The sequence below is a fragment of the Phocoena sinus genome, chromosome 2, assembly GCF_008692025.1.
Source record: "Phocoena sinus isolate mPhoSin1 chromosome 2, mPhoSin1.pri, whole genome shotgun sequence".
Taxonomy (NCBI): domain Eukaryota; kingdom Metazoa; phylum Chordata; class Mammalia; order Artiodactyla; family Phocoenidae; genus Phocoena; species Phocoena sinus.
Genome location: NC_045764.1, coordinates 83216528 through 83288616, shown reverse-complemented (window position 1 = coordinate 83288616; position 72089 = coordinate 83216528). Strand labels below are relative to the sequence as shown.

General features: G+C 41.1%; 2 protein-coding genes across 2 annotated transcripts; both read left to right on the top strand.

Annotated features, from left to right (window-relative positions):
* Positions 1-15086: 15086 nt before the first annotated feature.
* LOC116749583 lies at positions 15087-20156 on the top strand (the record flags this gene model as incomplete). The annotated part of the gene is given in 1 exon segment (XM_032624071.1): positions 15087-20156. A coding segment is annotated over 1 exon segment (5070 nt), but the record flags the coding sequence as incomplete, so codon positions are not given.
* A 15040-nt stretch (positions 20157-35196) lies between these two features.
* LOC116748568 (RAD52 motif-containing protein 1-like) lies at positions 35197-59573 on the top strand. Its single transcript, XM_032621709.1, is given in 8 exon segments — positions 35197-35251; positions 50734-50877; positions 51250-51422; positions 54562-54684; positions 55064-55232; positions 56192-56290; positions 57940-58025; positions 59472-59573. Coding segments are annotated over 8 exon segments (951 nt in total).
* Positions 59574-72089: the final 12516 nt, after the last annotated feature.

Genomic DNA, 72089 nt, shown 5'->3' with positions numbered 1-72089 from the left:
TTTGGCAAAATTCGACAAAATTCAACATTTGAATTATGATAAAAACTCTCGACAAGGTGGGTATAGAGGCAACATACCTTTTTATAATAAAGGACAGGGACTTCCGTGGCAGTCCAGTGGTTGGGAATTCGTGATTCCACTGCAGGTGGTGTGGGTTCAATTCCTGGTCTGGGAACTAGGGTTCCCCATGCTGTGCGGTGCGGCCTGAATGAATGAATGAATAAATAAATATAAAGGGCATATATGACAAAAGCAGACCTGACATCATACTTAATGCTGAAAAGCTGAAAGGATCTCCTCTAAGAACAGGAACAAGATAAGGATGCCTACTCTCCACTTTTATTCAACACAGGATTAATAGTTCTAGCCACAGCCGAAGACAAAAATAAAAATACAAAATAGGATCTAACTCATAAAGGAAGTAAAACTGTCACTCTTTGCAGATGACATGATAATATGTAGAGAAAACTCTAAAGGTCTCACCAACAAGCTATTAGCATAAATAAACTCAGTAAATTTGAAGTATACACAATTTTTTTCTTATTTTTTTAATTAACTTTTTTGGAGTATAGTTGCTTTAAGATTTTGTGTTAGTTTCTACTATACAGCAAAGTGAAGCACCTATACGTATACATATATCACCCTTTTTTGGATTTCCTTCCCATTTAGGTCACCACAGAGCACTGAGTAGAGTTCCCTGTGCTATACAGTAAGTTCTCATTAGTTATCTATTTTATACATAGTATCAATAGTGTTTATCTGTCAATCCCAATCTCCCAATTTCTCCCATCCCCCATTTTCCCCCCTTGGTGTCCATACGTTTGTTCTCTACATCTGTGTCTCTATTTCTGTTTTGAAAATTAGATCATCTATACCATTTTCTAGATTCCACATATATGTGTTGACATATGATATTTGTTTTTCTCTTTCTGACTTACTTCAGTCTGTATGAATCTCTCTAGGTCCATCCACATCTCTACAAATAATCCAATTTCGTTCCTTTTTACAGTTGAGTAATACTCCATTGTATATATGTACCACGTCTTCTTTATCCATTACTCTGTTGATGGACATTTAAGTTGCTTCCATAACCTGGCTACTGTAAATAGTGTCACAGTGAATATTGGGGTGCACGTGTCTTTTGGAATTATGGTTTTCTCTGGGTATATGCCCAGTAGTGGGATTGCTGTATCATAACATAGCTCTATTCCTAGTTTTTTAAGGAACCTCCATATTGTTCTCCATAGTGGCTGTATCAATTTACATTCCCACCAACAGTGCAAGACGGTTCCCTTTTCTCCACACCCTCTCCAGCATTTATTGTTTGTAGATTTTTTGATGATGGCCATTCTGACCGGTGTGAGGTGATACATCATTGTAGTTTTGATTTGCATTTCCCTAATAATTAATGGTGTTGAGCATCTTTTCATGTGCCTGTTGGCCATCTGTATGTCTTCTTTGGAAAAATGCCTATTTAGGTCTTCCACTCATTTTTTGATTGGGTTGTTTTTTTAATATTGAGCTACATGTGCTGTTTCTATATTTTGGAGATTAATCCTTTGTTGCTTCATTTGCAAATATTTTCTCCTACTGTGAGTGTTGTCTTTTCATCTTGTTTATGGTTTCCTTTCTGTGCAAAACTTTTAAGTTTAATTATATCCCATTTGTTAATTTTTGTTTTCATTGAAATATATGCAATTAATATACAGAAATCTGTTATTTTTCTCGGCACTAATAACAAACTGTCAGAGATATTAAGAAAAAAAATTTACAAATGTACCCAAAATAATAAAATACCTGGGAATAAATTTAACCACAGAGGTGAAAGATTTATATATTAAAAATTATAAGACATTGATGAAGGAAGTTGAATATGACAAAAACAAATGAAAAGATAACCCACGCTCTTGGATCAGAACAATTAATCTTTTTAAAATAGCCCTATTATTCAAAGCAACCTACATATTTAAAGCAATCCCTATCAAAATACCCATGACATTTTCATACACAGAACAAATAATTCCCAAATAAATATAGAACCACAAAATACCCACACTGCCAAAGCAATCCTGAGAAAAAAAAGACCAAAGCTGGAGATAGCATGCTCCTTGACTACAAAGCTACAATAATCACAAAAACAGACACATAGATCAAGGGAACAGAATAGAGAGCCCAGAAAGGATCTCACACACTTATGGTGAATAAGTCTATCACCAAGGAGTCAAGAATATACAATGGAGAAAAGAGAGTTTCTTCAATAAGTTGTGTTGGGAAAAGTGGAGGGCTACATGTAAAATAAGGAATTTAGATCATTTCCTCACACCAGACACAAAATTCAAAGTGGATTAAGGACCTAAAAGTAATACACCAGACCATAAAACTCCTAGGAGAGAACATAGGCAGAACATTCTTTGACATAAATTGTGCAATATTTTTTGGGATCTGGCCTCTAAGGCAAAAGAAATAAAAGCAAAAATAAACAAGTGGAAGCTAAATAAAATTTAAGAGCTTTTGCAACAGCCATGAAAACCATGAACAAAATCAAAATTCAAAGTGTAAGAAAATATTTGCAAATGATATGACTGACAAAAGGTTAATATCCAAAATATATAAATGGTTCATACAACTCAATATCACACACACAAAAAATGAACAAACAACACAATCAATTATGGTCAGGAGACATGAATAGACATCTTTCCAAAGAAGATACAGATGGCTAAAAGGCAGATGAAAAGGTCCTCAACATCACTAATTATTAGAGAAGTTCAATTCAAAGCAGCAATGAGATATCAACCTCCACATGTCAAAATAGCTCTCATCAAAATGTATACAAATACCAAATTTTGGAGAGCATGTGGAGAAAAGTGAACCCTTGTACACTGTGGGTAGGATTGTAAATTGTTGCAGGCACTATGGAAAATAGGATGGAGGTTTCTCAAAAAAGTAAAAGTAGAACTACCATATGATCCATCAATAACTCTTCTGGGTACCTATGTAGGAAAAAAATGAAAACACTAATTCAAAAAGATACATAAACCCCAATGTGCATAACAGCACTATTGACAATGGCCAAGTTATGAAAACAACTGAAATGCCGATGAACAGACAAATGGATAAAAAGATATAGTATATATGTACAGTGGAATATTACACAGCCATAAAAAGAATGAAAGTCTGCCATTTGCAGCATCGTGGATGGAGCTCGAGAATATTATGCTTAATGAAGTAAGTCAGAGAAAGACAAATACTGTGTGATAACTTTGATATGTGGAATCTAAAAATAATACAAATGAATGTATATGCAAAACAGAAACAGTCTCACAGATCTATAAACAAACTAGTGGTTACCACTGAGGACAGGTAAGGTGGGAGGGGCAAATTAGGGGTATGGGCTTAAGGGGTACAAACTACTATGTATAAAATAGATAAGCAACAAAGATGTATTGTATAGGATGGAATTATAGCCATTCTCTTGTAAAATCATTTAATCAAGTGTAATCTGTAAAAAATCCCAGATCACCTGAAACTGATATAATATTGTAAATAAATTATAATTTAAAAAAATAAAATAAAAACAATTGGGTAGAGGATCTGAATATACATTTTGCCAAAAAAAAGATGCTAAAAACCACATGGAAACATGCTCAACATCCCTAATCATCAGGAGGGAAATGCAAATGAAAACCACAAAAAGAGATCACCTTACAGGTGTCAGAATGGCTATCATCAAAATGACAACAATTAATAAGTGTTGCTAAGGATGTGGAGAAAAGAGCACTCACCTGAACTGTTGCTAAGAATGTAAGTCAGTGCAGCCAACTATTAAAAACATTACGGAGGGTTCTGAAAACATTAAAAAATAAAACTACCATATGAGTTAGCAATTCCACGTTTGGTTATTTATCCAAAGGAAAAAAATCAAAAAACTAATTTAAAGAGATATATGCACCCCTGTGTTAATTGAAACATAACTTACAATAGGCAATATATGGTAGAAACCTAAATGTTCAATGATAGACAAATGGATAAGTGATATATATACACACACATGTATACATATACATACATATGAATATATACAATGCACATACACACATATGTATACATGTATCTATACATATATGTAGATATATTCATATACAGATACATATATGTATATATGTGTATACAAATGTACATATAGAGTTATATATTACTAAGCCATAAAAAGATAAAATCTTGCCATTTTTGACAACATGGATGGACCAAGAGAGTATTATGCTCAGTGAAGTAAGTCACATAGAGAAAGACAAATTCCACATGATCTCACTTATGTGTATAATCTAAAAACAAAACAAATACAACAAAGCAAATCTTACAGGCACAGTAAACAAATTGGTGGTTGCAAAAGGGGAGGGGAGTTGGTCTTGGACAAGACAGGTGACAGGGTATAAGAAGTACAAAATTCCACTTATATGATAAAAATTAACAAGAATTTAATATACAGAATAAAGAATATGGTTCATGATATTGCAGTAACTGTGGATGGGGACAGATGTTTACTAGACTCATCAAGGTGATCATTTTGTAATATACTTAAATGCTGAATCATTATGCTGTACATCTGAAACTAATGTAATATTATAAGCCAACTATTCTATCAAAAAACAAAACAAAAGAAAGAAAGAAAAATAATGTATGCCGTGACAGCATTTCACCTGAGCCATTTCTTGGGAGTGTGTTTGTAATGACCAGCTTTGAGGAATGAGCTAATATCTCTCCCTAAGACAAAGATGAACATGCTAACCTCTAGATTCCACATATATGTGTTGATATAGAGACACATTGCTTTGTTGATGTAGAGACACATTGCTTTTCCATTTTAAAAGCAATAAAGTCCTCAAACTCAGTGTTCTTCAGTGTAACACAGCCAAGTACATGCATAGCACTCAACTGGATCCCTCTCTGTCATCCCAGTGGGAACCTGGATGTGGGGAAGGAGAACCAATACAATATTATGCTCACGCTTGCTGTACCATAAGTAATAAAACCTTTTGTTTCTGAAAAAACACTCAATTAAAGAACCTAACTTTACAACTAAAGGAACTAGGAAAAGAACCAACCAAGCCCAATATTAGCAGAATGAAATAAATAATAAGGATTAGAGCAGTTATAAATGTAATGGAAGGACCTACTCTCTAGCACAGGGAACTCTACTCAATACTCTGTAGTGATCTATTGGGAAAGGGATCTAAAAAACAGTGGATATACATATAACTGATTCACTTTACTGAACAGAACACTGTACATCAACTATACTCCAATAAAAATTAAAAATAAAATAATAGAGGCTACAAAAACAGTAGAAGGATAAATAATATTGGAGGGTTTTTTTGAAAAGATAAACAAAATTGACAAACTGTTAGCAAGAATAACTAAGAAAAAGAGACTGAATGAATGATGAATGAATGAACAAATAAATAAACACACACACATGCATATAAAGGCATTACAGTGATGTCACAGAAATACAAATGACAATCAGAGACTACTATTGACAATCATATGCAAACAACTTGGATTACTTAGACAAAAAAGGACAAACTCATAGAAACATACAACCTACCAAGAAATAGAACATCTGAACAGACCAGTAATGAGTAAAGAAAATGAAACAGTATTGAGAAACCTCTCCATAAATAAAATCCCAGGACCAGATGGTTTTTCTCGTGAATTATGCCAAATATTCAGAGAGAAATTAAAGCCAAGACTACTTCCAAAAATTTAAAGAGGAGGGAACGCTTTCAACCCATCTTATGAGGCATTACCCCAGACAAGGGTAATGCCAAAACCAGATAAGGGGGGCTTCCCTGGTGGCGCAGTGGTTAAGAATCCTCCTGCCAATACAGGGGCAGGGGTTCGATCCCGGGTCCGGGAAGATTCCACATGCCGTGGAGCAAAAAGCCAGTGTGCCACAACTACTGAGCCTGCCCTCTAGAGCCCGTGAGCCACAACTACTGAGCCCACGCGCCAGAGCCCAGCTCTGCAAGAAGAGAAGCCACTGCAATGAAAAGGCCGTGCACCACAACAAAGAGTAGCTGCCGCTCACCGTAAGCAGAGAAAGCCCACGTGCAGCAACCAAGACCCAACGCAGCCAAAAAAAAGGAAAAGAAAAAGTTGCTAATCAACTAGATACTTCTACTCCTGTAGAGATAGAAGTAATGATGGTAGCTGATGCAAAGTATGCGAGCAAGTCGACAGCTATCCCTATGGTAAACATATGATGGGCCCACAAGAGAAATCCTAAAAAGCCAGTAGACATACTATTCCCAAATAACTGAAAGTCACTTTTCATCCTAAATAGTATGTAATGATATGTGAGTTTATAACAAACCCTGGTAGGCCATGAATGCAGACTTCAGGGTGACCAAAGAATCAAAACAGGTGTTGGTAGAGGATTCGGTCTCCTCCTGAAGGGTCAAAGAAAGTAGTGTTGAGATTTCTATCTCTTAACAGTATGGCAAATCTGGCTGCTCGGACTGACACTGGTAATTATAGTAATATGGCTATAGTCGGGGAAGATTAAACTAATAGTGGTGTTTGGTATTGGGATATGACTGCTGGTTTTGTATGAAAGACTATAGTAATAAAAGTAATAATACCAAGAGTTACAGAGACACGGGCTAAATGTAAGAAGAAAATGGTTAGGTCGACAGAGGCTCCTGCGTGGGCCAGATTGTAGGCTAGAGCTGAATATGGCATTCCGCTGGTACCAGAACCTGCTTCTACTATCGGTGATATGAGTAGGAGTAAGAATGATGGGGGAAGTAGTCAGAATTTTACATGATTTTTTGGGGAAAATGCTACCTCAGGTGTCCGAGTTGTTAGTGGGCCAAGTCAGTTTTCAAACCCTGCAACCATAATGGGTACAACTATAAAGAAAATTATTACAAGTGCAGGGACTGTTATGACTGCCTTACAGACTTGGGCATCTCCAAGTAGCGCTCCAGGTTAGCATAGCTCAGCCTGGATTAATATACCTAAGGTGCTGCCTGCTACTCCAGCTCAAGCACCAGATAGTAAATATAAAATGCTGATATCTTTGTGATTTGTTGAAAATAATCAGCAGTGTATGAACCGAGGTAAAAAGACTGAGCTAGCATTCGACTGTAAATCTAAAGGCAGAGATTGAGCCTTCTTTCTCAAAAACCCTGTGGTGAATCAACAAATTGAATTGTAACTTCAGAGAAGCAGCTTAAACTTCTGCCGGTGATTTTCCTGCCTTTTTTTCTTTCTCAAATGAAGCAGAAGTAGACTGAAGCCAGTTGACTAGAGGGTTGGCCTGTTAACTAAAGTTTCCTGGAGTTAAAACTCATCAATCTCGTAAAGATTTGGCTTAATTACAATGTTTGCTTTACATTCAATTGATGTAGGATGAAGTCTTGCAATCCTTATTTTTAGGAATTGAGTAAATTTTACTTGTTTAGGGTTATGAAAGCTCTTGGTCTGAACTAACCTAAATTCCTAGTCCAGCACTGATAGAATGGGTGTTATGTGTAGTAATCGTGTGGATATTATGGTTGGTAATGATAGGAAGGTTATTTCTTTGTATGTTCAAATTGTTTTATTTTTGTGTTGTTTAATGAAGGGAACATAGTTAGTGATGTGGAGTATGTTAGCTGCAAGTAGAAATATATGTTGAGGACTGCTATGATGGCTATTAGTGTTGGAAGAATGATGTTATCATTTTTGTTATCTCTTGGATAATTACTCATTTGGATAAAAACCCTGATAGTGATGGGTGATGTCCTAATGATACTATAATGGTGAGGAAAAGGATTGTGATGGGAGGTGTTTTATCTCATGTGTGTGATAACGATACTCTTGGAGTACATGATCTGGGCATAAATAATAAGAAGAGAGTGTTGTTATGATATAAATTAGTATGTTTAGGATTGTTATAATTGGAATATACTTTATAATAGCTGTTATTCATCCTATATGGGCAATTGATGAGGAGGGTGTAATTTTTTCCAGGTGAGTATGGCTAAGTCTGCCTCAGCCTCCAGTTATGATTTATAATATCACTATGATTAATAGTATATTTAGCTTGATGGATGGTGACATGTGATATACAAGTGATAGGGGTGCAATTTTGTCAGGCTGATAGCATCAGGCCTGCTGTTCATGGGATGCCTTGTGTGACTTTAGGCACTCAGAAGTGAAATGGGGCAAGTCCTACTTTTGTGACAAGGGCGATTGTCATGAGGGTGGATGCTGCTGGATTAAAGATTTTTGTAATTCATTGTGTTCTTTGACCAGAGTATATTAGATTAATGATAATAGCCATATAAGTAGTGTTGATGTGGTGGATCGTTTTAGGAAATATTTATTGGATGCTTCTGTAGCTTATGGGTTCGTGTTTTTTATTAGAATGGGGATACCATTAACCAGTGTGAGTTTGTTATACAATTATGTTTCCTGAGAAAATGGTCAGTAAAATGATAGTAAAAACAATGAGAGTTTATTAGTACAGGAAGGATATACGACAACATTTTGGGGGTATGGGCCTGAAGCTTACTTAGAGAACCTTATTATATAGCATGTGGTGTAAAGTGGTAGCATGGAGAATGTAAGATTCTTAGGAAGAATTCAATTCCAGGAATAAGAGCATTGAGACCTCTATGATTTACTCTATCAAAGTAACTCTTTTGTCAGACATATTTCTTAAGCTTGTGGTCGGTTGCCTGGTATGATGACAGGTAGTGAAAAAAACTCATATATATAGGGCTAATGTTAGTAGTAAAAAAACTTTTTATAAGAGATGTATACGTCAATCATATCAAAATTCTGGGTAGGATGCTCAAATTCATAGAAAGGAGATTGTTAGATGTGTTTTAATGATGACTTGGGCTGTATATAATTCTGGCACCTAGGGATTTTCGAATGCTCCTAAAAGTAGATTGTTGTGGAAATGTTTATTATAAGGAAATTGACATATTCTCTAGGAAGGACGGGGTGAATGGGCCTGTTACATTTTCTACATTGAAGACATATACAGGTTTTGTTTCTACTTCTGTGAAATCAAGTGGGGTTTCATTGGATTTCTGCTACTGCGGAGATAATCAAATTCTGGGTAGCGGTAGGAGAAAATTAGTCATAGGTGTTCTCGTGTAATAATTACTGTTGCAAGTGTAAATGATCCATTTATCAGTAAGACTGAGAATGGCATAACTGCTACATTACTTCATATGAGATTGTGTGTGCTACTGTCCCTAGAACTCCAGTGAGTGAGTATTTTGAATCTAAAGCTCATCCAGATCTGAGGATGGAATAAATGGCTAGGTGTGATATGGCTAATATAAATAATATGCCTGCATTTATATTAATTAGTGGATAAGATATGGGAAGAGGAATTCATGTTGTGAGAGCCAGGGTTAAGGCTAGCATTGGGGCAATAATATATAAATTGATGATGTTGATGGACATAGTGGTTCTTTAATAAGTAATTTGAATGCCTCAGCAATGGGTTGTAATAATCCATGGGGGCTGATGATGTTTGGCCCTTTCTGGATTTGTATATAGCCTAGGAATTTCCATTTAGTTAATATGAGGAATGCTATGGTGAAGTAAATTGGGTCATTTGTGAAAGAATGTTGATTATAAACATATTCTTAGGAAGAGGACTTGAAACAGTGCAGATAAAGGTTTCAGTTTTACATAATTACTGGGCTCTGCCACCATAACCAACCCGGTTCTACAGTAAGGTATGTATAAATTAATTGAATGTAGGTTTTATCATCATTTAGCTTGCAGACATTTTGTAAAGTAAGCCGTATTGCTCTTGTCCTTTCATACTGGAAGAAACCTGCAATAGACAGAAAGCAACCAGGATGACTCCAGTCTGAACTCAGATCATGTGAGACTTTAATCGTTGAACAAACAGACAATTAATAGCAGTTATACCATTGAAATATCGTGATCCAGCCTCAAGGTCATAAACCATATTGCCGATATGAACTCCAGAATACAATTACACTGTTATCCCTAGTAAAACTTGTTCCGTTGATCAGTGTTTTTAGGAACATGTGATAAAGCATTTTGACTAGCTGGTCTAAATTTTAATCACTCAGAGGTGGTTTTATTATCCAAAAAATAAATGGCGCTCGGAGTCAAGGTGCACCGGCTTCAGTAGTTGTGGCGCACAGGCTCAGTAGTTGTGGCCCACTGGCTTAGTTGCTCCGTGGCTCGTGGTATCTGCCCGGACCAGGGATCGAACCCGTGTCCCCTGCATTGGCGGGCGAATTCTTAAGCACTGCATCACCAGGGAAGTCCCAGAATCACAGTCTCCCTTTTAATATACCTTAAGCCCAAAGAATCCATGGAACATTGTTACAGAAAATAAGACGATAAAATATTGTAAGGACTATAACAGAAGCCTATAGTACACAGCTCATATAGACACATCCCAAGCAGTTACAAAGTATATGAAAAGGGAGGCTGCAATTTTATTTTATTTTTTATTATTTTTTAAACATCTTTATTGGAGTATAATTGCTTTACAATGATGTGTTATTTTCTGCTTTATAACAAAGGGAATCAGTTACACATATGCATATGTTCCCATATTTCTTCCCTCTTGCATCTCCCTGCCTCCCACCCTCCCTGTCCCACCCCTCTAGGTGGTCACAAAGCACCAAGCTGCTCTCCCTGTGCTATGTGGCTGAGGGAGGCTGCAATTTTACAAGAATAAGATAAATTATACCCACAAACTCCCAATATTTCCTGAAACATTGCAATCTGAAACTCTATTGTAGGAAGCAGAAGATTCCAGGAGACATTCTACAAACGAAGGACTCTAAACGCTGTGGTTGGATAAGGAATTCTGGAAGGAAGGTATCCTCACCCAAGGAGAGCAGGTTCGTATACTTCTCTAACATCACATCCCTGTACAATTCCCACTGATCTTGGTCCAGGCATTCTCACTCCTCTTGAGAGAAATCTATGGCCATATCCTGGAATGTCAACAGTCCCTGAAATTAAAGGTACACATGCCATGTGGCCACCAGAAGAGTTCATAATGTGACCCAAGAAGAAAACAGCAAGTTAAGAGAACTGGATTTAATTTAGAAGAATGTCTTTAATTATCACAAATATCTATCTATCTATCTATCTATCTATCTATCTATCTATCTATCTATTACAAAGTAACTTTCTCTGCCTTATTTCTAACTACAAGAAAAGAGTATGGCATGTGATTCACAAAACCAATATAGAGACTATACTTATCTGGAAAAGAAATGATAAAATGATGGTTTCAACACAGGCATATGCATGTTTGAATGTTTTATTTATATCAAACTGGATAAAATGTGTGTATTTCTCAGACAGAAAAGACATGTCAAGGTAGAAATGTACCTTTCAACGATTCTTGGGTACACAAGTACACTGGGGAGATTGTAAAAGTGCAGATTGTGTATGATTGAGGAGGTCCGGTGGGCCTGAGTTCTATTCTTTTAACAAGCTCATTTTTAACTAGTGATGCCACAGTCTCTGATCCGTTAAGGACAATTGTGAATATCAGAGACATAATTAGAAAGGTAAAAATTCATCTTTAATTTTGAACTTAAAGTGTTTTATGGATTTTACACGTTTAATAGGACAGTAAGCATAGCAGCAACAATCATTTGTGAATATTTACTATAGACCGTGTATCTTTCTAACTTTTTTGTGTAGGATTCCAGGAAACAGGCCTGGGCTGCGGTCACAGCTAGGGGTGGGGCCCAGGCCGGGCCGCCCCTCCAGGAACCCCGACGGGGCCCTGCGCTCCTGGCGGCTCCCTCCCCCGGCGCCCCCCTCCCTCCCGAAAGACCTCAGGGCAGAGCGGTCCCACCCTCTGCGCCCAGAACGGAGCCCGCGTCCAGAACGGAGCCCGCGTTTCCGCAGAGCTGGAACTCCCGCAGCTCGGGGTCTCTTCCCTCCGCCGTCACGGAACTCCCCGGAGACCGAGGGGTGGGCGGCCTCACTGAGGCTGCCGGTTCTGGAGGGGCCCCGGCGGCCGAAGCCGTGACAGTCGTGCGGACGGCGGGCCGGGTAAGTGGGCGCCGACCCTCCGCCTGGTCCGGTGCCCGGGTGGCAGCGCAAGACCAGCTTCTGAGGGACAGGGGTTCGATGCCACCCGCCGCTGCTGTGCAGAAAGAGCGGCCCCCAGCGTCGGGTCCCGGGGAACTTCGGTCCCTCCTCTCGCCCCTGGCTTCGGCCTGGCTCGCGGGGCCTGTGGGGCGTGGGGAGCGGGTTCGGCCTGAGTGTCCTGAGGGGAAACGGGGCAAGGGTGGAGCAGGGTCGGCTGCAGCCCCAGCGCCCCTCCTCCCGACTGCGGGGAAAGCGGCTGAAAACTCCTTCCGAAGCTCGCAAGCCCCTTATTCAGCCGAGTCTCTCTGCGCTCCTTCCTCCCTGAGCTACAGTATCGGGGGGAGGGGACTGGGCAGGGGCCTGGCGCAGGTACTGGGGAACATTAAAAGGTGATTGTTAACTAAAGAAAACCAGCTCTCCCAACGTGAGGAATGTAGCGCTTTTCTTTGTATAGGAAGATGCCAGAGTCAGGGCTCACTGAAATCCATCCTTTCATATGCACCTCAGCTCTCTGGGGCCTGCATTCTCTATTTGCATATCCTGAATTACTCAGGGCCCGCGGCTCACACTGGAGGGCTGCAAGCGCTGATGACTGTGACATCCTTTGTTTACTGAGCCTGTAAGAAATATTCCATTTCTCACAGGCTTGAGGGGCAGACAGTGAAAGAGTCGGAGAATCTCACTCAGCATGTACTTTGGTTTACATATAGATAATATTTATACTTAACTGTGCTAATAGAGGTTCTCAAGTCCAATCAACTTGTACTACTGCCCTCTAGGTATTCATTTCATCAATATCATAAGATAAATGCCTATAGAATTGACTTAATCCATTTAAATAGGATAATGATTTTTAAAGGAAACATAATAGAAATATAACAACAAAACCTTGACCACTAAAGGCTGGGTCTGGAACAACCTACATAAATGTTCCATTGTTAAAATATTGAAATATGTATTCAATAGAAATATCAACAAAAATGACAAATAATAAGGGCAGCAGAATGTTGAAATGTTCTATCTTTATCATTAAAGTGGCAGAAAATCATATATTAGTAGGCACTGGGGGCAGAAGATGCCTGATTTTATATCTTTGTCATATTTGTACAGTTGTTTCAACAAGTTACTTAAAGACAAAATGGAAAAACAAGGAGGTTTGTGCCTGAGATCACGTTGATATAAAACCAGGGATGGCCACCTTGTGCCAGGTGAGTTAAGTTTACCTGGCAGGTAGACCGCAGAGCTCCTGAGAAGCAAGGGTTGGAATTTTTCTGCTGAGGGCCCCGTAGGTTCTGTGACTTGACTGATTGTGAGTCATGTTTTGGGAAAGACCTGGGCACAGGAAAAGGGTGGGAATAGAGTGATTTGGGGAGCAGCTAACAGCATTCATCACGGCTCAGGGCCTGAATGAATTTTAAAGAAACAGGAAAACAAATGCTTCTCATGGAATCAGAGAATGTGAGGGCTGGACAATCCCACGAAATGAGGAGCACCCGTCCCATTTTCCAGATGAGAAAACAGAGGCCCAGCAAGGTGAAACCCCTCACCCAAGTTGCACCCGTCTCCCCTCCCCACTGCATGGTTCATGAAAGCAGGACTCTTCCTGTCGTGATCACTGCTGAACCCCAAAAAGGGCCAGGTATCTAGCAGCTTCTCCAAAAATTTTGGTTGACTGTAGGAGCAATGCTATTTCTTTCTTTCTCACTCTTATTCAGGATTGTGCCAAGAACTCCCCAGTTTTCAATGTAATTCGATAAATGTAAATATTAATTGAGTTTTGTTGTGATTAGGACTTAGGCTTTGAAGGTAGCAGACTTGGTTCAGATCCTGGTTCTGCCACTCAATAGCTGTTTGGCTTTGGGAATATTACGAAACCTCTCTGAGCTTATTTCTTCCTTTGTAAAGTGGGGATAAAAGTATCTGAGCCAGCAGAGCACCTGCATGAGAGATGTGGACTAAATATTCGTCTTTCTCATGTGGGGCCTTTAGGGACTTTCCACCCCCTCACTTGTTCCCATAAACCAATTCTTCTCCCTATCGTGCGCCACTCCTTCTCCCTATCGAAACCAATTCTTCTCCCTATCGTGCGCCACTCCTTCTCCCTATCGAAACCAATTCTTGGAGTTTTTCAGTTGACGGGGACTTGCCAGACAGCGGGTAGTTTTCCAGTTGCCCGTAACAGGTATACGCCCTAACCGCCACAATGAACAGACAACTATAACGGCCAGAAGGTGGGACAAAAGTTCCTAAGCCAATGAATTCAAAAGTCACCACATTTACCCAATCATTGTGAGAATATACCCGCCCTATGAGTAAATAAACCTATAAAAAGTATGTGATTCCGCTTTTAGGGGTTCCCCATCGGCCTCCTGCGTGAGGTTCAGGGAACCCCGGTGCATAGGCTCCTAATAAACCTCTTGCGTGTTGCAACGGCTCTCGACTCTTGGCGGTTCTTGGGCGAGTTGGAATCCCTCGTAGACCGCTTGGGTCTAACATTTGGGGGCTCGTCCGGGATCCCCACTCGCCCCCGGGTCACAAGAACATCGGGAGTCGGAGGTATCAGGTAGGCTCGAGCCCAATTGTCTGTTTGTTTGTCGTTTGTTTGTTGCTAGCCGCCATTAGGAAAAAGCCGTGCGAACCGGCTTGCTGTGGAATCTGTATTGGACTCCTGGCTAGGCAGACGTGCCGAAAGCTGGTGTCCACGGGCCCCGGGGGACGCCCTGGTGGTCCATCTGGAAGGAGAAACAAATTTTGTCTCCCCTTCATCTGGTTCTGGCAGGTTATATAAGCTGCCATCTGAATTTGAGTTGGTTTCGGGTTTAAGTTCGCGGCGGCTGGTTCTGGCAGGTTATATAAGCTGCCATCTGAATTTGAGTTGGTTTCGGGTTTAAGTTCGCGGCGGCAATATCAATGTGTGTCTTTTGAAATTTTATTGTTTTTCTGTACTATTATCTTTCTTTTGACGGACGACAATGGGACAAACTATGACGACTCCTCTTTCTCTTACCCTAAGCCACTGGACCGAAGTTAGGGCTAGGGCCCACAACCTTTCGGTAGAAGTAAGGAAAGGAAAATGGCAAACGCTGTGTACCTCTGAGTGGCCTACATTTCAGACAGGGTGGCCACCCGAAGGATCTTTTTTGTTAGATAAGGTTGGGCTAGTCAAGTCTAGGGTCTTTAACACAGGACCCCACGGACACCCAGACCAGATACCATATATCTTGGTCTGGGAAGATCTAGTTCTCTCCCCGCCTCCGTGGGTCCGGCCCTTTGTTTCCTCAACAGGCACGTCTGCATGCGCTCCAGCACAATCGGAGATATTGGCCCTGAAGAAAACCCCAGACACGGAAAAGTCATCTGCTGCCCCGGACCCGCCAAAGGCGATATATCCTGACCTGCAGTCTGATTTGCTTCTTCTAGATTCCCCACCTCCTTATCCTCCGGCCCTAAATCCCATGTCGCCCCTAGGACCCCCAGCTTCACAACCCTCCGCACCAGTAGGGCCACCTGTTATGGCGGAAAGGGGGGGTCCCTCGGCGGCCACCAGAAGCCGGAGGGCTGTTTCCCCGGATTCTACTGCTTTACCCCTTAGAGAATATGGCCCCCCCGACAACCACGGGAATAGGCCCCTTCAATACTGGCCCTTTTCCCCTGCAGATCTTTATAATTGGAAGATGCATAACCCTACTTTCTCTGAAAACCCACAGGCTCTTACTGCTCTAATAGAGTCTCTTGTCTTCTCCCACCAACCCACCTGGGATGATTGTCAACAGCTCCTCCAGACTCTCCTCACAACTGAGGAGAGGCAACGGGTTCTCCTGGAGGCTAGAAAGAATGTGTTAGGCGCCAATGGACAACCTACCCAGTTGCCTAATGAGATTGATGCCGGTTTTCCACTCGTCAGGCCGAATTGGGACTTTAATACCCTGGAAGGTAAGGAGCACCTGAAAATGTATCGCCAGGCTCTGGTGGCGGGTCTCCATGGAGCGGCCAGGCGCCCCACGAATTTGGCTAAGGTAAGAGAGGTAACTCAGGGGCCCCAGGAATCGCCAACCGTGTTCCTAGAACGCTTAATGGAGGCTTTTAGACGATTCACTCCTTATGATCCAACCTCTGAGGAACATAAGGCCACCATAGCAATGGCCTTTATTGACCAGGCGGCCCCTGATATTAGAAAGAAGTTACAAAGGCTGGATGGCCTACAAGGTTTCTCCCTTCAGGACTTAGTAAAAGAGGCAGATAAGGTATATAATAAGAGGGAGACAGAGGAAGAAAGGGAAGAAAGAAAGCAGAAGGAACAAGAGGCTCGTGAGGTAAGACGAGATAAGAGGCAAGAAAGACATTTGAGTAAGATACTGGCCACTGTAGTCAGAGGAGGAAACAGTAGAGACAGAAATAGACAGGAAGGGCGAACAACGGATAGAAGGCGGCCATTAGACAAGGACCAATGTGCCTACTGTAAAGAAAAAGGTCATTGGGCAAGAGAATGCCCTAAAAAAAGGAACGGGGGAAGGCCAACCAGAGATAAAATCTTAACATTGGAAGAGGAAGATTAGGGAAGTCAGGGCTCGGACCCTCTCCCCGAGCCCAGGGTAACTCTTAAAGTGGAGGGGGAACCCGTCCAGTTCTTGGTGGACACCGGAGCCCAGCACTCAGTCCTCCTTCATTCAAAGGGCCCCCTTTCAACTAAAAGGTCATGGGTCCAGGGGGCCACTGGAAATAAGCAGTACTCATGGACCACCCGAAGGACAGTAGATCTTGGGGTGGGACGAGTAACCCACTCATTCTTGGTCATACCTGAGTGCCCATACCCTCTGCTAGGTAGAGACTTACTCTCTAAGGTGGGGGCCCAAATCCACTTTCAACCAGAAGGGCCCACCATAACTGACAACCAAGGGAGATTACTCCAAATCTTGACCATGAAACTGGAAGATGAACACAGGATATATGAAACACCCTCGCCTCCACAAGCTGACATGCAGGATTGGATGACTAGGTTTCCACAGGCTTGGGCAGAAACTGCCGGTATGGGAATGGCAAAATATCGGCCCCCTGTGGTGGTAGAACTTAAAACAACCGCCACCCCAGTGACGGTCCGCCAATACCCCATGAGTAAAGAAGCCCGAGATGGCATCCGTCCTCAAATACAAAGGTTACTGGAGTTAGGGATCCTGGTAAGGTGCCAATCTGCATGGAATACCCCTCTTTTGCCAGTTAAAAAGCCAGGAACTAATAATTACCGACCGGTACAAGACCTACGAGAGGTAAATAAGTGGGTGATGGACCTCCACCCCACGGTACCCAACCCCTACAATCTCTTAAGTACTCTTCCACCTCAGCACACTTGGTACACTGTTTTGGATCTTAAAGATGCTTTCTTCTGCCTGAGACTTTCTTCTCTCAGTCAGCCTTACTTTGCCTTCGAGTGGAAGGATCCAGCCTCTGGGATGTCAGGCCAGCTGACATGGACTCGCCTGCCACAAGGATTCAAGAACTCCCCCACCATTTTTGATGAGGCTCTCCACCAGGATTTGGCATCTTATAGAGAATCCAATCCCCAGGTAACTCTACTTCAATATGTCGATGATATTCTTTTAGCTGCTGAAACCCAAGAGGACTGCATCAAGGGAACCGAGAGGCTGTTAACAGAACTGGGAACATTGGGATATCGGGCTTCAGCAAAGAAAGCACAAATATGTCAACGACAGGTTAGTTACCTGGGGTACTTGTTAAAAGGAGGACAGAGATGGCTTTCGGAAAGCAGGAAAGACACTGTTGCCCGGATACCGGCCCCCAAGAGTCCCAAACAAGTTAGGGAATTTTTGGGGACGGCCGGATTTTGTAGGCTATGGATTCCGGGGTTTGCTGAATTAGCAGCCCCTTTATATCCCCTGACCAAAAATGGCATCCCTTTTGCTTGGGGTGATAAAGAACAACGGGCTTTTGACCGAATTAAACGAGCCCTACTATCAGCCCCGGCTCTGGGGCTACCAGATGTTACTAAGCCTTTTCATCTGTACGTGGCCGAGAATAAAGGCATCGCAAAGGGAGTACTAACTCAGAAACTGGGCCCCTGGAATCGCCCAGTTGCGTACCTATCAAAGAAATTGGATCCTGTGGCAGCAGGATGGCCCGCCTGTTTAAAAATAATCGCCGCGGTGGCCGCTTTGGTCAAAGATGCTGACAAACTGACTTTGGGGCAGAACCTAACGATAACAGCCCCCCATGCATTAGAAAGTGTAATTCGCCAGCCACCCGACAGATGGCTAACAAATGCCAGGATGACTCATTACCAAGCCCTGCTGTTAAACTCAGATCGTATTAAGTTTACCTCAGCCACAGGACTCAACCCGGCCACCTTGCTACCCGACCCTGACCTGGAAAGCACTACCGTCATCCATGATTGTCAGGAAGTACTGGCTGCAGCACACCGTAGCAGACCAGACTTGATGGATCAGCCCCTCCCCAACGCCGACGTTACCTGGTTTACTGACGGAAGCAGTTTCCTAGAGGAAGGTAAGCGTCGGGCGGGAGCTGCCGTGGTAGACGGGAAAGAGGTCATCTGGGCAGCCGCATTACCGCAAGGGACATCGGCCCAACGGGCTGAACTAATCGCCATGACTAGAGCATTGGAACTAGCAGAAAACAAAAAGGTAAACATCTATACGGACAGTAGGTACGCATTTGCTACCGCCCATGTCCATGGGGCCATTTACCAACAAAGAGGGTTGCTCACCTCGGCGGGCAAAGAAATTAAAAACAAAGAAGAAATAGTGGCACTGCTAGCTGCCCTCATGCTCCCCACTAAAGTCAGCATCATTCATTGCCCCGGACACCAGAAGGACAATACCCCGGTGACAAGAGGCAACAACATGGCAGATAGGGTGGCACGAGAAGTGGCTCTACGGGAAATCATACTAGAACTATCAGATGAGAGTCCTGGGAAACCAAATGATAGGGGAACAATTACCCCAGCCATAACTAAAGGAACATTATCTCCTCAACAAGCAAAATCCATGCTACAACAGATTCACAGATGGACACACTTGGGAACCAAGAAGATGGTATCCCTATTACATAAGACAGGTTATGATACCTCTGGATTAACCAAAATAGCTGAGCAGATTGCACGAGAGTGCATTCCATGCCAACAGGTAAACTCCCATAAAGGAAAACTTGAGGTCGGAAAAAAGCTCAGAGGAGACCGCCCAGGAGCCTATTGGGAGGTCGACTTCACTGAAATATGCCCTGGAAGGTACGGTAACAGGTATCTTCTAGTTTTTATAGATACCTTCTCAGGATGGGTAGAAGCTTTCCCGACGAAGAAGGAGACAGCTACTGTGGTGGCCAAAAAGATCTTAGAAGAAATTTTCCCCCGGTTCGGGGCACCAAAGGTAATAGGATCAGATAATGGTCCCGCCTTCGTCGCCCAGGTAAGTCAGGGTGTGGCCAAATACCTGGGGACTGATTGGAAATTACATTGTGCCTATAGACCCCAGAGTTCAGGACAGGTAGAGAGAATGAATAGAACTCTAAAAGAGACCCTAACTAAATTGTCCATAGAGACTGGCGGTACAGATTGGACGGTGCTCCTTCCCTTAGCCCTGTTCCGGGCTAGAAATACCCCCTCCCGCTATTATCTTACTCCATTTGAAATACTATACGGGGCCCCACCTCCTCTTTTTACGCTAAGGGAGAAATTAAGTCCTGACTGCCAGAATAACACTGACTTATATGCTAGGCTGTTGGGACTCCAGTTGGTCCAAAAGGAGGTGTGGTCCCAGCTGGCAGAGGCTTACCGACCAGGAACACCAGCAGAGGCTCATCCCTTCCAAGTCGAAGATTCCGTGTACGTCCGTCGGCACCGAACCCAGACTCTAGAGCCTCGGTGGAAAGGACCATACATCGTCCTGCTCACCACCCCCACGGCTATAAAGGTAGACGGCATCGCTGCGTGGATCCACGCTTCACACGTGAAGGCCGCACCAGCATCTGCAACATCGGAATGGCGAGCCCAAAAGACCAGCAACCCGCTCAAGCTCAAGCTTCTGCGATCATCAGATTTATAACTTTAACTTTGTTACCCCTACTGACTGTGAGTAATTTTAGTCCTCACCTGCCCCAGCATTTAACCTGGCAGGTAATTTCCCAAACTGGAGATGTAATATGGTCTGTTAGCCATACTGCTGCTCCTTGGACCTGGTGGCCAGACCTTTTCCCCGATGTTTGTAAATTAGCCATAGGAGCTCCCAATTGGGACACAGCACACTCCCATGATCGTCAAAATGCCCCATCCATACCCGGTCGGGCCGACCAATACGGCTGCCAAAACTCGGGTACGCGACAGAAACTTAGCAACCCTACCTTTTATGTATGCCCGGGATTTCATCGCCATAGGTCCCTAAATTATCAATGTGGGGGAAAGGAACATTTTTATTGTAAAAGCTGGGGGTGTGAAACCACAGGAGACACCTATTGGAAGCCGACCTCTGGCTGGGACTTTATTAAGGTGACAGCCAATTATACACACCCAACCAACCCCTTAACTTATAGGCCTGAATGTACTAAATGGTGCCATCCCCTTAAGATCTCTTTTAGTGAACCAGGAAAAAAGGATAAAAACTGGATAAATGGCCATTCATGGGGAATCAGGTTTTATAAAGAAGGATATAATGATGGATTACTAATGACCATCAAACTAAAAATTGAAACCCCTACTCCAGTTCCTATAAGCCCCAACCCTGAGATAGGGCACTCTTCGCTACCTTTGGCCCCTCCCACAGCGTTACCAGAGATAAGAAACCAAACTTCTGAGCCAAAAGGAATAACAATCAAGCCCAAGACCCCCCGGGACCGAATGCTCTCATTGGTCCAGGCGGCTTTTGAGGTTTTAAATGCCACAAACCCGGAGGCTACCAAATCATGTTGGCTTTGCTATGCTGCTCCTCCCCCTTATTATGATGCTATAGGATATAATTCTAATTATAATAATGTTAACACTCCAGATCAATGTCGATGGAAACAAGAAGGAAATAGTAAATTGACCCTGGCCTCAGTATTAGGAAACGGTACATGTGTAGGAACGCCCCCCTCGTCCCACCGACATCTTTGTGCCAATTTAAGCCTCCCACAGGGCTCAGGGTATCTCCTCCCTCCTCCGGATGGATGGTGGGCATGTAACACAGGATTGACCCCCTGCATTTCTTTAGAGGTCCTTAAAGCTTCAACCGATTTTTGTGTGTTAGTTCAGCTGGTCCCCAGACTCATTTATCATTCAGATTCATCCTTTCTAGATGAATATGAGGGCAGAGGAAGGTTTAAGAGGGAACCCATAACACTCACCCTGGCTGTACTCCTAGGACTAGGAATGGCAGCCGGGGTAGGAACGGGTACAACAGCCCTCATCCAACAACCCCACTATTATGATGCCTTAAGGCAAGCTGTAGATGTTGACCTCCGGGCATTAGAAAGTTCCATAACTCAGTTAAAAGAATCCCTCACCTCGCTTTCAGAGGTGGTAATGCAAAACAGGAGGGGATTAGATCTGCTGTTCCTTAAGGAGGGCGGACTATGTGCTGCACTAAAAGAAGAATGCTGTTTTTATATTGATCATTCTGGGGCTATTACCAAAACTATGGACAAACTTAGGGAGCGCCTGGACAAAAGACAACAGGAAAGGGAAAATCAAAAAGGATGGTTTCAATCATGGTTTGATAAATCTCCCTGGCTTACTACTTTGGGGAATGTGGGGCCTTTAGGGACTTTCCACCCCCTCACTTGTTCCCGTAAACCAATTCTTCTCCCTATCGTGCGCCACTCCTTCTCCCTATCGAAACCAATTCTTCTCCCTATCGTGCGCCACTCCTTCTCCCTATCGAAACCAATTCTTGGAGTTTTTCAGTTGACGGGGACTTGCCAGACAGCGGGTAATTTTCCAGTTGCCCGTAACAGGTATACGCCCTAACCGCCACAATGAACAGACAACTATAACGGCCAGAAGGTGGGACAAAAGTTCCTAAGCCAATGAATTCAAAAGTCACCACATTTACCCAATCATTGTGAGAATATACCTGCCCTATGAGTAAATAAACCTATAAAAAGTATGTGATTCCGCTTTTAGGGGTTCCCCATCGGCCTCCTGCGTGAGGTTCAGGGAACCCCGGTCCATCGGCTCCTAATAAACCTCTTGCGTGTTGCAACGGCTCTCGACTCTTGGCGGTTCTTGGGCGAGTTGGAATCCCTCGTAGACCGCTTGGGTCTAACACTCACTCTACCATGCCATCTCTGTGTTCTTCCCAGAGAAGTCGTACAGAAGGATATAGTACTTTAAAAAATAATTCATTAATTAATTTTTGGCTGTGTTGCGTCTTCGTTGCTATGCGCGGGCTTTCTTTAGTTGTGGCGAGCCGGGGCTAGTGTTTGTTGCGGTGCACGGGCTTCTCATTGCGGTGGCTTCTCTTGCTGCTCTTGCTGTGGTGCACCGGCTCTAGGCGCACGGGCTTCAGTAGTTGTGGCCTGCAGGCTCAGTAGGTGTGGCACATGGGCATACCTGCTCCTCGGCATGGGGGAACTTCCCTGACCTGGGCTCGAACCCATGTCCCCTGCGTTGGCAGGCAGATTCTTAACCACCGCACCACCAGGGAAATCCGGTATAGAACTTTATAAAGAGGGGTTTTAATTTATGTCAGATAGTGTACATGTTTCTTGTAGAAAAGATTATTCCACTGTAGAAACTTTAACACGCGATACGACTACAAATGTAGTATTCTATGGGCTAGATCTTATCAGTAAATTTCATAAGTAATTGGGCAAATGAGAAAGCAGTAGGTACTGGGGAGTAAGAAGACTCAAATCTGGGGTGCCCCCACCCCAATTTAAAGAGCACGGTGTGTTTTTCAAATCCATATTTCATCTGGTCTTTGTTTCTCATCCATCCTCGGTGTCTGCCTTTCTCGAGAAGGCTCAGATCCTCCGCTTTCACACCTTCCTGGCTGACTGTGCCCCAGCTCCCGCCCTGGAACCTCGGCATGCATGGGTGTGCCCGCTCTCCCTGTGCATCACCAGCTTTGCCAGGGAGCTGCTGTATCGTGCACTGCTTGCTGTACCCCAGAGTACCTAGACCCTTCTGGTCCATGAAGTATACTCTCATCACCATGAGTGCACGCCCATCCCCTTACCTTATATCTTGCCTCTAAGCCAGGCTTGGAGGTGACTACAATATGTATTCAGCTATGTGAGCTGCTGGGATCAAAGTGAAGTTCCCAACTTTAGAAGTTGCAGGCTTGAGGGGCACACAGTGATTTAAAGTCGGGTCACCTGACTGATTGATTTAAAGCCATGGCAGCTGACTTAAAGCCTGCGTCCCTCAGCTGCAGGACAAGACCAAATTTGGTGGTGCACGGGTTCGCTCCAAGGCAGCACTGCTGTTCAGGAAGAGCTTCCAGTAGCGCCTTAGTACAGGGGGACTTGGTGCCTTGTCTTGCCCCTGCCCTCAGCGGGGGGCCACCTGCTCTTCTGGAGGAGAATCAGGGAGGGGAAAGTGCAGAGTCCTGGCTGGAGTTGCGGCACCCCTTGTCTGATGGCAGGGAAGGGGGGGCGGGGCTGTGTGGTGTCCTGGGCCTGGACTCGCCAGGTCAACTCCGCCTCTCAGCCTCCTAACCTCCCCACACACACTCCACAAGAGTTTCCAATAATGTAATTGCGCCTTAGGTTCTCGGTCTTCAAACTCATACCGGGACTCCCAGGTCCCTTGATTCAGCCAATTCCTCTGTGCTCTCTCTTCTATTAGATACAGTCCGAGAGGGAGGGGCTGGGGGATGGGACTGGAGGGTCCCCGTCAGCACTGGCCTCAGCTGACTAAATACATCCGGGGCCTGTGCTCTCACATATGTCCGAGGACCCTTAAGGCGGAATCGAGGGGGCCAGTTAGAGGCAGTCCTTGCTGCCTCAAGTGAGTATGGATCACCATCCGGTGGGGAGCACGCTGACCCCTGAGAAGTACTGTTAGGAGGATGTGTTCCTCCCTCGGCTTCAAGCACGTGGGTGGACTTCAGAGCTTCAATTCCCCTCCAGGCCTCCAGGTCTGACTGCACCCCAGCGGCCTTGCAGACCTGGCTTCCTGTCCCAGGACTTTCCAGGCTCCAGGAAGAATCCAGACTGCAGAGATGGTGCCTGAGGGCTCCCACTTAAGAAGTGCTGCCCCTGGGGACCCAACAGTGGAGGGAGGAAGGGTGAAAGGAGTGTGGGGGTGGGGTAGGGAGGGGTGGCTGCCCTGGGAGTTGTTGAGAGAGAAATATTTCCTCCCACACCCCATGCCCCCTGCAACTGACCCATTGATGCCATAGGATCTCAGGGCCTTTTAGTCAGAGATGCCTCTGCTTCTTTACTCCTGTGTTCAAAACTATGCAGAACAAACTCTTCATTCTCTTGCTGCCTTGCCAGGACTTTTAAAGCACTGTTCTTTTGAAGCACTCGTTCCCTAAACTGCAGTTTGGAACTGTCCCAGCTATTTAAAAGTTTTCTCCTTAAACTGAGACTAAATCCTACTCTTTTGGAAAAACGACCTTCACTTCAGAGGAGATTGTCTTTTCTGCCCATTCCTTCCTTCTACTTACCTCTAAAGCACCCCTGTGCTCAAAGAGCTTGGTGATTTATTTTCTGCTTGATGTCAAAAAGAAACCTTCCTCATGCACCCCAAAAAGCTTTCCTTGAACATAGGTGTTTCAGAACCATGACAATGTTTTGCAATTAGTATACACTGGGTAGACTGCCTAGCAATCCCTCCAAGAGCCAGAGGTGAGCGACACCTTTACTTGTTTGATTGGATGTCCTTCAAGTTTAGGAAGGTCCCATTCTTATGCCGCAGCAGATAAGAGAGAGCCCTGGATGGCTATGGCTGTGATTCGATAACTTCTGATGATTTTATTTCCCTTACTGAGCTGCTGCTTCTAGGTTAAATTCATTTCATTACCTGTCCTTTTTTTTTTTTTTGCAGTACACGGGCCTCTCATTCTTGTGGTCTCTCCCATTGTGGAGCACAGGCTCCAGACGCACAGGCTCAGCGGCCATGGCTCACGGGCCTAGCCGCTCCACGGCATGTGGCATCATCCCGTACTGGGGCACGATCCCGTGTCCCCCGCATTGGCAGGCGGACTCTCAACCACTGCGCCACCTGGGAAGCCCTACCTGTCCATTTTTAAAGAAAGGCTAACAAAGTCACTGTAATAGGTCAGGAGTCTTGAGCTCAGGGTTGGTCAAATGTACTCACAGGGAAGAAGGTGGATAAAAATAGGTGGGTAAAATAGGAGGGTTGGTAAGTACAGCCAGGACAGCCGTGTTCACCGTGCATACTAATAAAGGCCAGAATCTCCTCATTTATCTCTGGTGGGCAGTTCTTCTGGTTTCACAGGATCAAACTCAAATTACATTCAAACTAGGGGGCTTCCCTGGTGGCGCAGTGGTTGGGAATCTGCCTGCCGATGGAGGGGATGCGGGTTCGTGCCCCGGTCCAGGAAGATCCCACATGCTGCGGAGCGGCTGGGCCCGTGAGCCATGGCCACTGAGTCTGCGCGTCCGGAGCCTGTGCTTCCGCAACAGGAGAGGCCACAACAGTGAGAGGCCTGCATACTGCAAATAAAAATACAAACTAGGGGATTTCCCCTGAGCATAAAAGTAAGTACCCACCCCTTGCAGGAGTCGCTGCTGAGGAATAAAGAAGCAGATATAGAGAACAAACTTGAGGACACAGAGAGGGGGAAGGGTAAGCTGGGGTGAAGTGAGAGAGTGGTATAGACATGTATACAGTACCAAAGGTGAAACAGATAGCTAGTGGGAAGCAGCTGCATATAGTACAGGGGGAGATCAGCTCAGTGCTTTGTGACCACCTAGAGGTGGGATAGGGAGGATGGGAGGGAGACGCAAGATGTGAGGGATATGGGGGTGTATGTGTACGAATAGCTGATTCACTTTGTTATACAGCAGAAGATAACACAACATGGTAAAGCAATTATACTCCAATAAAGATGTTAACAACAACATCAGAAACCCCCCAAAACTAAAGCAATTATACTCCAATAAAGATGTTAACAGCAACAGCAAAAACCCCCAAAAACTAAAGCAATTATACTCCAATAAAGATGTTAACAACAACAGCAAAAACCCCCAAAAACCTAAGTCAGTCAAGCCAAGGGAGACATTGTATGTGTTTACAGTTCAAGAAATCCAGAAGAGAATCCTTTACTCTGTATGCAATGAATGGTCTATTTGAAAAGAAAAAAACTTTCTAAAATGTTGTTTTTCCATTTATTGTTCAGAACATCATTTTTGTACCTCTGCATTTCTTACTATGCAAAGCCAAGTCACGTGAGTTACAGGGAAGCAGCTGATTGATTTAAAGTTGGGTCATGTGATTTAAAAAGCAGTGGCAGCTGATTGATTTAAATCCCAGTCACATGACATGAGGAGGGAGTGCTAAAAACTGCTTTTTCATCTCTGGCTCAGAATATCATATTTACCTTGGTTTTTCTTATGATTTAGAAAACTTGAGCTGTCTCTCCTTGGAATCATCAGGAGAAAAATACAGTATTTCAGGTTCATTCTTGAAACCAACTTCTTACGGTTAAGGTGTATTGACTCAAAGATCTTCCTTCAAGAGATTCCAAACCTCTGTAGGACACTTCATTGTAATTGGAGAAAAAAGGAGAATGAAATCAGGCCAGTAGCTGCAGAGGGCAAGGCAGCCCCCAGGACTAGGGAAGGAGGAGGAGGAAGGGCTGAGAGTTGCCATTAGAGAAGACAACCTCCAGAGGGCGCTAAAGCACCGGCAGAGCCCACCTGCACTCCCACTTTGGCACTCCAGGATCAGAGTTGGGTTTGGAGATGGGGTTGCTGTAACCCCAAGGAGGTGAGCAGAGAGGAGGAGTTGATTACCGATCTCCTCTGACTCTCTGGCCTAAATTACCTGGCTTCACAGTGGGAGACAGAGTTTTGCTTTCAGCAACTGAGAGGGCACTTGCCAGGCTGGTGGGGTTGCCCAGTGGCCCGACAGCCTGACAGGCTGAGTGCGGTGTGACCGCCCTTGTTTCTCCAGAATCTGTACATCAGGAGGTGCATGGCTGTGGGAGCCCATTCACCGCTCTCCCCCCAAGGAGGATGGTACCTTCCCTGGCTGTACCCTATGATCACCAGGTACTTGAAATGAATGCAAGTTTTTTGACTTCAAGGAAGAGCTCACATAACCCCTTCTGCCTCATAATGTGTGGGATTTACTATAATGGAAGGGCATTATAAAGAACAGGTAGAAAACTCACCTGTTGGTCTCCATGTAGGAGTTTATTTTGCACGAATCCCTCCTACACGAGTAGATAGCAGAGGTTTATTTTTGTTCCTGTGTGTGTAGTTGTGGCAGAGGATGTAGGTATGGTGATTTGAAGCCCTTAAAGAAATATTCTCAGAACTCTCAAGACTTCTCTTGGAACGGAAAGAGACCTGGAAAAGGAGGAAAAGAAAAGAAAGAGGGAGAAAGAATGACTGTTTCTCAGTAAATTCACCTTCTTAGTTGATTTTTCTGTCTTCTCATTTCTTTTAACTTCTATGTATGTCTAATGGAATAATGTAGAAAGACTGATTTTTTTGGTTTAAAAGATTTTACATCACAAACTATAAGTGGCTAACAGAACTTATTCTAATCAATGTTACATAGAGACTTTGTTATTAAATTTGTATACTAAAATTGGTTAATCCAAATTTTCTCTTTCTTTTTGAGTGAATATTTGTAACATATTTTTGTAGATAATAATTTATCTTAGGTATACAAAAATTGTAAGAATGGGTACCATTTTTCACCACTTAAATGAATAGATCGTACACTTTAAATGCCAATGTTGTATCTTACATGTTGTTTTTTAATTCATTGATTCCCAAAACTTGTGTTTATTTAATTGATTTCTATCTAATAATCTCCTCTTTATTGTTTCTTACTTTATATTTTATTGATCTGTAGTTAGTTTACATTATTATATTAGTTTCAGAGGTACAACACATAGTGATTCATAAATGTTTAAGTATATCTCCATTTATACTTACTATAAAAGAGTGGCTCTATTCCCCATGCTGTACAGTACGTCACTGTAGATTATTGATTTTATACATAGTGGATTCTTCCTCAGAATCTCTACCACTCTTTTGCTCCTCCACCCTGTCTCTCCCTGCTGGTAACCACTAGTCTGTTCTTTAATCTGTGAGTCTGTTTTGTTGTTGTTGTTGTTGTATTCAATTTTTTAGATGCCACGTGTAAGTGATAACCTACCAGGCTTGTTTTCTCTGCGGCTTATTTTACTAAGCATAATACCCTCCAAGTCCATCCATGTTCTTGCAAATGGCAAAATTTCATGTTTTGCTGAAGTCATCATAGAAAATCGTTTTTATCCCCTAACCTATTGATGAACACTTAGTTTGACTCTATATCTTAGCTATGGCAAATAACACTGTTATGAACATTGGTGTGCAGTTATGTTTTTGAAATAGTGTTTTTGTCTTCTTGTTATATACCCAAGAGTGAAATTGCAGGATATTATGGTAGTTCTGTTTTTAGTTTTTTGTGGAACCTCCATTCTGCTTTCCACAGTAGCTGCACTACTTCACATTCACATCAAGAGTGTACAAGAGCTTCCCTTTCCCCGCATCCTCACTAACCTTTGTTATTTGTGACCTTTTTGATGACAGCCATTCTGACAAGCCTGAGGTGATATATCTCATTGTTTTGGTTTGCATTTTATTGCCAGAATAGCTATGTTTAGCATCTTTGTGAGTTCTGGCTGTCTATCTGTATTTTTTCCTTGGAAAAATGTCTATTTAGGTCTTCTCATATTTTTAAAAAAGATTTTGGGTGTTGTTCTGATATTGAGTTGCATGTGCTGTTTCTGTAGTTTAGATATGAACCCTTGCTTGGTCATCTTTTTGGTGTTAACCTGTTATCATGTGCAAATATTGTCTCTCCTTCAGCAGGTGGTCTTTTCATTTTGTCTTTGGTTTCCTTTGCTGTGCAAAATCTTTTAAGTTTAGTGAAGTGCCATTTGTTTATTCTTGCTTTTGTTTCATTTGCCTTAGTAGACTGAACCCAAAACTGTTGCAATCATTTATGTTGAAGAATGTTCTGTATTTTCCTCTAGGGGTTTTATGGTCCTATATTTAAGTCTTTATTCAGTTTTGCGTTTATTTTATATATGGTGTGCTAAAATACTCTAATTTTATTCTTTTCCATGTAGCTGACCAGTTTTCCCAGTACCACTTATTGAAGAGGCAGTTTTTTTCTCCATATTGCCTGCTTTGTCATAAATCAATTAAATATAAGTGTGTGGGCTTCTTTCTGGGATCTCTTCTATTCCAGTGATCTTTGTGTCTTTTTTGCTCCGGTCCGATTCTCTTTGATTACTCTCGCTTTTCAGTATAATCTGAAGTCAAGGTGCCGTGATGCCTCCAGCTCTGTTCTTTCTCAAGATTGTTTGGCTATTTGGGATCTTTGTGTTTCTATACAAATTTTAAAATTACTTTTTCAAGTTCTGTGAAAATGCTATGGTATTCTGAAAGGGATTGCATTAAATCTGTAGATTGTCTTTGGTAGCATGATTATTTTAACAGTATTAATTCTTCCAGTCCATGGACCTGCTATATTTTCCCATCTTTTTCTGTTCCCTTCAACTTCTTTCACCAATGGCTGGTAGATTTCTGAGCACATGTCTTCTACCTGCTTAGGGGTGTTTGTTCCTAAGTATCTTATTCTTTTTGGTGTGATTGCATATGGCATTGTTTTCTTAATTTTTTTCTTTCTGACAGCTTTGAGTTTTATTTTTTCTTCTTTTTCTAATTCCTTCAGGTGTAATGTTAGGTTGTTTATTTCATATTTTTCTTGTTTCCTAAGAATAAGCTTGTATCACTATAACTTCCCCCTGTGAACTGCGTTGGCTGTGTCCCGTAGATTTTGGATCATTATGTGTTCATTTTCATTTGCCTTGGGTATTTTTAGAATCCCTCTTTAATTTCTTCAGTGTTCCTTTCTTCCCCTTTTATTCCCTTCATCTGTGATGTGAGGACTGTCTTTAATATTTGGATTTCTTTCAGTTTTGTGTGTGTGTGTGTGTGTGTGTGTGTGATTATTTAAGTTGCTGGGCTCTAAATTTCCCATGGACACTAACAACCCTGCACTGTTACTCTGCTCCCCCACAGTTACTGAATTTGACTTTATATTTTACATCTACTTGTTTTGTGTGTCCCTGAACTTCTTATTGTGAATATAGATGATTTTATTACTGTTTTCTTTCATCCTTCCCATACACTAAAGAAATCTCACTGTGGAAGATATTATGATTTATACTTTCATGATTAGATATGTGGTGCATTAGATAGAAAATAGTAAAGCTATGTACATGGTTGATTTCCTGCCTTTGTTGAATATTTGCCTTATCCAATGATGTTTTTCCTTTAGTAAGTTTCCTTTCCTAATTTTTAGGTTTCAGTCGTGGCCTTTCGTTTTTCACTGAGAAAAGCCCCTTTAAGATTTCTCATAAAGCTGGTTTGACGTTGCTGAACTCTTTTAGTTTTGCTTCTCTGTAAAACTTTAGATCTCACCATCAAATCTGAAGGAGAGCCTTGCTGGGTAGAGTATTTTTGGTTATAGGCTTTTCCCTTTCATGACTTTAAATATACCATGCCCCTCCCTTGTGGCATGCAGAGGTTATCCTGAAAAGTCAGCTGATAACTTTATGCAAGTTCCCATGTTTGTAACTTGTTGCTTTTCCTTTGCTCCTTTTAATAGTGTCTTTTTATCTTTACTTTTTTTTGCCATTTTAATTACAGTGAGTCTTGTTGTGGTCCTCTTTGGGTTGATTCTGTTTTGGCCTTACTGTGTTTACTGGACATGGATGTCTGTTTTCTTTCCCAGGTTATGGAAGTTTTCAGCTCTTATGTCTGCAGGTATGTTCTACACTGCTTTCTCTTTCCTTTTTCTTCTGGGACCAGTATAATGCAAACATTAGTACACTTGATGTTGTTTCACAAGTCTGTTCAACTTTCCTCATTTTATTTTAATCTATTGTTTTACCGTTCATCTTCAGTGATTGCCAGTACTCTGTCCTCAGTTTTCTGATTCATTTCCTTTGTATCATTTAGTCTACAGTAGTTTCCTTTTAGTGTATTTTTCATTTCAGTTATTGTATTCCTCATCTCTGTTTTGTTGTCCTTTAATGGTCTAACTCTTTTTAAAAAAATTCTAACTTCTTGCTCTGGTCATCGGTTCTTCTCCTGAGTTCTTTGATCATCTTTATAGTCATTACCTTGAACTCTTTGTTGAGGAGATTGGCTGTCTCCACTTCACTTAGATCTTCTTCTGAGTTCTTATCTCGTTCCTTCATTTGGATCGTGTTTCTGTGTCACCTCATTTTTCTTAACTTGCTGTTTTTATTGCTATGTATGTAGTAGGCTCGTTGCACTTGCTGACCTTGGAGAGGTGGCCTTTTGTAGGAGAGGTCCTATGTGTCCCAGCAGCCCACTGTCCCCTGGTCCCTAGAACTATATGTTCTAGGTGTACCCCCTGTGTGAGCTGCTTGGGCTCTTCTGTTGTGGTGGGGTGACTACTGTGGGTAATCTGGTAGGCTTGGCTGCCCCCAGAGTGCATGTTTGCCAGACTCTGCCTAGTATGGAGGCTGTCTGTGCTGCTTGGTGAGGCTAAATCATAAGGCAGCTGGCTGCACAACTCTGGGGGACACCAAATGTAGTGCTGGATCACTTATGGGTTGAATTGCAGTCCAGGTGATATCAGGGCTAGTGCCCAGTCACTGGTCCTGGGGCTATGCTGGCTACTGGGAGGAAGACACAGGTCCTGAGTTCTGGCTGCAGGACCCAGGAGTCGCAGAGTTGGTGTTGGATCACTGTCCCTGACACAACTATCTGCAGGGTCTGGGGTATCCCTAATCTTATGTTGGCATTCTGATGGGCAGCGTCAGGAGCCAGCTGAGTCCATGGCTGCTTCTGGCCTGCAAGTGAGTGTTCTGGTCACACACGCTGCTGGACGGTGGTATTCCTGAAGCCAGTGTGTACCTGTTGGTGTATGAGGCTGATCCCACTGATAGAGCAGGTTTGCTGTTGGGTAGGTCCAAGCTCCATCCAGTCCCTGGTCAGTAATCACCTGCCGACGGTGAGGCTGATTCCAAGGCCAGAGCAGTTAATCTGGTGATCCCGTGGAGCACGTTTTAGAAAGGGAGAGGGTAGAGATGGAAACAGCAGTCAGAAGACAGTTATACTGATCTAGGTGAAATGAGAGACTAAGCTGGAATCAATGGAAATAAGATAGTCAGCTATCGTCAAGAGTAGGTATTTTCGAATAAAAGTCAATACGATAGAAAGTGTAATCCTGGATTAACGTTACATATTAATGATAGGAGTAACATCCTTTCAAGTTTTGTGAAAAGGTATCTTTTATTTCTTCTGGTAATGAATTGGCCTAGGGAAACGGAACTATACTGGGAAATGTGTAAATATAAGAATATTCCTTCTAATATTAGAAATTATAATGATATATAGAGATAAAAACGTTGAGCTCATAATCTAGAATTTGATAAGGCCACAAAAGTTGGAATCTAATCAATGCCTCTGCTCTCAGGAAAGATTACCTCCAAAATCTATAAAGATCTATAGTTGTATATTTAATTTATGAAGATCCTGAAGGTGAGACTGTTAGGAGAGGTGAAGTCAGGGTTAGGGGCTCTGGAAGGTTCAAATAGTAATTCGTAAGGTTTGGAGATTAGAACGAAGCTTCTTATTTATTATTATCATTCTAACTTCTACTAGTTATTCCTACTAATTAGATATCTAATAGCTAATTGAGGCAATATTTTCCTTTTACCTTTCCTAGAGATTTATCCTGCAATAAAATACCATCTATCGAAAAACGTACATGTGAACCAATACCTTTTCGGCAGTTTATGTAAGTTACAAATATAACTTCATTATATTAGGAATTTTAATAAAGCTTAATTTTTTATAAAATTAATTTGTTACTCATTTTGAAATATGATTAAAAATACTACTAAAATTATGTAGGAAATCCTTTTTGTCTCTAGCAAAGATTAGTGCGAGAATTATTACACAGATCAGAGGAAACTTTATGGAGCAGTGATTCTCAACCAGGGTGATTTTTGCACACAGGTGACATTTGGTAGTGTCTGGAGATATTTTTCCTTGTCAGAACAGTATATGCTACTGGCACCTAGGGGACAGAGGTCAGAGATGCTACTAAACATCCAACTGTTCAGGGGAGCCTCCCACAGCAAAGAAGTATCCAGCCCAAAATGCCAAGAGTGCTGCCTTTCTAGAGAAATAAAGGTCACTTAACACAAGTATTTAATGAACATTTACTATTTTCTATCTAATGCACCACATATATAATAATGAAAGTATAAATCATAATATCTTCCACAGTGAGATTTCTTTAGTGTATATGGAGGGAGTAGTGATGTTATGTTTCATCATATATAAATTAGAATGATTGCCAAAGGATAAATGTTCTGAAAGAATATATATTTTTCTTCTTCTTTTGCTTGTGTTTTTTTTTGTAGAAATCTTGGTTGCAATTTACTCGCAGAACTGAGCGTTGGAACATCCAGGCCCGGCATGGAATGCAGTTTTTCCACAAGTAGTAAGTGAAATAGAAGATGAATACATGTAAAAAAACTGTGTGTAAAAGCATCATGCAGTTATTGGTTAGCTGGGTGTAAGACCAGTGTGAATTCTGGAAAACATGTCTTGAGAGCCATTTATTTTATTTTTTCAAATGAGGAAACTAAGGAACAAAGAGGCCAAGAGACTTGTTTAACTCATATATATGAAACGCTCTGCTTTCCATGGTACTGATCTTTGGCATGGGCAGTAAAAGGCACCAAGCGAAAACACTCAAATTAGCATTGTCATGGAATCCCATTGATGCCTCTCCAATATGCGAATGGTCCATGAAGTTCCACTTTTGAATTTAACTTTGAATCCTCCTCATGTGCAAAGTTCCTAACTGCTTAAAATGTATGCAACACAGAGCTGCAAAGAACTAAGTTTAGCACCGAATTCTTCAGGGAGCAAAAGGTGTGGGTGCTTCCCCAACCATTATTAGCTCTTTTAAATGGTAAAGCAGAAAGAATTCCTGAACACCCACCACAGGGATCTCCCCAGCCAACCAGAACATTATTTTTCAAAAAGCATATATCTCTGAAGCGAATTATCTGTAGCCAATGGGAACCTTTGAGGTATGGAAAAAGACATTGTTTGTGTTCAGCTGTAGTGTGAAAAATATAAAGAAAATACATTGCTGTAGCCTAATAACAATATACTTTCTTTGCTGACTACTCTTCAATAAGAAGTGTGGGTTTTACAGCTCTTCAGCTCAAAAATTCTTTGATTTCTCATGACACAAATAAATGATAGAGGGTATGTTCAATGGCCCGAAGGTGATTTCAGACTCAAGGTAAAAGAGAGCTCTTCTACACCTGGCTTTGGAAAAGACTCTCTTACCTGTCTTGTGGTTCAGAAATCCAGTTTCACACAGTTCACACATTTTGGGTTAATGAAGGTGTTGAGGCTGTGTCTGGAGCTGGATTAGCAATTCCTGCAGATGCCTATCTTTAGCGCCCTCCTTCCTTTCCCTTGTTAGTTTGCTGATGCCTACCTTGGGGAGAGAGCACCAAGGGTCAGTTTTTCTTTTCCAGCACACCGGAGAGCAGGCTCATGAGGTTCCTTCACCAGGAAGTTTTAGTAGTGACAATACAACGTCTTAAACTCACCACCTTTCCTAAACATCCTATAACACCAAGAGTTCCTTATAAGAATCAGAGTTTCACTATAGTTATGTCGGCAACACGGGAAAATACATTGTGGTAATAAATAAATAAATAAATTGCAGTTTAAAAATTAATGAATTCATTCAAAAACATTCACTGAGTGCCATGCCCACTGTGTGTCAGCACTGTACAAAGTACTGGGGATACAAAGACGCATAGGGCAGGGACTTTGTCCTCAAGAAGCTTTCATACTGGAAGGAGACAGATGGATGTTGATGGGAAAGCATCGATGAGAGCCATTCTAGCGTCTATGCAGCAAGGTAACAAGGTCAGAGGACGGTGGGTGATGAAGTAGAAAATGCGTGGTAGGTTAGAAAAGATTTGTAATGGAAGAGGCACCAACTTGTTCCTTTTGATTTTGTGTTCCTCTTAAATGACAGAAAAAGGTAGTGAAAGAATCAGATCTATCTGGTGTTGTAAATAAATTAGTACTGTCCTCCTAAAACTCATTCACAGTTACTTTCAAAAGATTGTCACAGTGCTTCCCTGGTGGCGCAGTGGTTGGGAGTCCGCCTGCCGACGCAGGGGAGTCGGGTTCGTGCCTCGGTCCGGGAAGATCCCACATGCCGTGGAGCGGCTTGGCCCGTGAGCCATGGCCGCTGAGCCTGTACGTCCGGAGCCTGTGCTCCGCAACGGTAGAGGCTACAACGGTGAGAGGCCCGCGTACAGCAACTGAAAAAAAAAAAAAAAAAGATTGTCACAGTATAGTAAGTCTTTGTTTTGGGATAAGTCTTTCTAATAGACATAGCTAATTTGCTTCAGGAAACATTTTCCATGGTGAGATATAAACTTTATTGCATCTCTTTCCAAAGGCTAGCCACCAAGGGAAGATGCCACCCTCGAGTTAAGTTATTTTAGTACCTATAATGACATATTACTGGGGTGTTTATAAGTTTCCTGCATTAAATAAGTTTGGGAAAGGGCCCCAGCTGAGGTGGATTTATCATGAATTCAATGAAGCTTAGGCTTCAGGGCTCCTCACTTGCAGAGGTCCCTTCCAAGGTCTTGAGAAGGGTCCTAGCGATTTTTGTATTCATAATTTTGCATGTTTTTATTAGATAGGATTTTCCAAAGTAGATGAGCTTCAGGCCCCACAAAACCTTGATTCATCACCGGGCTGCAGGTAATTATAAGTCAGTAGGTTACTGGAATGAAGCCTCTATGTTATTGACAAACATCAGGTGAAGTAGTTAGCAGTGTCGTAGTCTATTTTATATCCGAAATCAACCTCAAAAATGAGCCAAGAGCTTATTAATTAATAAAGTACCACCTTTTGAATGTTGGTAGTAATCATATCTCTTTCAGATAAAATCAGGAATGAAATATATTATGGAAAACCAGCAGTGGTTGATAATCCTAAATGTTAAGTATACTTTTTTTTTCTGACTTTAAAGTGTTTCTGCTTCATTCACCTATGAAGGTCCAGACTGATGGCTTATTTTAAAAAATTCTTTTAGTCACTTCATTGGTTCTAACAATACAAGCTCCATGATTTTAGAAACTGTAGGACTCTACAATGTAGAAAGGCTATATAACTTAACCAGACAGAGCACATTCACATGCTGTCTTCTCTGTGGTACATTAATATGGTACCAAGGGCTTCCCTGGTGGTGCAGTGGTTGAGAGTCTGCCTGCTGATGCGGGGGACGCGGGTTCGTGCCCCGGTCCGGGAGGATCCCGCCTGCCGCGGAGCGGCTGGGCCCGTGGGACATGGACGCTGGGCCTGCGCGTCCGGAGCCTGTGCTCTGCAGTGGGAGAGGCCGCAACAGCGAGAGGCCCGCGTACCGCAAAAAAAAAAAAAAAAAAAGTAAAAATAATATGGTACCAAGAACATAAGCACGAGAATAAGGGGAAAATCAAAGCCTTGTCCCTATTGAATTATTTACCTCATTGTTGAGAATATCAATAAGGGAGGTGTGGCTACACTATGAAGGCAAATTGAGCTGCGGTCACAGAGCCACACTAATGCTTCCCCAGTCAGCTAGCGTTGGTTTCCTTTAGATAGCTATGTACACACAAAAGTTTATACACTTCAGGGTGCTGTCATCACTTTTTGCTATGTACTAGAATCCTGGCAGCTTCTCAGATTTAGAAAAGCATTAACACTAAAAACAAAAATAACTTGGGTCTGCCCTTTGGGGTGATTCAGGGTGGCTGTTTTATTTGTAATAGTTCAAAATTTTGAGATTGTCACACCTAGCAACTACTATGCTTTTCTTCTCCCAACTGCCTCTTATTCTTCCCACCTGTAGTATTTTCTCCCATTCTATATGTTTTCTCACTTGCTTGATAGTGTCCTTTGAAGCACAAACTTTTTAATTTTTATAAAATCCAATTCATCTATTTTTCCTTTGGTTGTTTGTACTTCTGGTATCATATCTAAGAAACTATTGTCTAATGCAAGTCATAAAGATTTACTCCTGTGTTTTCTTCTAAGAGTTTTATAGCCTTAGCTCTTACATTTGGAAATTTGATCCATTGGGAGTTTATTTTCATATATGGTGTGAAGTGTAGGAGTCCAGCTTCATTATTTTGTGTCTGGATGTACAGTTGTCCCAGTATCATTTGAAAAGACTGTTCTTTCCACATTGAATTGTTTTGGTACACTTGTTGAAAATCAATAGACCAAAAATATGAGGGTTTATTTCTATACTGTCATTTCTGTTCCATTGATTTACATGTCTGTTCTTATTCCAGTACCACACTGTGATTGCAGTAGCTTTGAACTGAGTATTGAAACCAGGATGTGTGAGTCCCCCACTTTGTTCTTTACCAACATTGTTTTGGTTATTCTGTTTCCTTGAATTGCCATGTGAATTTTGGAATTATTGGCAATTTCTGGAAAGATATCAGCTGGGATTTTGATAGGAATTGCAATGGAACCATAGTTCGATTTGGGAAGTAGTGACATTTTAATAAGATTATCTTCCAGTCCATGAATCCAGCATGTCTTTATATTTATTTAGATCTTCTTCAATTTCTTTCAACAGTTTTGTACTTTCCAGTGTGAATCTTGCACTTACTTGGTTACGTTTTTCCCTAAGTATTTTTTTTCTTGTGGTGCTGTTACACATGGAATTGTTTTTTTTTCTTAATTTCATTTTTGGATTACTCATTGCTGGTGTGTAGAAATAATATTGATCTTATATCCTACAACCTTGATGAATTCTTTTATTAATGCTAACAGTTCTTTTCCTAGATTCCCAGGAATATGTCTTGCGGTCTTCCAGTTTCCCAGGAATACATTGGCACATTTCAAAGTCTCTGTGGACATCTTATTCCTCAGATTTTCTTTTTAAGCTTTTCGGTTGGGCTGTTTATTGCCCCAAACTGTTAGCCATTGCCTCATGCAACCGCCATGTTAAAATATTTGCTTGAAGATGTTTTCCAGAAATGCAACCTGAGGAACGGCTTTTCTCACTAGACAGCTCTCAGTCAGGTCAAAGGGCAAGCCTTTCAAGTGATGTCTTCCAGAGGACCACCAGACATGTTAAACAATGACAGTTCTTTGGGAATGAGGCTTTGAAGGACCTCCCAGTCCATGCTTCTTCGTCTGGTACCAGGGATGTGGGCTGTTTTTCAAGGCTACCACTGGCATGGAGAGCAAAGGTCAAGGACAGGTTCAAGCAACACAGATCTCATTGTTCTTACAGAAATTAATTTGTTTTCCTTGAATAAATTGCTTCCCAATGTGCAGTAAGCCTGTTGGTTAAATCTCCAGAGTTCAGAAGAAGTTGATTCTGACCACTTTTGCCAGTTTTGTTGTTGTTGCTGTTGTTACTGGTATTGTTGCTTCTATGGAGGGATGAATTTTCAGATGTCCTTCCTCCATCATTTTTACTGATTTTCCTGCAATAGTTTTTAAAAAATCTCTAAAGTCTCAATGACCATAGGCTAATTAAATATTTGTCATGGGAGATGATTAAGGAAAATATAAATTAAAAGATAAATACTAACTAAAAAGAGAAAATATAATTCTCATAGAGGCTTTCCCAGATGGGTAGATGAAGACTGAAAAGGTATTTCTATATTTAGTGCTCTGAAAATTAAGGTTAAATTAACATATGTTTAATACACCCCCACTTTTTTTTTCATTCAGGTTAAACACAGGCTTTACAGTCAGAAGTGAGTTCAAATTCTAGCTCTGCTTCTTACTAACTTGATGACTTAGGACAAGTTATGTAACTTCTCTGTGCCTCAGTTTCCTCATTCGTACAATGGGGTAATATATCTGTCACATAAGGTTACTGTGAGGATTGACTGTTAAATGCTGATCACAGATGCCTGGCAACCCAAAAGATATTAGTTTTGGTAATTATCTTTATAAGATTCTTCAAAAATATGCTAATAATTCTTGAGTAGAGTTAACCTAAAGTTAGATATTCTTTTCTTTCTTCCTGTTTCTTTTGGTCTTTTTTCCCCTGTTTGTTTTAAAGAAGTAAGAAAAAAAAAAAAGAGAGAGAAGGAACTAAGAAGAAAATCTATTCCAGCATTTTGGAATAAAATTTTGTTCCCCGAAATTTATTTGTTTATTTTATTGATATATAAACAAAATTTTATTTATTTATTCAGCAAACATTTATGAAATACCTAGTAAATATTAGGCACTGTGTCAGGCAGAGGAATAATAATGAGAATAAAGTGTGGTCCCTGCTCTCAAGTTGCTGACTATCTAGGGGACTGACAAGTAAACAGGTGATTACATACACAGTAACAAAGGCTGTGATAGAAGAATACACATGGTACTATGTGATGGGAGTATGGCTTTCACCAGTTCCTATTGGATTTATCTCTCCTTCTCTGTCTCCAGAACCAAGGAATTAGCCCTATTTTTGTCTTTAACTGGGTAGTTTAAATCATGAAATTTTAAAAAATTTGTAGAGATGGAAGAAAAACACCTTGAATTATGGAGGACACTAGGAATAGTACTTTTTTACAGAGCAAGGGCTTCCTACCAGCATAGGCACTTCTTGGGTTTTTAACCTGAAAATTTCTTTGGCATATTTTTTCTTTGCTAGCTACTTTTTTTTTCTATTTTTTTGTTTGTTTCTCTTCTCCACTTTATCATCTAGAGACCTGGGTAGTTCCCAAAGAAAGAGTGTTTTACAGATTCTTAGAGTGATTTATAGGTAAAAATAGAAAATGATTTTTTTTTCACCTTCAAGTTCCATACCAAAAAAAGTGAATATAAGCTTTCATGGAAGTAATGGAAAATGCAGATAATTTTAATTCCATTCCATTTTTCAGACTTCTCAATCGTAATCCTTTGACAACAGGTAAAGATTCTTATCTTTTTAAATTGCCAGCATTAAAATATTTGTAAGTATTGCAACAGTTTCATGGCTCATGAGATAATTTCTGCTCTTTTTTGCTTTCGTCAAAGATTGAGTACTTTGGCTGAAAAGTCATAATTTAGATTTTAACTGGGTTATTGAAAATAAGAGTTATTGGCAAAGAAAAGGATTAAGAAAGAATATATATGGGTAAGACAGCCAGCAGAGAATGAGAACAGTGTTGAAGAACACATATAGTTATGAAGATGTAGAGGAATGTAGGAATATTATTTATCCCAGAAAGCAAAAAGGAATAAGGGGTACATGATTTTATTAAAAAGAGTGATCAAAGAGGTAGATGCAATTGAAAATGAAAAGTTCGGATAATAAATAATGATTGTGCTCTTCAGCACCAAGGTCATTCATTTGATGATGCAAATTTAAATTTCTTCAGTAAAAGTTCTTTAGAATTATCATCTATGGCAAGTCAGAAGCCAGAATTGAAGTAATCACATGTTAAGTATCTTCTTAAGTTTAGAATTTTTGTCTTTGGGTTTTATATCATGCATGTTTGGGCTTCTCCTTCAGAGACATGGGAACAACACAAGTGTCACTTACAACTATTGAAAGCATCGTCATGTTGACCCTTGAATTGGAAAAACTGTAAATTGATTTTTCTTACATTTATTTTCACTCAATTGTTTTTCTTTAGTTTTGTTTTATTATTTTCTTATGTCAGGTTTATTTATGTATAATTTTCATTTCACAAAATTCACTGTTTATAAATATACATTGTGATGTGTTTTGACAAACTTATAATTCTGTAGCCACCACATTTGAGGTAAAGAAATCTTCTGAAATCCCAGAAGACCTCTCATGTCCCTTTGTAGTCAATCCATCCTCCTCCCACTACCAACCCCTGTCAACCAACAATCTGATTTTTGTCCGTATAATGTTGCCTTTTCCAGAATATCTTATAACTGAAATCATGTGGTATGTAGCCTTTAGTTTTTGGCTTCTTTCACTTACCAGTCTCTTTGGAGATTCATCTGTTTTGTTGCACCTGTCAGTAGTTCATTCTTTTTATTGCTGAGTAGTATTCTACTTGTGTGGAAACACAGTTTGTTTACACATTCATCGTTTGATGAACATTTGAGTTTTTTCTAGTTTTCTGGCTATTATGAACAAAGCCTCTGAAAACACTCACATGTGTGTGTGAACATATGTTTTGTGCGAGCATATGTTTTCATTTCTTTGGGGTAAAATACCTAAGGGTTGGATTGCATCATCATATGCTATGTGCATATTTAACTTTTTAAGAAACTGCTAAACTGTTTTCTAAAGTGCCTGTGCCATTTTGCTTTCCCACCAGCAGTCTATGAGAGTTGCAGTTGATCCACATCGTCATCTGATCATTATATTTGTTTTTAAAACAAATGTAGCCTTTCTTTTAGGTGTGTAGTTGGATCTCGTGGTTTTTGCCACATTTTGCATTTCTGTAATAGCTGATGATGTTGAGTATCTATTCATGTGCAAGTATCTTTTTAAATGAAGTGTCTGTTAAAATCCATTTTTAATTGGATATTTATATTGAGTTTTAAGAGGGCTTTATATAAAAAGCAATGGAAAAAGTCCTTTCTTTCAGAGATGTGTTTAGTAAATATCTTCTCCCAGATTGTGACTTATCTTCATGGTATTAAATTGTCTCTGAATACTAGAAGTTTTAAATGTTTGATGAACTCTAATTTAGCAATTTTTTTCATATTTATTTAATTTCTTTATTTGGTTGTGCTGGGTCTTAGTTGCAGCAGATGGACTCCTTAGTTGCGGCTCATGGTCTTCTTAGTTGTGGCATGTGAACTCTTAGTTGCGGCATGCATGTGGGAACTACTTCCCTGACCAGGGATCGAACCGGGGCCCCCTGCATTGGGAACTGGGAGTCTTAACCACCAGGGAAGGCCCTTAGCAATTTTTCTTAGATGGTTTGTGCTTTTTTGTGTCTTATCTAAGAAATCTTTTTCTGAGACCCCATTGTATAATCCAAAATCATAAAGATTTTCTCCTATGTTTTCTTTCGGAAGTTGTATAGTTCCATTTAGGTCTATGATTCATTTTGAGTTAATTTTCATATATGTTTTGAGGGAAGGGTCAAATTTCTTTTTTTTTTTCCGTTAAACAAAATCTATTTCTGTAGGACCCTATTGTGACAGTTCATTACACAACTCACTTCACCTTAAATTGTGCCATCGCCCCTCCAGTATGGCAAGCTAATAGAAAGTTTTTGTTGTGCCAAGGCTAGTTGAGGGGATTGAATGAGATTAGTATGCGGAAAGAACCCTGCATTTAGCAGTCTGTTCCAACCGTCTTTGTCAGGTCAGCTGACAAATGACTGTCTTCACCACGCCATCACACATTGTTCACTGCTCTAGCCTCATCTTCCTCAGCCTCCCACAGCATCTGCCACAATTGTGATCCCTCTCTTGTCAGCTAGACGTCCTCCTCTCTGGATATTAAAAATTATTTCCCGGGGCTTCCCTGGTGGCGCAGTGGTTGAGAGTCCGCCTGCCGATGCAGGGGAGGCGGGTTCGTGCCCCGGTCCAGCAATGATCCCACATGCCGCGGAGCGGCTGGGCCCGTGAGCCATGGCCGCTGAACCTGCGCGTCCGGAGCCTGTGCGCCACAACGGGAGAGGACACAACAGTGAGAGGCCCGCGTACGGCAAAAAAAAAAAAAAAAATTTATTTCGTTATGTAACTACAATACTGTTAACACACAGTATTGAAGAAATTAAATTCCTGCACAATAATATTACCTAATAAAGAGTTGCTGTTCAATTTTCCCCAATTCTCTCTCATATAATATCATTTCTATTAACAGCTTTTTGAGGTATAATTGACATACAGTAATCTGTGTTCACACACACACATACATACACACCATGAAGACATCACCAAAATCAAAATGTCCATCACCTCAGAAAGTTTCTTAACGTTTCTTTGTAATTATTGCTTCCAATCGTTCCTTGCCCTTTCCAGTCGCCATGCAACCATTGATGTGCTTTCTGTTTGCCTTTTCTAGAATTTTATGTAAATGGAATCATGCAGTGTATACTTTTTTCTGACTGGCTTCTAAGCTCAGCATGATTATTTTAATCTTCATCCATATTTTTGTATGTATCAGTAATTCATTTCTGTTTTTTGTTGAATAGTATTCCATTATACGGATGTACCCCAATTTATCTATTCACCATTGATGGACATGTGAGTTGTTTCAGTCTTTGTCTCTTACAGATAAAGTTGCTATATTTGTGTACAAGTCTTTGTATGGATATATACTTCCATTTCTCTTGGGTAAATACCTGCAAGTAGAATGGCTGGATCATTGGTAAGTGTATGTTTAAGCTTTTTAAAAATACCTATTTTCCATAGTGGCTTGATCATTTTACATCTCTACCAGCAGTGTACGAGAGTTGCATCTTCTTCACGTCGCGGCCAACACTTGCTATGCTCAGTATTTTCAATTTTAGATAGTTTAATAGGTGTGCAATTTTTTCTCAGTCTAGCATCCCTAATGATTAATCTTGTCAAACATCTTTTCATATGCTTATTTTCCATATGTATATCTTTGAATCTTTTATCTATATTTTTCTGGAGTTTTGAGAGTTCTTTATATATTCTTGAAATTAGTCCTTTATGCAATGTGTAAGTTGCTAAGTATTTTCTCCCATTCTTGGACTCATCTTTTCATTCTCTCTGTAGTGTCTTTTGTAGGGTAGAAATTCTTAATTTTGATGGTGGCTAATTTAACTATTTTTTTCTTTTATGGATTATGCTTTTGGTGTTGTATCTAAGAAATCTTGCCTAACTCAAGGCCATAAAATTTTTCACTTGTTTTGCTCTAGAAGTTTTATAGTTTTATGTTATATATTTAGACCTTTGAACCAATTTGAGTTCATTTCTGTATATGGTTTGGATGGAAGTTGTTTTGATCTTGGATATTCAGTTGTTCCAGCATCATTTATTGAAAAGACTATCGTTTCTCCTCTCAAATGCCTTTGAACCTGAAAGTCAGTTGTCCATATCTCTGTACTTCTGAACTTTCTATTCTGTTCCTTTGATTTTTTGTGTATCTTTACACTACTATCACAATGTCTTGAAAGTGTAGCTTCATAAGCCTTGAAATCAGTTACTGTTCTTCAACTTTGTTATTTTTCAATGTTGTTTTAGTTATTCTGAATTTTATTTCCAGATAAAATTTAGAATTAGCTTGCCTATTTCTACAGAAAAACCTACTGGGATTTTGATCTATAAATCAATTTGGGGAGAATTGATATCTTATCAATATTGAATCTTCAGATCCATGAATACATTATATCTCTCCATTTATTTAGGTCTTCCTTAATTTCCCCCAGCAATATTTTACAGTTTTCAGTGTGCAAGTCTTTTACATATTTTATCAGATTTATTCTAAGTATTTTATATGTTAGATTCTATTATAAGTAGTATTTTAAAAGTTTGATCTCTGATTGTTTGTTGAGATAAATTAATCTTTTTGTATGTTGATCTTGTACCCTGCAAACTTGATAAACTCATTTATTATTTCCAGTAGGAATTTTGTAGATTCTATCAGGTTATCTACATAATCATGTTATCTGCAAATAAAGATAGTTCTACTTCTTCCTTTCCATTCTGAATATGGCTTATTTTTTGTTGCCCTATTGCACTGGCTAGAACCTTCAGTGCAGTGTCAAATAGAAGTAATGAGAGTAGGCATCCTTGCTTTTGTCCTGATCCTGGAGAGAAAGTACTTTGTCCTTCACCATTAAATATGATGTTTGGTGTTTTGTAGAAGTCATTTATCAGGTTGAGGAAGTCTCCTTCCATTCCTAGTCTACTGAGGGCTGTTTTTTTCTTTAATCAGGAATGGATGTTAGATTCTTTTCATTGTTTTCCTGCATCTATTGCAATGATTATGTCATTTTTCCCTTCTTTTCTTTTCTTAATTTGTTTATTTATTTTTGCCTGCTTTGGGTCTTCATTGCTGCATGCAGGGTTTCTCTGGTTGTGGCGAGCAGGGACTACTCTTCATTGCAGTATGCAGGCTTCTCATTGCGGTGGCTTCTCTTGTTGCAGGGCACGAACTCTAGGTGAATGGACTTCACTAGTTGTGGCACATGGGCTCAGTAGTTGTGTCTCACAGGCTCTAGAGCACAGGTTCATGAGTTGTGGTGCACGGGCTTAGTTGCTCCGTGGCATGCGGGATCTTCCCGGACCAGGGCTGAAACCCATGTCCCCTGCACTGGCAGGTGGATTCTTAACCACTGCCTCACCAGAGATGTCCTGATTTTTCTTTTTTAGTGTACTAAGTTGGGTAAATTGATTTTTCAAATATTAAACCAACCTTTCATTCTTGAGATCAACCCAATTGGACATGATGTATCATTTTTTTATATAATACTGGATTTGATATGCTAAAATTTTGTTAAGAATTTTTGCCTCTGTGTTCATGAGAGATACTGGTCTGTAGTTTTCTTGCAATGTCATTGTCTAATCTTGATATGGTGAAAGTTGGCCTTATAAATAAGTTGGGAAATATTCCCTTCTCTTCAACTTTCTGGTAGAGTTTGTGTAGAATTGACATTATTTTATTCCTTAAATATTTGGTAGAATTTATCAGTTAAGCCACCTGGATTTGAAGCTTTCTTTGTTGGAAGGTTCTAAACTGCACATCCAATTTCTTTACTAGCTGTATTCTTTTTTTTTTTTTTTTTTTTGCGGTACGCGGGCCTCTCACTGTTGTGGCCTCTCCCGTTGCGGAGCACAGGCTCCGGACGCGCAGGCTCAATGGCCTTGGCTCATGGGCCCAGCCACTCCGCGGCATGTGGGATCTTCACAGACGGGGGCACGAACCTGTGTCCCCTGAATCAGCAGGCGAACTCTCAAACGCTGCGCCACCAGGGAAGCCATAATATCTATATTCTTGAAAATCTTTAGTAGTGCTTGTCTTTCAAGGAACTTGTCCATTTCATCTTGAATTTATTGGTATATTCTATATATTCTCTTATTATCCTTTTCATATCCATAGTATTTTTCTGTTTTCCATTTTATTTATTTCTACCTTGATCTTTATTGTGTTCTTTCTTCTCTTACTCTGTGATTAACTTGCTCTCGTTTTCCCAGATTAAGGTGGAAGTTGAGGGATTTGAGTACAGATTTAGCAATATCCCACATGTTGACATATTATGTTTTCAGTTTCAGTGAGTTCAAAATAGTTTGTGATTTCCCTTTTGATTTCTTCTTTGACCACAAAGTTACTCAGAAGTGTGTTGTTTAGTTTCCAAATAATTGGAGCTTTTTCAGATTTGTTAACTTCTAATTTATTTCCATTGTGTTCAGAGACATATATTGAATGACTAAAATCCTTAAAAATTTTTTTTTAAGTATTTTTTTAATTTATTTTTTTGCGGCGTTGGGTCTTTTTTGCTTCTCCTGGGCTTTCTCCAGTTGCGGCAAGCAGGGCCTACTCTTTGTTGCGGTGCACCCGCTTCTCACTGGATGTCTTCTCATTGCAGAGCACAGGCTCTAGGTGCATGGGCTTCAGTAGTTGTGGCACACAGACTCTAGAGTGCAGGCTCAGTAGTTGTGAGGTACAGGCTTAGTTGCTCCGTGGCATGTGGGATCTTCCCGGAACAGGGATCGAACCCATGTCCCCTGCATTGGCAGGCAGATTTTTAAACACTGAACAACCAGGAAGTCCCTATTCCTGTATTCTTAATCTTTTATGTAGATCCATATTCCAATCTGATTTCATTTTTCTTCTGCTTGAAAATACTTCTTTTAACATACCTTAAAGTGAAAGTCTACTAGTAATGAATTCTTTCAGGTTTTGTATGTCTGAGACAGTCTTTATTTTGCTTTTGTTTTGACATATTTGGGTATAGAATTCTAGCTTGATAGAATTCAATTCACCAGTTTAAAGATGTTATTTCACTGTGTTCTCATTTATATTGTTTCCAACAAAAATTCTGCTGTCATTGCTATGTTTGTTCCTCTGTATGTAGTGTATAGTTTTTTGCTCTTGCTGCTTTTAAATTTTTCTATTTATTGCTGGTTTTGAGCAATTTGATTATTTTTTGTGCCTTGGTGTAGTTTTGTCCATGTTTCTTATGCTTAAAGTTCATTGATCTCCTTGACTTTGTGGCTTTATAGTATTTACCATTTTGGAAACATTTTGGCTATTATTTCTTCAAATTTTGCATTTCTCCTCTCCTTCATGGACTCTGATTACACATGTATTTGGCCACTTGAAGTTGTTGCACAGCTCACTGATGCTCTATTAAGTTTTGTTGTTGTTTAGGTTTGTTACTCTTTTTGTTTCATTTTGGATAGTTTCTGTTGCTATGCCTTAATGTTCAGTGACCCTTTCTTCTGCAGTGTCTAATCAGCCATTAACCTTTCAATATCTTTTTCATTTAGACATTGCTTTTAATCTCTAGAAGCTCAATTTTGGTCTGTTTTACCTTTTCCATGCCTGTACTTAACATTTTCAGTTTTTAGTCTAGGTTTTTTCACATATGAAATACAGTTACAATAACTTTACTTCAGGTATAATAACTTTTTAAATGTTCTTTTCTGCGAATTCTAACATCTGTATAGATTATGGGTTAGTTCTGATTGATTGCCTTTTCTCCTCACTATGGGGCATATTTTCCTACTTCTTTGCATGCTTGGCAATTTTTCATATGATCCCAGATATTGTGAGTTTTAGTTTATTCTGTGATATATATATTTATATTCCTGTAAAATGCTTGGGATTTGTTTTGGGTGAAATTAAGTTACTCAAAACAATTTTATTCTTTTAGGTCTAGCTTTTAAGATTCGTTGGGTAGGAGTCCAAGTAGCCTTTAGTCTGGCGCACATTATTTGCAACTACTGAGACAAGTCTTTTCTGAGTATCATGAGGTTTTCCAGTCTGACTTGTAAGAACAGGTACTATTCCTACAACCCTGTGTGATATCCAGTTATTCTTATTATTAATCCTTTCATGTGGTCCTTTTCCTGGCATCAAGTAATTCCTCCCACAAATGTACTGACAAATACTTTGTTGAATTCTCAAGAGATCCCTCTGCATATCTCCAGACTTCTTTGTCTGTGCACTTCTTTTGTCTCTGATACTCTGCTTTTTGAACTCTAGTTACCTTGGTTTTCCCAGACTGTCAGCTCCATTTCATCAGTCAGGGAGTCCACCAGTCTCTGCCTGGACTTCTCTTCCCTGTACCATGACCTGGAAACTCTCTCAGAGAAGTAAATTAGGGCAATTATAGGGATCACTTCATTTATTTCCCACCTCATGAGGATTACTGAACTTTATTGCCTGAGGTCCAGTTTCTTGAAAAGTGTTTTTTCATATGTTCTGTCTTATTTTTTCATTGCTTCAGGTGCAAGGTTAAATTGGTCCTTGTTACTTCATCTTGGCCAGAATCCAATAACATTCTTTAAGTGTGTTTTGCTTTGATACAGGGTCCAAATAAGATTAGGCATTGCGTGTCATGTCTTTGTTTCCTTTAATCTACAATATTTCCCTGCTATTTTTTTTCTTGGTCTTTTATGACATTGGCATTTTTGAAGAGTCTAAGCCAGTTGTCTTATAAATTGCCCAACAATCTGGATTTGTCTGTTTCCTCATTAGATTCAAAGGAAACTTTTTGGGGAAGAATACTATATAGGTGATGTAATCTTCATACTTCATCACTTCAGGTGGCCCAGTGCTACATTTGATCACTCGATTAAGGTGGTATCTTCCATATCTCTCCATTGTAAAGTTATTTTTCCCCTTGGTAATTGAAAAATAATATGTGGGGTGAAAGTTTGGGATCAGTGAAGATCCTACTTTCAAACAACTCTTCACCCAAATGTGCATCAATGATAATCCTTGTCTGAATCGATTATTACATTGATAGTTGCCAAATGACACTTTGCTAACTCTATCTTTCCTTTTCCATTTATTAGCTGACATTATTCTATAATGAAGAGCCCCCCCACTTTCATTTTGAGTATCATTATGAACTCGTGTGCTTTTCTTAAAATTAGCTATGTTATAACTTATTATAATGATAATGTTATTCTTTGGAATGTTCCTTTTGTCCAGATTCGGCCAAAGCGACCTCTGTTATTGTTTAACCACACGATGCTTTTCTACTACTAGAATAACTTCTAATATATTACTACTCACAAATAGGACCTGAGAAAGGGACTCCAGAAGGTGCGGTCTTATTCAGACTCTTCTTAGAAGTCTGCCTTCTTCCTGTGTACTCTCAACCCAAAGTGAGGCTTTCGGGCTGGAAGGAGATACTTCGGATTTAAACTACAGATCACTGTCACCCAATTCTAATCCCTATTCCCTTTTTTCTTGGCATACCGTACCTACTGCCATCCTAATCCTTCTGTTGGGCACCTCTCTCCTCCTCTATATTTATTTACAACAGTCAAGAGCAGCAATTGGCCAACCGGCCCCTATCCAGTTCTGCAGTCCATATGCCCCAAGAACTCCTTTTTGCAGTGGTCTGTGGTGGCCTTGGCCTACCTCTTCTACCTACTCAAGTAACTCTTTTACCACGAATTTAATTACCTGCGTTTTCATTTATAGGATCTTACCTAGCTGTATGGCCTGCTGCCTCTGCCAATTTAAAAATACCATTGAGGTTGTCTGAAAGACAGTCAAGCTGCGTTGTGACAGTGAATGCCTGACAGACGTCACACGTTGTGGTGAGTCTCAATTGTGGGATAAGAAATTTTAAATTATTTAATATTTTTATTTTTAATCAATGATGATAAATTTTAAAATTCATGATGTAATTGCATTATCTCAATTCATACTTTCAGAGTTCCAGCTCCCTAAGTTTCTAAGAACTACCCCCTTGCTAAAAGTCAGATCCTTGGTTACATTATTAAGCTAATAATAGCTCAGTTACATTGTCAGCTTAATAATGTAACTGATCCGCATACATAAAGGAACAAGAGAAAAGAATGGATGGGGGAAGGGAATTAACATTAATGGCCACATATCCTATGCTGTGCTCTCTGCAAATGAGAACTTATTGATATAGTGCCTCACAGTTTAACTGATTTTATATACATTAGGTCTCAGTTACCCTTTGTCTTATAGGACAGGTGTAAATATATTTTTGTTTATTTTGTTTGTTTCTGCAATTTTATAAAGAGTACAAGTGATGCTGTTTTATGTCCTCTTTGGAGCCTGAGAGTTTCTGGTTCCATAACCAGAAGCTGCTACCTAGCACTTCTAATGGAATGGAGAGCTAGTTTATTTTTTGGCTGTCAAGCTCTGAACTTGCTCTGAATCTCACGCTTTTCTATCCACAAAACACTCAGGGGCTTTCAGCTCTTTTTCTATATATTAGATTTATTGGCACTAAGTATTTAAAGAGCACGCGTGCGCGTGTGCACGCGTAGTCCGTTTGCGCCCCGAGCAGCGCTCGTGCGGTGACGGTGGGTTGGTGCAATTGGTACTTTTTGCAGTTCCCATCGGGGGTGACAAAACCTTGCTGGTGTGGGAGCTGAACTCTGGACCCACCCCCGAGGCTTTGCAATTGAGCCGTGCCGGAGCGGAGGGAAGGGTGGAAGAAGCCGCCCCGCGCCCCAGTAACTGGACGCCCCGGGGTACTGCTTCAGTACCTCATCTGCCTGTGGTCTCCGCTGAGAGGAATCTTAGTTCTAGAGACGACCTGAGCAGTCAGCTCACCCCCATAGATTTTTGAGAGTTAGTCCCCAACAGAAGGCATTGCCTCCTAATGCTTCTCCAAGCTTAGGATTTCAGAGGGAACTTGTTCATGAAATGAGAAGTGTTTGGAGTAGCAGACTCACCACAGTTACCTGTGGCAAAGGGCTGGGGGAATATAAGGGAATGGGCGATTTGGTTTCCTGGGCCTGAAATTTACTGCACTTTCTTAGTGTGAGACTACCCTAAAGCATTCTCTGTTTACAATCTTCTCCAGTTTGGCCTTCTGTATTCAGTCCGAGTCTTAAACTCAGCAGTGGGCAGTCTTTGGTTCTCTGCCATCAAGTTTTATTCAGCAAGGGATGCCCACAGAGCCCAAAAGGCATGCGACCAGAAGCAGCTTTTTCACACATCTCCAGTGAAGGTGGGTCCAAATTTGGAATTCCTCGCTCTACTGGGATGAAGTGCTGAATTTAAAACTAATAGGCCATCTGGAAATCCCTGGTGGTCCAGTGGTTAGGACTCTGCACTTTCACTGCTGAAGGCCCGGGTTGAATCCCCTGGTCTGGGAACTGAGATCCCAGGGGGGAAAAGAAAAAAAAACGGCTAGCGTTTGTACAGCACTGTGGTGTACAGAATGCTCTCACATGCATTGCTCCACTGATCCCCCAGTTCCCCAGTTGTTTCTTTCTTTTATTTTAGATGAAGAAACTCGAACTCAGGATGGTTAGGTGACTTACTTAAGGTTCATGACAGTAAATGTGGAAACTAGAGGCCAAACCCTAACTTAACTGATGTTAAACCTCATGTCATTTTATGCTGCCCCTTAATTTAAGAAATCTTCACAAGAATCTTCCTTATATATACATTTATGTGGATTTCAAACGTGTGAGGTTGACAAAAATTTTTTTAAATTAATTAATAAATTTATTTATTTATTTTTGGCTGCGTTGGGTCTTGTTGCTGCGCGCCAGCTTTCTCTATTTGCGGCGAGCAGAGTTTGCTCTTCGTTGTGGTGCGTGGGCTTCTCATCGCGACGGCCTCTCTTGTTGCGGAGCACGGGTTCCAGGCACGCGGGCTTCAGTAGTTGTGCCTCACGGGCTCTAGAGCACAGGCTCAGTAGTTGTGGCACACGGGATTAGTTGCTCTGCGGCATGTGGGATCTTCACAGACAAAGATCGAACCCTTGTCCCCTGCATTGGTACCCAGTCTCTTAACCAGTGTGCCAACAGCAAAGTCCCGAGCTTGACAGACTTTTGTCAGATGTAAGATAAAGGAGGCTTCATCATCATCATCACTCTCAAACTGCCTATTAAGAACTCACTTCAGATTCCAGAAAATGGTTAAATATTCTTTAATGCATTGTAGAAACCTTATTCCATATTAACATGCCATCCAATTTTACCTCCCCAGAATTAACATTTCATTATGTTAAGGACCTTTTCAATTCTTCTGAATAAGTGAGTGAGGCTTAGATTTCCCAGACCTTTCCCTTTATAATTGTGTGTCTTCTCTGATTGGCTTCTTGCTCTAGCTACTTCCTACTGACCTCTGCCTCTTCTCACCCATATTTCTTTACTCACTGATTTCACCTTTATTGAATCTGAGAACTCTCCTCAGATGTGACTCCAGGTACACTACCTCCCACTTCTGTACCCTGTTTAACACCCTCTTCAATCCTGGCTGTAGTCCCTGGGATTGAAAGGATTTTGTGTCAGACATTCTTTAATTTGCGGACCCTGCGACCATTTCACGTAGCACTCAGATATTACAGATGGTCCTGGAAAGATTATGAAACAGTTACTTGGTATCGGTTGTGAGTAATGAGTTCTTTTCTTATATTGGACATTAAGACCATTCCATAAGCATAGGTTGTGAGATTTTCACAGCATAAAGCCCGTCACTGATGGCGTAATGAAGAAAATGTTCTCCAAGTCACAATAGAGTTGAGAGGAAAGGGCATTCGTATTAGATTTCTTTATTTAATGCAGAGCCTTAGTTTACTACCCACAAGCCCGAAATTTTTCCCTACTTTACTTATGGGTTCTTTTTCAATTTTATTTATTTATTTATTTATTTGGTTGCACCGGGTCTCAGTTGCAACAGGCGGGCTCCTTAGTTGCGGCTCAAGGGCTCCCCAGTTTTGGCATGTGGGCTCCCCATTTGCAGCAGGCAGGCTCCTTTATTTGTGGCTTGCAGGCTTCTTAAATGTGGCGTGCGAACTCTTAGTTGCAGCATGCATGTGAGACCTAGTTCCCTGACCGGGGATTGAACCTGGGCCCCCTGCATTGGGATAACGGAATCTTAACCACTGCACCAGCACGGAAGTTCCAATTATGTGTTCTCTTATTCATTGGCAGGAATCTTCCTATCTTTTTCCCCTGTGTTTTTTATAAATACAGAAAAGAGAATAACATCTTAAAATAAAATGAAGGAAAGGCCTAATGTATCTGAGTTTTTCTCAGTAGCATGAAGGGAAAGGTTTGCCAGCAAGAACTGTGGCAAGCTTATCCCAGATGTCAACGGTCTCTACTACCCAGTGGCTCAGAGCCCTTCTGAAGCTTCCTAATTGTCCAGGACAGATCCATCGTGACTCACCGCACAGGACATAGCCTCCCATGGGACACTCAACATTTAAACATTAGTCTTCATTTCTCCTTCCCTGCAGGCAGCTTCAGTTGGAGAAAGTAATTTCATTTTCTTATGTACTCATTCCTTCACTCAGTCAACAGACCATCACTCCTCTATTGTATGCCAAGACCTATGCTTGTTTCTGGTAACAAGGAAAGAATAATATATGGTTCCTTCAAGCACTTAAGGAGCTCATACACTAGTGACAGAGGAAGATGCACAAACAAATCAATAAAGAATTAACAATGCTTTGACTTTATTTGTATTATTTGAATTTTTATGACTATATTTATATACTACACCCTGTTCCAAATGGAAATGGACCTTTAAGAAAGAACTAGTGATATAAAAACTCCACAGTAATATGTAAGTTCTTTAGAGAGTTAAGAATGGATATATTTGCACTCTCAAAGAAACCTGTTAATGCAGATGAACCTCTAATTCTTTTGGTTGCTTTATTAACATTCATAGAGGTGTATGTATTCCCTCTTCTAAGAGGGGTTAGTAACTTGGGGAGGGGGTGCTACAGATTAAGGTCCTAATTCAGTGGCAGGTCCATCTTGTCTCCTCTTCAGGTCATATTCTCAAGCAGGAGCTACAGGATGAGACGAGTAAAACAGTTCACTTCCTTTGCGTACCCCCATCCCCATAATAGGATTCTGCCGGGCTTCTTTTGTTCTTTCATCATCACTTTCACCACCAGAGGTCAGGGAACCTTCCGGTTAATCAGGGGTCCTGGAAATGATGCAGAAAAGTACTGACTTAAAAATACTAAATAACATTTATTTAGGGATCACTGTGAACTCATTGCTAAAAATTTCCTACTTAATCTTCACAACCACTCTGTAAAATTGGTATTGATGAATCTCAGGTATTTCCAAAATGAGTCTCTATGTAGGGTTGTGATATTTTTTGGTCTTTTATGTCTTTAGGTTCATCTGGGCACCAGACCTAAGGCGGTTCAACATAATACGCTTGCCCTAAAGAGCTCCAGATGCCAAGAATTGGCAAATTACAACTTTGGTTTCCGTGGGTGGTCAAAAAGGATCATCAAGGTAAACTCTGTAGATTTTCTTTGACTAACCAGACTCCTTTCAACAATGAACTCCTAGACTTTAGAGAGCAGAACAGAACAGGGCTATGGGGAGGAGATGTGAGAGACTTCCACATGAAAGTATCTGGGCATTGGCCTGCCATCTAGAATTAGTGATAATCTCAATGACTTGGATGGTGGTGTCCATAATTTTCCCCAGTATTTGTATGGTATATCAGAAAAAAAAAATACTTGTCCATATCTAGTCATTCATTTGCAAGTCTCAGTTGATTTTGAAGGGATAGCATACCTAGACTATTACCTGGGATTGCTGGAGTTTAGTTTTTATTTCTAACAACAGAATATGTTGAAGTCTAGCTTTTAATTCAAAATCCTAAGAGCTTCAGGATCTTTCTAACCTTGAAAAAAGGGAAAATACAGATATTGTGACACCACTTCAGAAGCAAAGCCTGAAGTTCTTCCGTGCTTTAGAGGTGGTGTTGCCCTCCCAGGAGTGCAGGAGTCCTGGAGTTGGCATGGCTGAGGAACCTTTGGATAAGTTGGAGGAAGGTCTGCTTTCCAGTATGTGTGTGTGTGGGGAGGTGAGGGAGTGGGATTTCTCTTTTTTCCTTTCTTTCTGAAACTCAACTTTTCAGATACATCATCACCTTTTCTAAGCAACTAAAGCCCTGGGCAGAATGGTTCTGCTCGACAATATAGGTTTTTGTCTTAGGCAATACCTGACAGCACCTTAACCTTTAGAATTTTAGAACTGACTGCCTGTTAAGAATCTTAGGAGGAGGGAAAATTAGTTAGGAATTTTTTTTTTTTTGGTTAATAATTATTTTTGTGCTAAAATAGTCCTTCAAATACAGATGTCTTCTGTCCTTCAGTTATCCTAAGAAAATCATTGTCTACAGATTGAAATAAACTCTTGTGTAAATGTTCAGTCCTTTGCCTCCTATAAAAGGGCCTGAGCAGAATAGGTAAATGTAGATCCCTAGAAAGGGGATTCCGATTGGTACTGAGTTTTTTCCTAGAATCCATGGCACTTGGGCTTAGGGTTTTAAGTCAGAGGCAGGGCTGTTAGCGAATGGGGTGGAGGAGGCTCCACCATCCACCTGAGTGGGTGATGGTTGAGTAGAGTCCAGATCATCTGCACTACAACCAAATCTATCTCACTGTATGAATCCAGCGCTTTACGCACGGGAGAGCAGGGTCTGTAGCAGTGTAGCCTCAGCTTGTCCATTTGAAATCTGTGAGTAATATGAGATTTGTGCCACGCTTTTGGTTTACATTTCCCGTGTAGTATTTTAGGAACTTCCAGAATAGATCTGAGCAGTAAAAATATGCCATGCCAGGGTATACCTGCAACGGAGACATTCACCCGTACCCCAGTGTTGTGCCTGCCCTTAATCACTAAGGTAATGATCTAAGAATCACAGATGCATTTTTAGTTTTAAACATATAACCTGGAAATCAGTTATTCATATAGGCATTTTAAATTCATCTGTTTTGGTTGGATTTAGGGTCAATATCATTCCTTATGGGAAGGAAGGTAACCCAGAAGCTTGCTATTCAGAAGGCTATGACAGATGCATTCCAGAAATTGCTGAATGTGGTTTTAGGTAAGACCTTTTTGATTGTCCTTGAAGTACTTCAGTTTTAGTGAGCAAATAAACTTATGTGAAAAGTTAATTGGATGAAAATAATGGTTATCTAAAACATTACATATTCTTTCATTCACCAGATGCTTTCACAGCAGCAGTCTTACATTTGTTCTTTGCGGCATTTATGAGAAATACGACAGCACATATTATTGTCCCCAGTGTTTAGATGTAGAATCACTTGCCCCAGTTCATACAGAAAGTGTTCGATCCAGTTCTTCCTCAATTGCTTGCTTCTCATACAGAATAGTGTAGTGATTATAAGCCTTGGACACCTGTGTTTGAGTCCTAACATTGTCTCTTAGATTTTGTTGTTGTTGTTGCAATTTTAGATTTTTGTAGCCAGAGACATTTGTAGGTATTTAATATCTCTAAGCTGCAATTTCTTTATCTGCAAATAGGGTTAGTAATTCAGCTTACCACCATATCGGGGATATTGTAAGAGTAAATGGGATGATGAATCTAAAAAGCTTAGAGCTATGCCGGAAACATAGTAAGCAGACAAAATATATTGACTATTAATATTACTGCTGTTTTCTTGTTGAAGAGTTTATTAGATTATGTTTTCGGAATCAGTTTAATTTCAGTTTTCATTTCTGATGTATTGGGTGAATATGATTCTTATATAATAATCGGCTACGTTTTTGTAAACCTTGAAAGTGGTCATATGATTGAATAGGATTGTTTTTGTTCCCTATCGAGTTATACAGCGGTGAGAATGGCACAGGCTGTGCCCAAACGAAACTTTATGATTAGTAGATTCCTGGAAGAGAACCGCTCCCCTGCTTGACAGCCCTGCAGGCTTAGAGACTGAGGAATCATAGCTAAGTTGTCAGAGACCTTATTTGCTTGTAAGAGTTGACCCTGGATTGGTCTTGGCTTTCCAGCCTGGGCAATCCTTCCAGTGAAGTGTGATTTCCCTGGTCATCAGGCAGAATCTCCATCAGCTGTCAACTCTGGGTAACAACCTTTAAGAACCAAACTAAATGACTGGGTTGTTTGTGCCTAATATGGCAAGGTACTCCTTATATGTACCCAAAACTCCTTAGACCAAAAAGCCTGGTGGCCCTAGCTTGCCTTGAGGAAAGCTGTATTGTCTAGAATGTACATGGGCCAGTTTCTGCCAGTAGAGTGTTCAAATGCTCTCTCTCTCTGTCTCTGTCTCTAAAGCTATGTTCATTGTGTCTGGTAGAATTTTGGTCTCAAGGAGTAGGCACTTGCCTTGCTTCTAATAGGAAGTATCTATTATAGTCCAGTGGTATCTATCCCAGGTTTGAACTCACTTTGACTCCCACCTAATGCCTTCCTATTTAATTGTATTGTGATTGAACATTTTTGTTTCCACAACTTTTAATTTCTATGTCCTTATTCCTTAGTTCTTGTTTCTAAGTTCATAAAATTTTTGAACCAAAATTGATACTTCTTATATATGTTTTCACAAATAATTATGATAAAAACTGAAGTGTCAGATGAGGGAACTTCTAGGAAAATGCTCTTATTTTCTGCTTTTAGAAGTCAAAAGAATGTCTAATTATTTGGTGCTACCATTGTATACAGGAAGTTTTAGAACAAGAAAACTTCTGAATTGATCCTTGTTAACTTTTTTACAGAAAGTGGTAAAACAGCTGTGGCATATAGACCCTGTGAAGAGGTCACAGATGCTAGAACCGAAGAGGAACTATAGGATTTAATTCAAGTATGTGTAGGTAAAAGCTCAAGGGGTACACAGCCAGTGTAGCCATAATTTGAAACAACCAGCAGGATTTGGAAGACTTCAGCATATCTACTCAGTTCTGTCTTCCTTAGGAAAAGGTGAAACTCTGAAACTGGTTTTGAGGCAGGGAATTTCTAGGACTTTTCCAAGTTCCGAGCCTTGTCTCTGGCCCGTTATTTGAAGTTTGGAGAGCAGGATCGAGGGTCATCAGTGTACGTCTATGGTTGCAGACACAGGAGAAGACACAGGCCCTTTAGAACTCCCCTCAATTAGAATTGCAGGGATTTGGGAACAAACTAACTATGGTCTTAAGTGTGATTATGCTACACTGTTTAAAAACTATTCATGCCTTTCAAGTAAGTTGTATTACCCAGATTTCTTATATATCTTGTGTTAAATCTTTTTGCCAAAGAACCTTTCTGTAAACCAGTTATATGGATACCTCGAATTAGGGATTAAGTTGTCAACGTAATTTCTAAAAGAAAAAATTAATGTACTGCATATAGGGTTTTTCTTTAAAAGGAGCAAAAAATGTGTTTCATGCCATTGAGAGTTTAATTTGGGGCTAGATTTCTGATTATTTAACTCACCCCAATATTGCAAAGTTTGTTTTGAAGGGAAGAAAGTAGAGAAAGAAAAGGTGGTTATGTTCTGAAAAATGAAAAAATTTTGAAAGCTTTTCCTCTACAAAATAATTATTTCAGTTCAATTTTAATCAGTCAAGGACACTTCAAATGTATCCATGTTTGGGCTTTAAGAAGTCTATCTTCCTGTGAAATGTGAGAGGAAAGGATTCCGTATTGATACTAAAGATTTTGGAAATCTGATTATAACAACAGATCCACTCCTAAATGAGGCCAATCTTGGAATCAGTTCCCTTTAGAAACCATTATGTGCTAGGCACTGGAAATAGGATGAAGCTCCTTCTCTCTTGGAGTTTAGGTGTTAAAGGTGTAGCAGACAATTAAAAAGGACTAAAATTAAATAGATTATAAAAAGGACTGTGAAGAAAGCAAACTGGGTGCTAGTTACAGTATTTCAAGAACATTACTTAACATGCTGACTTTAACATTCTAAGTGTATTCTCCATATGTGCACACAGGGTAGACCTTTGAAAAGTGACACTGTAGTTTTTTCTAGATTAATGGCTCTGTTGGGACAAGTTGGGATGGGGGAAGTCTTCCCATGGTAACGTAAAGGGCCATTCACTTGGTTTTAGACTCTTTCCCAGAATGAATTGCTCACCTGCCCCAAACCCCTCCTACAGAAGTTCTGGAGTCATCACTGATTCAGTGGTGACCCCTAATAACAGAGTGGTGTATGAATAATGAGACGTGAATATTGAGAGTTTGGAGGAAATGGCAACATTTTCGCATAATTGTAAGGTGTGTTCCCCTCCCACCACCCTAACTGGTGCTCATTTTGCAGGTCAGCTACTTTTCTTGTCAGCCATGTGGCCAAAGGGAGGAAGAATGTCTCTCAGACTTCAGCTTTGTGGAGGAAGAGTTCAGATTGCCAGAACCGGACTAGCACTTTTGAAGTTCCCAGAATGCCAGGTCCTTTGGTTTCCACGGGAAGGTCTGCATCCTTCCCAGCCCCCCTCCACCCCTGGGCTGTTGGAGTTTGGGGCCACTCGGGTCTGCAGCCCAAATCCCGCCTCATTGTTTGGGGCCAGGGAGGGCAGGGAGGGGTTGGGAAGAGGGCCCAGCAAGAGGTAATTTTTGCCTTTGCAAGGGGAAGGGTGGCTTGCGCCCTGGGGACTCTGGGAAAAAGGCCCACTCTGGTGGCGCGGATTGGATCTCCGCACGAGCCTAATAACTGTGGCGCAACTAAAGATGTCATAAATAACAGGTGGGACGTTAGGCGGGGCCGGGGCCCGCGGTTGCTAACGTGAGCCCTCGTGTCCCGGTGCTGGCAGAGCAGTTAGGTTTGGCTCTGAAGGAGGATGAGGCTCCGGCTCCTCACTGGCCTGGGTCGCTGGGCCTGGGAGCCATCGCATGTTATGTCGCGGCTGCGCCTCTGTGTCGTGGCTGCGCCCCATGGCTCTTCCTCACATAGCAAGGACTCTGGTTTCTAGTCCAGGCAGTTCAGCCTCCGGAGTGGGCCATGGGCCCCGTGCAGGTGACCCCCAACCCCACACGTCTGACCAAGGCTTTGTATTCACATGTCTCAGAACCTCTCCCAAATTGCCCCATGCCCTTACACCCCTGGCAGAAGCCGGGGTCTTTAATTACTTGATGTCCTTGTCTCCAGTCCAGATGTTTGCCCCACCTCATCAGGAGTTGCCTGAGACTGAGGTTCCATACCTGGACACAGATTCGGTTGGAGAGATGCCTACAGGGCCAGATCAGTTTGCTGTTCCACATCAGTGTCTGAATAACAAGCAAACGCAATATCAAAAGTTCCCAGAGGCAGTTCCAGTGCAAAAGCTCCCAGAGGCAGTTCCAGTTCTAGACTGGGATCAGAATTAGCCCTTGTTTCTGCCTTCTGGACACAAAAGTAAGGCTAAAGACATAGGTCTAGATCAGGCTGAAGATCATCAATCGTTTGGAATACTTGTTCCACCTCTAGGTAGTAAGAGCTCAAAACCAATGAAGTTTATGGTTTCACCCCCAAACCTGAAGAAAGATCTAGTTCAGCATCAATGGCTTGCCAAAGTTGTTGTTGGAACTACAGGCCAATTTCAAAACAACACAGTCAGGGTCTAGAACAACAGTTGGAGGGTGATTATTCAGATCCCATTATGGATGCCATTTAACCTGAGGAGAGCATACCTAGGGATTTTTTTTTTTTTTAAACCTCTTTATTGGGGTATAATTGCTTTACAATGGTGTGTTAGTTTCTGCTTTATAACAAAGTGAATCAGCTATACATATACATATGTTCCCATATGTCTTCCCTCTTGCGTCTCCCTCCCTCCCACTCTCCCCATCCCACCCCTCCAGGCTGTCCCAAAGCCCCGAGCTAATATCCCTGTGCCTTGCGGCTGCTTCCCCCTAGCTATCTACCTTACTACGTTTGTTAGTGTGTATATGTCCATGACTCTCTCTCGCCCTGTCAAAACTCACCCTTCCCCCTCCCCATATCCTCAAGTCCGTTCTCCAGTAGGTCTGCGTCTTTATTCCTGTCTTACCCCTAGGTTCTTCATGACATTTTTTTCCCTTAAATTCCATATATATGTGTTAGCATACGGTATTTGTCTTTTTCTTTCTGACTTACTTCACTCTGTATGACAGACTCTAGGTCTATCCATCTCATTACAAACAGCTCAATTTCATTTCTTTTTAAGGCTGAGTAATATTCCATTGTGTATATGTGCCACATCTTCTTTATCCATTCGTCCGATGATGGGCGCTTAGGTTGTTTCCATCTCCGGGCTATTGTAAATAGAGCTGCAATGAACATTTTGGTACATGACTCTGAATTTTGGTTTTCTCAGGGTATATGCCCAGTAGTGGGATTGCTGGGTCATATGGTAATTCTATTTGTAGTTTTTTAAGGAACCTCCATACTGTTCTCCATAGTGGCTGAACCAATTCACATTCCCACCAGCAGTGCAAGAGTGTCCCCTTTTCTCCACACCCTCTCCAGGATTTATTGTTTCTAGATTTTTTGATGATGGCCATTCTGACTGGTGTGAGATGATATCTCATTGTAGTTTTGATTTGCATTTCTCTAATGATTAATGATGTTGAGCATTCTTTCATGTGTTTGTTGGCATTCTGTATATCTTCTTTGGAGAAATGTCTATTTAGGTCTTCTGCCCATTTTTGGATGGGGTTGTTTGTTTTTTTGTTATTGAGCTGCATGCGCTGCTTGTAAATTTTGGAGATTAATCCTTTGTCAGTTGCTTCATTTGCAAATGTTTTCTCCCATTCTGAGGGTTGTCTTTTGGTCTTGATTATGGTTTCCTTTGCTGTGCAAAAGCTTTGAAGTTTCATTAGGTCCCATTTGTTTATTTTTGTTTTTATTTCCATTACTCTAGGAGGTGGGTCAGAAAGGATCTTGCTGTGATTTATGTCATAGAGTGTTCTTCCTATGTTTTCCTCTAAGAGTTTGATAGTTTCTGGCCTTACATTTAGGTCTTTAATCCATTTTGAGCTTATTTTTGTGTATGGTGTTAGGGAGTGATCTAATCTCATACTTTTACATGTACCTGTCCAGTTTTCCCAGCACCATTTATTGAAGAGGCTGTCCTTTCTCCACTGTACATTCCTGCCTCCTTTATCAAAGATAAGGTGTCCATATGTGCGTGGGTTTATCTCTGGGCTTTCTATCCTGTTCCACTGATCTATCTTTCTGTTTTTGTGCCAGTACCATACTGTCTTGATTACTGTTGCTTTGTAGTATAGTCTGAAGTCAGGGAGCCTGATTCCTCCAGCTCCTTTTTTCGTTCTCAAGATTGCTTTGGCTATTCAGGGTCTTTTGTGTTTCCATACAAATTGCGAAATTTTTTGTTCTAGTTCTGTGAAAAATGCCAGTGGTAGTTTGATAGGGATTGCATTGAATCTGTAGATTGCTTTGGGTAGTAGAGTCATTTTCACAATGTTGATTCTTCCCATCCAAGAACATGGTATATCTCTCCATCTATTTGTATCATCTTTAATTTCTTTCATCAGTGTCTTATAATTTTCTGCATACAGGTCTTTCGTCTCCTTAGGTAGGTTTATTCCTAGATATTTTATTCTTTTTGTTGCAATGGTAAATGGGAGTGTTTTCTTGATTTCACTTTCAGATTTTTCATCATTAGTATATAGGAATGCCAGAGATTTCTGTGCATTAATTTTGTATCCTGCTACTTTACCAAATTCATTGATTAGCTCTAGTAGTTTTCTGGTAGCATCTTTAGGATTCTCTATGTATAGTATCATGTCATCTGCAAACAGTGACAGCTTTACTTCTTCTTTTCCGATTTGGATTCCTTTTATTTCCTTTTCTTCTCTGATTGCTGTGGCTAAAACTTCCAAAACTATGTTGAATAAGAGTGGTGAGAGTGGGCAACCTTGTCTTGTTCCTGATCTTAGTGGAAATGCTTTCAGTTTTTCACCATTGAGGATGATGTTTGCTGTGGGCTTGTCATATATGGCCTTTATTATGTTGAGGAAAGTTCCCTCTATGCCTACTTTCTGGAGGGTTTTTATCATAAATGGGTGTTGAATTTTGTCGAAAGCTTTCTCTGCATCTATTGAGATGATCATATGGTTTTTCTCCTTCAATTTGTTAATATGGTTTATCACATTGATAGATTTGCATATATTGAAGAATCCTTGCATTCCTGGAATAAACCCCACTTGATCATGGTGTATGATCCTTTTAATGTGCTGTTGGATTCTGTTTGCTAGTATTTTGTTGAGGATTTTTGCATCTATGTTCATCAGTGATATTGGCCTGTAGTTTTCTTTCTTTGTGACATCCTTGTCTGGTTTTGGTATCAAGGTGATGGTGGCCTCGTAGAAGGAATTTGGGAGTGTTCCTCCCTCTGCTATATTTTGGAAGAGTTCGAGAAGGATAGGTGTTAGCTCTGCTCTAAACGTTTGATAGAATTCACCTGTGAAGCCATCTGGTCCTGGGCTTTTGTTTGTTGGAAGATTTTTAATCACAGCTTCAATTTCAGTGCTTGTGATTGGTCTGTTCATATTTTCTATTTCTTCCTGATTCAGTCTTGTCAGGTTGTGCATTTCTAAGAATTTGTCCATTTCTTCCAGATTGTCCATTTTATTGGCATAGAGTTGCTTGTAGTAATCTCTCATGATTTTTTTTATTTCTACAGTGTCAGTTGTTACTTCTCCTTTTTCATTTCTAATTCTATTGATTTGAGTCTTCTCCTTTTTTTTCTTGATGAGTCTGGCTAGTGGTTTATCTACTTTGTTTATCTTCTCAAAGAACCAGCTTTTAGTTTTATTGATCTTTGCTATTGTTTCCTTCATTTCTTTTTCATTTATTTCTGATCTGATTTTTATGATTTCTTTCATTCTGCTAGCTTTGGGGTTTTTTTGTTCTTCTTTCTCTAATTGCTTGAGGTGCAAGGTTAGGTTGTTTATTCGAGATGTTTCCTGCTTCTTAAGGTGGGCTTGTATTGCTATAAACTTCCCCCTTAGAACTGCTTTTCCTGCATCCCATAGGTTTTGGGTCGTTGTGTCTCCATTGTCATTTGTTTCTAGGTATTTTTTTATTTCCTCTTTGATTTCTTCAGTGATCACTTCATTATTAAGTAGTGTATTGTTTAGCCTCCATGTGTTTGTATTTTTTACAGATCTTTTCCTGTAATTGATATCTAGTCTCATGGCGTTGTGGTCAGAAAAGATACTTGATACAATTTCAGTTTTCTTAAATTTACCAAGGCTTGATTTGTGACCCAAGATATGATCTATCCTGGAGAATGTTCTGTGAGCACTTGAGAAAAATGTGTATTCTGTTGTTTTTGGATGGAGTGTCCTATAAATATCAATTAAGTCCATCTTGTTTAATGTATCATTTAAAGCTTGTGTTTCCTTATTTATTTTCATTTTGGATGATCTGTCCATGGGTGAAAGTGGGGTGTTAAAGTCCCCTACTATGAATGTGTTACTGTCGATCTCCCCTTTTATGGCTGTTAGTATTTGCCTTATGTATTGAGGTGCTCCTATGTTGGGTGCATAAATATTTACAATTGTTATATCTTCTTCTTGGATCGATCCCTTGATCAATATGTAGTGTCCTTCTTTGTCCCTTTTAATAGTCCTTATTTTAAAGTCTATTTTGTCTGATATGAGAATTGCTACTCCAGCTTTCTTTTGGTTTCCATTTGCATGGAATATCTTTTTCCATCCCCTTACTTTCAGTCTGTATGTGTCTCTAGGTCTGAAGTGGGTCTCTTGTAGACAGCATATATAAGGGTCTTGTTTTTCTATCCATTCAGCCAATCTGTGTCTTTTGGTGGGAGCATTTAGTCCATTTACATTTAAGGTAATTATCGAAATGTATGTTCCTATTCCCATTTTCTATATTGTTTTGGGTTCGTTACTATAGGTGGTTTCCTTCTCTTGTGTTTCTTGTCTAGAGAAGTTCCTTTAGCATTTGTTGTAAAGCTGGTTTGGTGGTGCTGAACTCTCTCAGCTTTTGCTTGTCTGTAAAGGTTTTAATTTCTCCATCAAATGTGAATGAGATCCTTGCTGGGTAGAGTAGTCTTGGTTGCAGGTTTTTCTCCTTCATCACTTTCAGTATGTCCTGCCACTCCCTTCTGGCTTGTAGGGTTTCTGCTGAGAGATCAGCTGTTAACCTTATGGGGATTCCCTTGTGTGTTATTTGTTGTTTTTCCCTTGCTGCTTTTAATATGCTTTCTTTGTATTTAATTTTTGACAGTTTGATTAATATGTGTCTTGGCGTATTTCTCCTTGTATTTATTCTGTATGGGACTCTCTGTGCTTCCTGGACTTGATTAACTATTTCCTTTCCCATATTAGGGAAGTTTTCAACTATAATCTCTTCAAATATTTTCTCAGTCCCTTTCTTTTTTTCTTCTTCTTCTGGAACCCCTATAATTCGAATGTTGGTGTGTTCAATGTTGTCCCAGAGGTCTCTGAGACTGTCCTCAGTTCTTTTCATTCTTTTTTCTTTATTCTGCTCTGCAGTAGTTATTTCCACTACTTTATCTTCCAGGTCACTTATCCGTTCTTCTGCCTCAGTTATTCTGCTATTGATCCTATCTAGAGTACTTTTAATTTCATTTATTGCGTTGTTCATCGTTGCTTGTTTCATCTTTAGTTCTTGTAGGTCCTTGTTAACTGATTCTTGCATTTTGTCCATTCTACTTCCAAGATTTCGGATCATCCTTACTATCATTATTCTGAATTCTTTTCCAGGTAGATTGCCTATTTCCTCTTCATTTGTTAGGTCTGGTGGGTTTTTATCTTGCTCCTTCATCTGCTGTGTGTTTTTCTGTCTTCTCATTTTGCTTATCTTACTGTGTTTGGGGTCTCCTTTTTGCAGGTTGCACGTTCGTAGTTCCCATTGTTTTTGATGTCTCTCTCCAGTGGCTAAGGTTGTTTCAGTGGGTTGTGTAGGCTTCCTGGTGGAGGGGACTAGTGCCTGTGTTGTGCTGGATGAGGCTGGATCTTGTCTCTCTAGTGGGCAGGTTCACGTCTCGTGGTGTGTTTTGGGGTGTCTGTGGCCTTATTATGATTTTAGGCAGCCTCTCTGCTAATGGGTGGGGTTGTGTTCCTGTTTTGCTACTTGTTTGGCATAGGTTGTCCAGCACTGTGGCTTGCTGGTCGTTGACTAAAGCTGGGTGCTGGTGTTAAGATGGAGGTCTCTGGGAGATTTCCACCGTTTAATATTATGTGGAGCTGGGAGGTCTCTTGTTGACCAGTGTCCTGAAGTTGGCTCTCCTACCTCAGAGGCAGAGCCCTGACTCCTGGGCTGGAGCACCAAGAGCCTTTCATCCACACGGCTCAGAATAAAAGGGAAAAAAAGTAGAGAGAATTAGTAGAAGTATGAGGAAAGAAAGAAGGAAAGGAGGAAAGGAAGGAAGGAAGAAAGAAGCAAAGAAGGAAAGAAAGGAGGGAGGGAGGGAGGGAGGAAGAAAGGAAGGAAGGAGGGAAAGAAGGAGAAAATGTAGGGAGAATTAGTAGAAGTATGAGGAAAGAAAGAAGGAAAGGAGGAAAGGAAGGAAGGAAGAAAGAAGCAAAGAAGGAAAGAAAGGAGGGAGGGAGGAAGGAAGGAAGGAAGGAGGGAAAGAAGGAGAAAATGTAGAGAGAATTAGTAGAAGTATGAGGAAAGAAAGAAGGAAAGGAGGAAAGGAAGGAAGGAAGAAAGAAGCAAAGAAGGAAAGAAAGGAGGGAGGGAGGGAGGAAGGAAGGAAGGAAGGAAGGAGGGAAAGAAGGAGAAAATGTAGAGAGAATTAGTAGAAGTATGAGGAAAGAAAGAAGGAAAGGAGGAAAGGAAGGAAGGAAGAAAGAAGCAAAGAAGGAAAGAAAGGAGGGAGGGAGGGAGGAAGGAAGGAAGGAAGGAGGGAAAGAAGGAAAAAAGACAGAAAGAAAGAAGATACAGTAAAAATAAAATAAAGTATAATATAGTTATTGAACTAAAAAATATTTAGAAAAAAAAAAGGGACGGATAGAACCCTAGGACAAATGTTGGAAGCAAAGCTATACAGAGAAAATCTTACACAGAAGCATACACATACACGTTCACAAAAAGAGGCAAAGGGAAAGATCATAAATCCTGCTCCCAGAGACCACCTCCTCAACCTGGGGTGATTCGCTGTCTAAAGGAGGGAAGGAAGGAAGGAAAGAAAGAAAGAACGAAGGTAAAGTACAATAAAGTTATTACAATTAAAATTAATTATTAAGAAAAAAAATTTTTTTAAAAAAACCATGGACGGATAGAGCCCTAGGACAAATGGTGGAAGCAAGAGTATACAGACAAGATCTCACACAGAAGCATACACGCACACATTCACAAAAAGAGGAAAAGGGAAAAAAATCACAGATCTCGCTCCTAAATTCCACCTCTTCAATTTGGGATCACTCCCTGTCTATTCAGGTATTCCACAGATGCAGGGCACATCAAGTTGATTGTGGAGCTTCAATCCGCCGCCTCCGCGGCTGCCGGGAGAGACCTCCCCCTCTCCTCCCTGCTCTCACAGCTCACAGGAGCTCAGCTTTGTACCCGGCCCTGCCCCTGCGCGCAGGTCGCTGGAGGGCGTCTGTTGTTTGCTCAGACAGGACGGGGTTAAAGGAGCCGCTGATTCGGGAGCTCCGGCTCACTCAGGCCGGGGGTTGGGGGATGGGGGAAGGAGGGGCACTGCGTGCGGGGCGGGCCTGCGGCGGCAGAGGCGGCGTGACGCTGCGGCAGAGGCTGGCGTGACGTTGCACCAGCCTGAGACCCGCCGTGCGTACTCCCGGGGAAGTTGTCCCTTGATCCCGGGAACCTGGCAGTGGTGGCCTGCACAGGCTCCGCGGAAGAGGGGCGCGGAGAGTGACCTGTGCTCGCACACAGCCCCCCTGGTGGCGGCAGCAGCAGTCCTAGCGTCTCCTGCCCGTCTCTGGGGTCCGCGGTTCTAGCCGCGGCTCGCGCCCGTCTCTGGGGTTCGCGCTTTTAGCCGCGGCTCGCGCCCGTCTCTGGAGTTCCTTTAAGCAGCGCTCTTAAACCCCTCTCCTCGCGCACCAGGAAACAAAGAGGGAAGAAAAAGTCTCTTGCCTCTTCGTCAGGTGCAGGCTTTTCCCCGAACTCCCTCCCGGCTAGTCGTGGCGCACCAACCCCTTCAGGCTATGTTCAAGCCACCAACCCCAGTCCTCTCCCTGCGCTCCGTCCAAAACCGAAACCCGAGCCTCAGCTCGCAGCCCCGCCCGCCCCGGCGGGTGAGCAGACAAGCCTCTCGGGTTGGTGAGTGCCGGTCGGCACCGATCGTTTGTGCAGGAATCTCCCCGCTTTGCCCTCCGCACCCGTCGCTGTGCACTACTCCGCGGTCCCGAAGCTCCCCCCACCGCCTCCCGCAGTCTCCGCCCGCGGAGGGGCTTCCTAGTGTGTGGAAACTTTTCCTCCTTCACAGCTCCCTCCCACTGGTGCAGGTGCCGTCCTTATTCTTTTGTCTCTGTTTTTTCTATTTTTCTTTTGCCCTACCCAGTTACGTGGGGAGTTTCTTGCCTTTTGGGAGCTCTGAGGTCTTCTGCCAGCCTTCAGTAGGTGTTCTGTAGGAGTTGTTCCACGTGTAGATGTATTTCTGGTGTATCCGTGAGGATGAAGGCGATCTCCACGTCTTACTCTTCCGCCATCTTCCAACCCATCCCCCATGTAAATTATTGAAGAGTGTCCCATAGACCTCCGTTTCTATATGGCCACTCTTTTTGACATATGTATTTAATACGCATTTGTACACGTATGGTAAACCTGGTCTTAATTTATCCATTCCCTCTATCTTTCCTTTTAGATAAGCATAATTTGTTTTCTAAGTCTGTGAGTGTCTTTCTCTGGAAATACGTTCATTTGTGTCAGTTGTTAGATAATGCCTATAAGTGATATCATAGGATATGTATTTTGCTTTCCGACTTACCTCACGTTCTGTGATTATCTGTAGGTTCATCTATGGTGTCTCAAAGAGCAGTGTTTCATTGTTTCCCAAGGTTAATATTCCATTGTGTACATGGACCACTTTTTCTTTATCAATTCATCTCTTGATGGACATTTTGGTTGCTTCCGTATCTTGGGTATTGTGAAAGTGGCTGCAGTGCAGCTGTTGCAGCCTCTGTCTTCTCGATTCTGGTCTTCTCAGGTGAGAGGCCCAACATTGGGCCTGCTGGATGGAATGGTGGCTCGGTTTTACATTTCTTTTCTTCTTTTTTTTGTGGTACGATGGCCTCTCACTGTTGCGGCCTTTCCCGTTGCGGAGCACAGGCTCCGGACGCACACGCTCAGTGGCCATGCCTCACGGGCCTAGCCACTCTGCGGCATGTGGGATCTTCCCGGACTGGGGCACGAACCCGTGTCCCCTGCATCGGAAGGCGGATTCTCAACCACTGCACCACCAGGGAAGCCCCAGTTTTTACTTTTAATTGAGGTCCTTTCAGTTCTCATTATTGGCTGTAACCACTTTACATCTCACCAGGAGCTAGAGAGTACACAGTTCTCTAAAACCCTTTCAGCATGTATTGTTTGCAGACTTTTTTGCTGATGGTAGTTGACGTGTGTGAGTTGAAACCTTTTTGTAGATTAGATTTGCATGAGTCTAATAAGTCCTGATGTTGAGCTTTTATCCATTTTCCTTTCTTTTGAAGAAGAGTGTGCAAACTTATCTCTTCATACTATCTCCTTTAAACATTTGCATGTCTTGAATATTTTTGGTCATTCCCTAGCTCAGGACATTTTTTGAGGGCAGGTGTCCTTTACAGCCCTGAGTCTGTGAATGTTAAGTGACCATTAGCAGTGGGTTTAAAGCCGCTCTTGCTGCAAACGGCCACAAGATGGCAGCATTTCTACATTTCCAACTCTGGGTTTTTGAGCAACAGAGCCTTCCTGGAAATCCTGTTAGTAGGCTGCCAATTAGGGTGGAATGTGCCAGGGCAAACCCCCAAGAGCTTATATCTCCTTACTCCTTGTTTGTTTTTTAAATTTAATTTTTATTTAGTATCAGAGTAAATTTGATAAAAATGTGTGTGTTCTAGGTGTACAGAATCTGGTTCATTTTATGTATGTATCGATCTATTCATCTTTGGATCCTTTCCCATGTAGGTTATTACAGAATGTTGAGTACACCTCTCTTGGTATTCCATAGGTATTTGGTGATTATATGTTTCATATGTATTAGTACATGTCTGTTAATCCCCATATCCTAATTCTTACCTTCCTTACACCTTAACATTTGCTTAAACATAATTTGGTTTTCTCAATCTATGAGTGTCCTTCTCTTGGAAAGTATTTCATGGGTATCAATTTTTAGGTAACACCTATAATTGATGTCATAGGATATCTGTCTTTTGGTTTCTTTCTTACTTCAAGTTGGGTGATTATCTCTAGATCCTTCTATGGTGGTGCCAATGGCACTGTTCCATGCTTTTCCATGGCTAATATTCCATTGTGTACACGGACCACTTCTTCTTGGTGCATTTTTCTGTTGATGGACATTTTGGTTTCTTCCAGGTCTTGGCTATGGTACATGTTGCTGCAGTGCAGGATTGCCAGCCTGTGTCTCTTTGATTCTGGTCTACTCAGGTGATAGGCCCATCAGTGATCCTACCATATCACATGGTAGCTCAATCTTTACCTTTAAACACACCTCCATTCTGTTTTCAGTACTGTCTCTTACCTGGTTACATCCCACCAGCAGCTAGAGGGTACACAGTTCTCTAAAGCCCCTTCACGATTTATAAGTTGTAGACTTTTTTGCTGGTGATCATTCTGACGGCTGTGAGGTGAACGTTTGTGTAGGCTGGATTTGCATGGCTTTATTAATTCCTGATGTTGAGCATTTTTCCTTGCCCTTTTTTTAAACAAAAAAAAGAAAAAGAAAGAGAATACAAAATGTGCGTAAAATATGCCTCTTTAAATTGTCGTTTTGAAATATGCACGTCTTTTGAGATTTTTGCTCGATTTAGTAACCACGGATTTGTTGAGAGGGCAGGTGTCACTTACAGGCCTGGAATTACTTTGAATATCAAGCAAGCATTATCGCTGGGTTTAGAGCTGCTGCTGTGTGAAACGGCCACAAAGAGGCACAGTTCTCCTTTAACAAATCCGGTTATTAGGGCAACAGAGCCTTAATAGAAGTCGTGTTCTAGGTTGTAAATTAGAATGGAATGTGCCAGGATAAAGCCCCTTAACTTTATATCCCACTACTTCTTCTTCGTTTTTTAAATTTAATTTTCATTTTTTATCACAGCAAGTGTGATTACAATGTTTTGCTTATTCTAGCTGTGCAAGATGTGGTTGTTTTACAAATATACATATATCTTTTGTTCTTTGGATCCTTTTCCCATGTAGGTTATGACACAATGTTCAGTAGTCTTCTCTTGGTATTCTGTAGGTCTCTGGTGATTATATACTTCACCTGTGTTTGTATATCTCTGTTAACTCCAACATCCTAATGTATCCAATCCTCACACCTTTCCATTGGTGAACCATAAGTTTGTTTAATAAATCTGTGATTGCCTTTCTCTGTGGAAATATCTTCACTGGTGTCAATATTTAGGTAACACCTATAAGTGATATCATAGGATATGTGTCTTTCACATTCTGACTTACGACAAGTTGTGTGATTACTTCTAGACTCATCTACGGTGTTGTAAATGGCATTGTGTCATTTTTTTCCTTGGCTAATATTCGGTCTGTACATGTACCAGTTCTTCTTTGTCCACTCATCTGTTGATGGACTTTTTGGTTGCTTCCATGCCTTGGCTATTGTAATACTGCTGCAATGCACATTTGCCTGCCTGTGTCTTTCCAACTCTGTCATCTTCGGTCTTAGACCAAGTAGTGGGCCTGCTGGATCATATGGTAGCCAATTGTTTACCTTGTAAAGGCACCTCCATTCTGTTCCATTAATGGCTCTTACCAGGTTACGTCCCACTTAAA